General features: G+C 38.8%; 2 protein-coding genes and 1 long non-coding RNA gene across 5 annotated transcripts; all 3 read left to right on the plus strand.

Annotated features, from left to right (window-relative positions):
* Positions 1–12,881: 12,881 nt before the first annotated feature.
* Positions 12,882–27,278, plus strand: LOC108679262. Of its 3 annotated transcripts, none has more exons than XR_001931363.2 (5): positions 12,882–12,975; positions 23,154–23,233; positions 23,647–23,837; positions 24,185–24,290; positions 25,973–27,278. It is a non-coding gene; the product is annotated as an uncharacterized LOC108679262 (long non-coding RNA). The 3 variants fall into 3 exon arrangements; XR_001931364.2 differs by lacking the exon at positions 12,882–12,975 and adding an exon at positions 21,732–22,032; XR_007156720.1 differs by lacking the exon at positions 12,882–12,975 and adding an exon at positions 22,054–22,068.
* Positions 27,279–35,003: 7,725 nt separating this feature from the next.
* On the plus strand, positions 35,004–41,858 carry LOC108679257 (probable methyltransferase-like protein 24). Its single transcript, XM_018167851.2, has 7 exons — positions 35,004–35,726; positions 37,297–37,340; positions 37,490–37,590; positions 38,101–38,268; positions 38,849–38,989; positions 39,854–40,022; positions 40,352–41,858. Exons 1-7 carry the CDS (start codon positions 35,569–35,571, stop codon positions 40,549–40,551), a joined length of 981 nt encoding a protein of 326 aa, XP_018023340.1. The 5' UTR covers positions 35,004–35,568; the 3' UTR covers positions 40,552–41,858.
* Positions 41,859–51,354: 9,496 nt separating this feature from the next.
* On the plus strand, positions 51,355–57,648 carry LOC108679258. Its single transcript, XM_018167853.2, has 7 exons — positions 51,355–51,650; positions 53,244–53,287; positions 53,378–53,478; positions 53,981–54,148; positions 55,798–55,920; positions 56,538–56,706; positions 57,025–57,648. The coding sequence occupies exons 1-7, from the start codon at positions 51,493–51,495 to the stop codon at positions 57,216–57,218; spliced, it is 957 nt and encodes a 318-aa protein (XP_018023342.1). The 5' UTR covers positions 51,355–51,492; the 3' UTR covers positions 57,219–57,648.
* Positions 57,649–62,614: the final 4,966 nt, after the last annotated feature.

The raw sequence follows: 62,614 nt of genomic DNA on the forward strand, positions 1-62,614 counted from the left end.
GCGGGTTGTTGGAGAAGGTTGTGCACGGAGCGATCGTGCAAGCCAGTTCGAGGGAAGATCAGTCAGTCTGGCTCCCTCCATCGCTATCAGAGATGTTCCTGCAGCAGAGCGCGTGGATGTACCAGTCGTGAACACGGAATCGAAGTGCACCAAATTCCTCAATTTCGGTGCAATTAACGTCGCCCAGACGCCAGTCATGAAAGCCTCCTCGATATTCATGTTTTCCAAATTGGAGCACTCGTCCAAGAAGACCGACGACAGCCACTCGTCACAACCCAGAGCGTCGAACGCAACAGCTCGTCCAGAGCGCATGGGTGCTGCCACTCCTTCAGTGCGGCATCATGCTAGAGCGTCGAGTAGCGCGGCTCGGCCTGCCGGCATGAGTGCGGTCACTACTTCGTCAGCGTCGCTTCATGCCGAAGCGTCAAGCTCAATGTCTCGTTCTGAGGTCACGATACCAGACACAAGTCAGTCTTCGTCGGCCGTGCTTGAAACACCGAGCAGAGTTGTTCATCTTCGTGACCCCAAAGCAATAACGCTGAGACTGGCCTCTTCACCGAGCGCGGTGTCAATATCGCCGACACCGGCCTCTGTATTGAGCGCGATGTCAACCCCGTCGACACCGGCCTCTTCATGGAGCGCGGTGTCAACCCCGCCGATACCGGCCTCTCCGTGGAGCGCTGTTACAGTCTCGATGACCTCGGGTCCTCTGTGGAGCGCGGCACTAGTTTCGCCTACATGGGTCCCTCGACAGAGTGCCACACCAGTCTTGCAGACATCGCCTCTCGGACGGAGTGCCGGGCTTGTTTTGCCTACATTGGCTTCCGAGAACAGCGCGGCGTTGGTCTCGCATTCATCAACTGCTCAGCAGAGCCATATGACGACATCGCCTATATCTGCTCCCGTAAAGAGCGCGGCCACATCATTTCCTGAATTGGATCCTACACAGAGATCAGTGAGGGTCGATGGAGTCATCCGCTTTCGAAACGTGTCGGACACGTCAGAAGAAAACTTTGAAGCTGATTCACATGAAGAAACTTATCAGATCCTCCGTTGGGATTTCGTCGACCCAGGCGGTGGATCGCGGCCAGCGCCTCGCGTGGATCCCGGTCGTCAACGAGCCTAGGACAACACGAACGTCGTCGCTGCCTCAGAAAACGCGGTGGAGCCGTAAATCACAATCGTCTACGCCACCGAAAAGATTTGTCTCCGAATGGATATGTCTCAAGAGCCTTGAGTCACGCACTCACGCTACTGTACTATTCGATAGTTTTTAGTGTCAGGTTCAATGTATCCACTAGCAAAAAAAAATTCAACTGTCCATTTATGGCATCAGTAATGTAACGTTTGCTTGCGAAGAGTGCCGAAGCTAATTTTCATTTATTACAGTTCATGCAAAATTTGCGGCCCTGAGCGCCAAAAGTGTGCTTTTAATGTATTCATGTATTGAGGAGTAATCATGTATCAATCTAAAGGTGTATTCATGTATTAAGCATAGTGATGTCTTTCTTTTCGGCCACTAGTGCCACTTGACATAACGAGGGTAGTTAAAAGCAGCGAGGGTATCACCTGAGCGAAACGCCAATCGAAGCGAGTTGTAAAAAGTAAAGTTGACTGTCCGCTCAGTCAACCGGGGCGGAGTGTCACGTTCACTTGAACGTGTTAAATTAAAATGTAAACGCTGAATGTATTCTGCCGCGGCAGACCGTTATAGCACTGGGCAAGGTAGCCGCGGCTGGCTAACGCCTCACTCGACTCAGTCGAGCCCCGCGCTCGTAGCGTGTGGTTCTCTCATTAAGCGTTCTCGTGCTCTCAATTCTCTGGATTATGTGTTTATNCGGTAATACGACATTCAAAACATTATTCAAGGCTCAACTCCTTTTCCTTCCCCTCCTTAAAAGCGTAATATACTTTTTTTATTAATTTTCTACTACCACCGGACGATTTGCTCCGTTGTTCATAAAGAATTACTGAGCATGTGAAGCGTTTTCATCGGAGACTTCGTTAATAGTGAATATTGTAAGGGAATTACTAACTGCAGTAACTGATTGAGTTATCATGAAAATTGGCATATATTATTACAACACTTCTCTTTAACTTCACTTCTTGTTTGTCTGTCTGTCTGTCTGTCTGTCTGTCTGCTACAAATCTTGTAATCGAAATTTAATACACTTCTACTTATCCTATTGATCTGAAATTTTGCTCACTTGTTTAAAGTTGGAGACAATGCATGAATCAAATGTAAAAATAAATTATTTTAAAATTTGATTTTTTTTTAAATATTAAAAAAAATTGGAAAAATAATTTTGTCAGCTACAAATCTAATAACTGATATTTGACACACTTTTACCTGTCTAATTGAAATTGATCTGAAATTTTGCACACTTGTGTGAAGTCAGAGGCAATGCATGAATCAATTAACAGAATAAATAATTTTGAAAAAAATTTATATATTAAAAAAATTATATATATTAAAAAATTGAAAAGTACCGTAAATTTTTTTAATTTTTTAAAATTAGATGAGAAATTTATTGTACATCTGTAATATTAGAGATACTGGATTCTTTGGAAGTGTTGTCTTTAAAAAGTAGTTTTTAAACATATATTATTTCAAAAATATTTTCAAAACTATAACTACAGTAAATTGAAAAAAAAGCTACAACCAATCTCTAGATCTTTTATTTGTGAATTGAACAGTATTTCTCTCATTGTTGTAGCTTAAAAACTCTAGGAGGAGATAGGTTTGCAGTGACAATAGTGTGAATGTTCAGTAGAGCCCGTCAAAGTCCTGAGCGCCTCGAAATAGGCATTCAACTTTGATTCAAGGTGGCATGGATACAAGACTAGACATTACTGGAGCTGAAATTCAGTCAAGGATGGTGGAAACTGGGGAACGACTGCATGAGCACAATCCCACACGACAGCAGCCGGGTAACTAAAGATCAGCTTCTTCAGACCGTCTATTTATGTGCCTGGCCGGTAATTTTCGCCTACCTTAAATGTGAAAGAACTCACCCACCCGTAACCCTTTCACGATCTGTCGTCAAGGCATAAATCAACGTACAGAGATGATTTTGGTACCGTTGGAACTTGGACAGGTCAGAATGTCAGCTTTAAGGTGAGACCAAAAAACCGGAAAAGTGAAATTTGCGATTTTTTACCCAGAAAATCAGGCAGTAAAAGGTTAAAAGTGAATATCTTTCTAGCACAATCAAAACAGCTTTATGGTCATCATGTGGTTATCAAACCATACAAATTGTAGTTTTGACCAGCACATATTATCCAGTTTTTAGTAATGAGTACCCACTATGCTATGCCTATGTTCACTACAAAGTATAGGTCACAACTGTTCTCTGCCAACTACCACTCATTGAGTGGTGAGGTACCTATATTTTCTTTATGCTAAGTGGTGAGATATGAGCCAATAATTCATGGTGGAATTTTAGGAAATAGTTGGTCATTTAGATTTTAGATCCACCAGGACAGCCAGAGCACTTCTCACTTGAGAAGCGGGACTGCCGCACGCTCCAATACAAGCAGGACAAGTGGCCTGTGCCCCTGTGGCAGCATGCTTGTCCTGCTACAAGAAGAGCTGGACAAGTGCACTTCTGCTGCTGCCGGCCTGCTTATATTGATGCACACTCTTGTCCCACTCCTGTTGTAGCGGGACAAGAGCAATGCCGCTGCTGCCAGCCCGCTTGTGATGAAGCGCTCAGCCATCCTGTTCTTATTAGCGCAAGCGCGCTCCTATTTTTAAACACTGTGCTCCTCAATTACATAGTAGCTGCATGGTCTGATGATGGTCATTTAGAAGGCATTTTTAATGCCATCATGGCAGAAGGCATTTAGAATGCCAATGACTTTTAGTAACTAAGAGTCATTGACAATAGATTGAAAAAACTACTTTGAATCTAATCTAAAAAAATCTAGAGTATGCTAGGTTAATCAAGATTCAAGAGTGATTCAAGAGTCAAGACAGTAGTTGAAAACTATTTAGGGTAAACGCGGTATATTCCGACATCGTAGGTAATTCCGTCACCTCTCCAGCTTTTCCTTTATGTTAAGCTTTGTTTTAGTTCCATGCGTTTGTTGATGGTTGAAATGGTGACATAATGCATTTGCGAGTCAAAATACTGCCAAAAGCCCAAAACACTGGGTCTTGGCCATCTAGTGGGAAAATATTGAGATCCAAAGAGAGACAATGCATGCCACGTGCCACTATGCAGAGGGTGGATGCAGCGTCGCCAATATATGGATTTTTAAGCCCAAAGCGTCGCCGGCCATTTTAAAGATGCGTCGCCGGGTAATTTTTAATGAAAAGCCATTTACGCTGAGTAATGACAAACTATTTACAAGCCACGAACTTATTACAAGGTTGCATGCACGTTTTACCCCAAATAACTAATTTTACCCTAAAAACAGTCCGATTGTACAGCAAGTGTCAACTGAACATGTAATAAAGCAGTCTGACCGCTCTAATGTGACCGAAACTACGCAATCATGGTATGCTTCCTTCTTTGTTTTCAGCTTAGCTAAAACTGTACTGTTCATCCACCGATTTTTTTTGGCTCCACCAAGCTTAATTTTAGGTACATACGCAGCAACTGCAGACATAACCGTGTCCTTGAGAAGTGACCATGACTCAGCCACATTCATGTCCTTAATACATTTTTGTTAATTTCATTTTTTTTGTTAATTTCAAACATATGTCTCTGCTATATAACAATATGCTGTAATGCTGTATATCTGCATAAACTGCACCATGCGTTATTTGCACACAAAATCACTTTGTTGAAGGAAAAAAAAACATCACAACATAAATTTCGTCCATAAACAAAAACAAAATGAATATTCATTGTAAATCAATGTGACTTTTCTTGTTGCCTTAGTGCGACAACTTCAGGAATGCGCGCGCGGCCTCACCTTCGCAAGTGCCATTTTCATATCATTTTTGCAACAAAGTTTGTTCCTATTCATCGTTTTGATGTTTACCATCATTGAAAAGGGCTGCGCGCAAAGATATATTGCAACAAACGGTATGAGAATAACAGAGGTGGGCAGTAGCGCGCTACATGTAGCGGCCGCTACATTTTCAGTAGCGGTAGCGGCGCTACATTTAAGGCAATGTAGCGGTAGCGGTAGCGCCCACTACATATTTAAGTAGCGATACGAGGTTTTGCCGCTACAGCGCTACCGCTACATTTATAGATAAAGCCTTTAAATATATTAAATATTATTTAAAAACCAGCATGATACATACATAATATAAATTACAGAATAAAACTGTACGAAAGATTTCGGTGTAATGTTGCCAACCTCAGCCTGTTTCTAGTGTCAACATGTTAGTTGTTAGGTACTTGTTAAGTTGTTACCAGTTACCACTTACAGGTATTTTTTCATGTTTCAGTTTGCTTACTGTTATTTTTACGCAGTTATTTTTATGTTTCACCTTCCCCACTTGGATGTCGACTTAATTTAATCTACCAATCTCAAAAATAATCCACATATATATACAAATAAAAGACTGATTTTTATATGTATATGCGAATAATTTTTGAGATTGGTAGATTAAAGTAGACATCCTTGTAGGGAAGGTAAAACATAAAAATAACTGTAACTTTTATTTACTGTATCTAACCCGTACAAGTTCAGTTAGGTTAATTGCAATAAAGTTGCATTGATATGTTTTGAAAATGCTTTATTATCATTAAATATTTAGGAGTAAATCCCAATAGCAGAACAATAAATATTTAGAGATTTCCAATAATTTTGGCCATTGTAGCGGCTAATGTAGCGGTGCTACATTTTACTGTAGCGGTAGCGCTCGCTACAATCTAGTGGGTGTAGCGGTAGCGCCCGTTACATTTAGAGCATGTAGCGGTAGCGGTAGCGCCGCTACATTTCAAAGTAGCGCTGCCCAGCTCTGGAGAATAACCAGGGCTTTCTTAGCAATTAGGGGGTACGTTACGATTTGGAGACACCAAAAAGTTGAGAGCGTTGTTGTTCTGAAGAGTTGCTATTGAACCTGGCTCTCTTGCAGTCCAATGATTTTGTCCAGGTATTCATCATTCACATCTGCGGTCGGAACACTAAGCGTGAACGGCAGTCTCACCCATGCTGAGTATGAGATTCTGGTGGGGAAGGATCCGTCGAGAGACTATGTGTTCCGCTCTCGGAGTAATTATGTTAGTCCGGGAGCTTTGTGACGCACGATTTAATAAGGGGGTAATAAGTCGGCAGACTTGATCCTTGTTTCCTTATATTTCGGCGTCGAAACCTGCACGTACAGGATTCTATAAGAGTGTGAACATACAAGAAACCGATAAGTTAATTCAAATCAAACCCTAATGTATTGAACAAATAATTCAAATATAACGGACATTCTGTGATATGCCGCTGGCTTAGAGGCGCCCATCTTGACTAAGTGACGTACAACTTCACACAACAGCTTCAGGAATAAAAAGTAATCACTGATATTCTCACAAACAGTTTCTGCTCGTTCATAAAATCTCAATCACCCAGTAAATACACATATTTCACATTTAACACATAGAAACACAGAAATAAATTTGGCACAGCTTCCCTCGTTGCCGTTCCAAACTTCAACTGCACGCGCATAGGGTGCGTCGCCGCTGCCGGACTTGAATTTTCCTGAATTAGCAGGCAATTCGATAATTTGCATACTACGATACACATTTAACATTATATTTACTCTACAGTTTAAAGTTACTATCTCGAGCTCCTCGGTCAACGATATATTGATACTATTTTTACACGTTGAAATGAACGTGACACTATGAGAGCTCATCTAAGGGCATTGCAATTGCTTGCTTCAGTTCACTGGGTACCGAAATGTCTCCGGTACCGGACACGCCCTCGATCTTACTTACACGGTCATCCAACAGGGGAAAGTTTGCAAAGGTCTCTGTTCGTCGTTTCCATTACTGTAGCTTTTTTGGAAAAGACCTCAAAATTTCTTCCGCTTCGATGACGTTGACTCCACCGCCCTGCAACACAATACAACACAACACAACCTTATGACCTTATGATGAGTTCGGGACTTCCTAGTCCCCGGTCACGCTGATGCGCCACCTTCGACGTCCTCCGTCTCCGAGTCGTCGCTAGGCAGGTCACCTCGCCCTCGGGTTCCGGATGTAACGTTAGACGTTTTCCGCATATTTGCCCTCCTTTGTGCCAGCTGATGCAAGATGCTGTTGCTTGTCGCTTGCTGAGGGTAGTTTCCCATTACTGGACAATCCGGGATCTTTCTCAACCAATTGTCCAGTCGTCTCTTGAATGTTGCAAGTGTGAACTCCCCTCCTCTCAGCTTTTTTGACAGGGCATTAAAGAGACTCGGTCCCACAACGGACAGTGATCCCTTACGGAGAGTCTGTACTCTGGCCGCGGCTCGGTTATTAAATGGGGGAACATTGCACCGTCTCCCCCTCCTTTCGTAGTAACTTGTCACTATTCTGGAGGTCTCATTCTCTAAGTTGGGAGCCAGTCCGGTTATCATCTTCCAAGTGTACAGTATGATATACCTCTCTCTTCTCGTCTCCAGTGAGTACAGTCCCAGGTGGTTCAGTCTTTCGCAGTAGTTCCGGTTCAGCTCCCTCATGCCGCTGATCCTGTACGTGAAGGTCCGCTGCACTGCCTCTAATTTCCGCACCGCACCCGCCTTGATCGGTGACCAAAGCTGGCAGCAGTACTCAAGATTGGGGAGCACGAAGGCTCTGAAGAGTGTAATCATTGGTGCTGCGTCTCTCGTTCAAAATGTCCGCCATATCCACCCCATCCGTTGCGGCTGCGCGCGACTATTTCCTCGATATGGGCATCGAACGTGGCTTCGGTACTCATCGACACTCCGAGATCTCGAACTAGTTGCTTATCCTCAATTTCTGTGCCATCTGATGCTAAGTAGCGATGTGGCATCCCGATCTCTGTGCGGACTCTGTATCTCATTACTTTGAACTTGGTGCGGTTGAACTGCATATTGTTCACTATGGCCCAATCATAGATTGACGATAGGTCATCCTGCAACCTCTCTCGTCCGCAAATGACGATGTAGATGCGTGGGTGAGTTCTGAGTCAATATGGGCAATGTGGATGAGAAAGAGGATCGGTCCAAGCACTGAGCCCTGCGGAACTCCGTTTTTCACATTAGCTTCTCTTGATTTTGAGTTTCCAATTGCGACATCAATTCCACCTTAACAGGCTTCCTCCTACCCCCAACAGCCTCAGCTTTCTAACGAGCCCCCCAATGGTCAACTTTGTAAAAAGCTTTAAAAAAGGCGCTGCTTTGACAACACAACAACACACAACACAACCGACACTTTACCACGAAAGGAGGGGGAGAATAGAAGAATAGAAGTGTCGGCATTGAAGAAAATAGGCCCATATGGCCTGTTACCGATTCTTGAATTTTTCGTGACTTGACATGTTTTTTTCTTGATTCACAAGAGCGTCTGATCAGTCTTTATTAAATTGACCTTCAATATGCTTAGAAAATTTCAACTCATTGACGATATTAACTCCTAAATCTTTTTCCATTGTCGACTTCGACATGATTACTCTGTCGTTGCAACCGTGTCTTCTCATACTGTAATCTTGCTGTTCATTATTCTTGCCATGGTGGATAACTTTACATTTGTCAGCGTTAAAACGCAGCTGCCACTTATCAGCCCAGTCAACCAGCCTGTCAAGATCACCTTGCAACTGTACTTTTTGCGACGTATTCTTCACTGTATTATAAATTTTTGTGTCGTTAGCATACATCGAGCAAACGCTAGACACAGCTTCTGCCAGATCGTTTATAAACGCAACGAATAGAAGAGGCCCGAGAACGCTTCCTTGCGGCACGCCGCTGCGCACTGAAGCCCAGTCTGATACGGACCCATTTCTACTGACACGTTGTCGCCTTCCTACTAGAAAATCTCTGATCCATTTGAGTACATTACTCTCAATTCCCAAAGACTTCAATTTACGCAACAACCGCTCATGTGGGACACTGTCAAATGCCTTGGCAAAATCGAGGTACACTGCATCTATACTGGCTCCCTTTCGTCCAGCAGGTGGGTCCATCTGTTCAGAGTAGACAAGAGGTTAGTGGTGCAGGATCTCCCGGCAATAAAGCCATGCTGACAGTCTGATAGGAGATTATTAACAGTCAAATGATCTATCAATCGATCCCGCACAGATTCCATTACCTTGCAAACGACACCTGTCAACTGACAGGGCGATAGCTGCCCGGGCAGCTTTTGTCACCTTTTTTGAACAATGGTGTCACTTGAGCTTCTTTTCAGTCAGCCGGCAAGAACCCTTCGTTCAAAGTTTTTCGAAAGAATGACGTCAGAGGGCTGAAGAGGACAGTTGCCAACTCTGAGTTATCTGGAGGTGGAAGCCGTCTTGTCCACATGACTTGTTTGGATTTACAGCGATATGGCGCGTGAGAACCTCTTCTTCTTGTATCTCAAAACTTGTTAATTCAGAGCCGACTGGGCGCTCCTCAATAGCTGGAATACTGTTCAAGTCCTCTTCAGTGAATACGCTACTGAAAAAATGATTCTACTTTCAAATCAGAAATACCGTCCTTCAACATACACTTCCAGCTAGCGTTCAAATAGAAGGCTTTCGGGTTCTTTTTTGCATTATTAGCAATACTTTTTTCGAGAATTTTTACTGCGCTGCGGCAGCTTTCTTTAGCTTGATTTCGAGCTTTTGCGTATAGGTCTGTTTACTGTGAAGGTTCCCCCATTTAATAACCGAGCCGCGGCCCGAGTACAGACTCTCCGTGAGGGATCACTGTCCGTTTTAGGACCGAGGCTCTTTAATGCCCTGCCAAAAGAGCTGAGGGGAGGAGAGTTCACCCTTGCAACTTCCAAGAGACCATGAGACGATTGGTTGAGAAAGATCCCGATTTGTCCAGTAATGAGAAACTACCCTCAGCAAGTGACAAGCAACAGCATCTTGCATCAGCTGGCCCAAAGGCGGGCAAATATACGGAACACGTTCAACGTTACATCCGGGACCCAAGGGTGGGGTGACCTGCCTAGCGACTACTCGGAGACGGAAGACGACGAATACGGCGCATCAGCGTGACCGGGGACTAGGAAGTCCCGAACTCGTCATAAGGTCATAAGTTAAGATCATAAGGTCACAACACACAAAACACAACGCACAACACCTAACACACAACATACTGTCACGTTCACTTGAACGTGTTAAATTAAAATGTAAACGCTGAATGTATTCTGCCGCGGCAGACCGTTATAGCACTGGGCAAGGTAGCCGCGGCTGGCCAACGCCTCACTCGACTCAGTCGAGCCCCGCGCTCGTAGCGTGTGGTTCTCTCATTAAGCGTTCTCGTGCTCTCAATTCTCTGGATTATGTGTTTATACGAAGATCGTCTTTTTTGATCCTTACCATCCTCGGACCCGCGATTAGGCAGCTACGGTACGCCACAAAAGTGGTAAATCTACCGGAGCCGCGACACATACAACACGTCACACACAAAATATAACACTCAAAACATAACACACAAACATAACACACAAAACATAACACGAAACATACCACAAAACATTAGTACAGAACATAACACAAAACATAGCACAACACATAACACAAAATATTACACAACATATAATACAACATAACATAGAGATGTCGGCGCTGGGGAGTAGACCTGATGTAGCCGGTCGCTGATTCTAGTACTTTTCGTGACTTTTCCACAGGAGATCTAAGAACAGGTCCTTTTGTGGGGGCTACGTGCCCGACCGCTTTCAATAATTATTCGACTCCGATCAGTGGAAATTGAGGCCAGGGCAACTTGTTATATTCACTAAATTCAGATGGAAACTTTAGGTTCAGCAGGATAAAATTGGTCGGGTCAAAAATAAACAACAGCAATTTGACAATATGAATTTATTTTGTTATGCTCACGTAACCTGCTCGAGGATGATGATCCCGGTGAATTGAAATACCAGGGTTGGTGATGAAGACGAGGTGCTGGGCGTGGTGGTGTAAACGTGGTTGCGTGGTGCGACGTCGTTCGTCACTCGTCAGATTAAACGCACTAAGTTTTCTTATCCTCATCTATTCTTTCTTCAAATCTTCACTCATCACGACTTGGACTGATCAGACGTTCTTTCGAGTTCCTAGATTTAGAAACGATGAAGCAGTTGTTTGTTGCTGTCGTGCGCCCGAACCTGGAGTTTGATAGACGAAGCTATGCAGGAGCATATGTTCAGTCTTAAAATGCCTAGCAAATTACGGAGCAGGCAATAAGTCCAGCAGCTATCTCAATCAATCGTCAGTTATGGAAAGATCAGGTTCCAAAGGCCGGATCCCTTGTGAATCAAGTCACGAAAAGTTCAAGAATCGGCAACAGGCCATGGGACTATGTCTTCAACGCCGACACTTCTATTCTATTCTGTATTTCCCATAAAATATATAGGTATTTCCATAGAGATGTTTTTACATTATTCTCACATAGAGATATATTTTCATATAGAAATATTGTTACATAAACATAGAGATGGACTGATGGTGCATAAAGCACTGCAAGGCTGATAGATCCCAGCAGTAAAAAGCGCCTCGTGTGAAAGATTGCGCGGTAAATACTGCCGCGGCATTTTTGACGCGCGCAGTATCTACTGCCCTGTGTGAAAGGGGCTTAAAGTACACTAGAAGGAGACCATGAGAGGGAGGTTTGACGGGAGTGAGATGTTGCCATCAACAGAACTGAGCTTTCTCTGAACTATTCTTATGATGAAGTGCAAATTATTAATGCGATAAACGTAATGTTAGCAGTATTAATATTAATATGATAAACATAAAATTAGTTCTATGTAGCCAGATATGATATATATAAAATTAGTTCTATGTAGCGAGATCTGCTACAAATTTGACCGGATTTTTTTTTTGTAAACTGACGATTGTTTGAAGTAGCTACTGGACTTCCACCCGGTGCTATACGGTGCTAGGCATTTCAAGTCTCAACATATATTTCTTTATAGTTTTATCTAGTCTGTTCTTGAACGCGTTTGTGCTCCGAGAGTCAACAATATAATCGGGGAGGCTGTTCCACATGTCGGTGATTCGAAGCGAGAAGAAATGTTGTCGCGTGGATGAGTTGCAACGCAATTTTTTTAGTTTATAGCCGTGGACCGTGTTGTTGGTTCCTGTTTCAAATTCTAGTGATCCTTCTGGGACCTTGTATAAACCAAGAGTAAACTTGTATTCATCAGCGAGGTCCCCACGTAGACGTTGATAACTGAGGCTTGGAAGCTTCATAATCTTTAATCTACCTTCATATGACTTGCCCTTCATGCCAGGAATCATCCTTGTTGCACGTCTTTGAACACTTTCTATTAAAATTTTTGTCCTTTTCAAGCCTCGGTGACCACAAGACATTTTCAAACTCCAGGTTTGGGCGCACGACAGCAACAAATAACAGCTTCATCGCTCCTGCATCTAGGAACTCGTAGGCGCGTCTGCTCGATCAGTCCGAGAAGTTTATTGGATTTATTAGATTGCTTTTCAAAATGCTTAGAAAAGTTCAGCTTCTTGTAGACATAAACTATACCTGGAATCTGTATGAATGCATCTGCTATCTTTACCAGCAAAACGTTGCATTAATAATTTGCCACGTGATTTTCATTTATGAATGAGATATTGAATTGCTATACAGACAACTAAAATTAAACAAAAATAAGGTTGAAGTAGATACAAACTCAAGTTGCAAACAAATGAGAGTGAATTTATGTACGGTACTGATTCAAGTTAATGCAGTCTCTAAAATAATAGCACAAACCTGAAGTTCATAGCCACAGCTCAAACTTTCCGCAGCCAATGACTGACTGAGGTTAGGTTAGGTACTTCCGGTGAGCCGGGTACGGTTTGTTTAGGGGTGAGCACTGAACAGTGAGCACTGACTGACTGCCTACTGCGCAGTCAGCCGGTCAAAGACGAACTGTAAGTTGTAACCGTGTAACGAAGGGTCCGCCGTCCGAGGGAGGTCAAAATGGACCATTTTCCAGGGCTTTGATTTTTAACATTGCAGAACATCTACAGCAGTACAGGCTGTACACTGAGTGTACAGCTTGTTGCAGTTTTGAACTTGCAACTTCAGCAACTCACTGCTGCAATTTTGCTTTGTTTAACTTCCCGGCCTCCTTGCCAGGCTTGCCATTGCCAATTCTGACCAGAAACTGCCGCACAGAGCTGAGATTAAACCCGCACCTCTTTGCAGTTTGCTTCAAAATTCAATCTTGGTAGCCTTACTCCTAACTTTAACCACTGTCCTGTCTGTCCTAGTCTGGAAAAGTCCTATTTTTGTCTGAAATATCGCGGCTCTAATATCATAAAATTTCAGTAGGTATGAAATCTCGCGGCTCGAATGTCATAAATTTTTGTTTGATTAAAAAATCGCGGTTTGCACTTCGCAAACATGTCATTTCATAAAATTTTCAACTTCCGCAATCCGCATTGCTTTACCGTTTCCGCCAAAAATATCTTGCAGAAAAAACATAAACATCGTAATGTAAACAAATAAACAAAACGTTTGTTGAAGATCGCGCAAAGTTGCGGTCATGTCAAAGCGGTCAGACTGTATATTAACACGTGCTGAACTTACAGTAGAGACAAATTTTATTGTTACCGTCAGTATGGAATTCTGTATAGGTAATATATTATCATGTTAACAAAAGAAAATGTATCGAAAATTTTACCACCTTACACCTTCCACCAAAGTGACAATTGATACTCTTACACTGAGCTCGTCAGAAACTGCGGACACCCGGACAGCTGCACTTCCTTTAACTCGCTTGCATGTGGTTCGAAAACCGATAAAAAGTCGGCGACTCTTCCCTCCAATACATACACTAGTCGTGTATCCGTATTGACAAATTTTGTAATGAATATGTTTCAAAATAAAAATAAAAATTAAGTAAACTTTCGCAGAAAATTCTCACGATTTTACCAAAACCAACAAAGTTCTCGAATCCACACGGAATGATGGGATAAACTGCTAATCTTTCACGGCGTATGGCAACATTGTGTTGACTGTTGACATTAGACAAGACGGTGTCAGACACCTTGTTTTGGTCTTGTAAAGTTCAATTTCATAATAAATAGATTTGATCCACATTTCACAGTGACATTTAAATGATGGAAAATTGTTTCAAAATTTAAACACCAATTGATACGCTTCTAAATACAAATATATTCATGTTTTCGCCCTATAATGTTGAATTTGTTTTAATAACTTCACTTCAAATCCTGAATGATTTTGTCTCCCATGGCGAGTTTTTGAACGTCTTGTGTCTTTTAGAAAACGTTGGTTGTTTATAAGCAGTAATTATTTTATTTTAATGAACCAAAGAAAGTTTAGTCATCGAAATGACAAAATCATTAAATTTAAAATATTAAGTTATATGAGTGAGATCATCAATTATCAAAGAATCTGTTAGAAAAAAATCATTGGTTTTGATGTAAAAGAATGTTTTTAATTTAAAAGAAATGCAATACTTGATTTTCAGAAATACAATGCAAAAATTAATGATCCCTATTAGAATTCAACAGATGCGACTCATTCAGAATTAAATTGAAAAAGTTGGTACCTATTTGAAATTTATGATTTTACAAATTGCTTAATTGAACTCAGTGCAAAAATTCAAGATCACCTATGAGTATGAATTTAAGTCTCATGACTGGAGATCTCAAAATTTATTGTACTACCACGTATGTTTGATACATAAGCTTTTTGTCCTTTTGATGAACAGAGTTTATTTAGGTTCTATTGACTGTAATAGGTAGAACGATGCGACATATTTGCGGCCATCCAACGATCGGTTGACGGCTTTGACTCTTGATACCACTGTACAAATATTGCGGTGGACACATCTTCCAGAAGTTTCAATGCAAAGATTCTTATTTAAAGGATAATAAATCGATTCATAATTGTTCACTCGAATTACTCCCACCTATAGATATAAATGAACATTATTCAATTTATTTCAAACGTTTTTCATGAATTCGTATTAAAATATTTATTTTGAAATCAACCATGTCAAAGTAACGAAATAATTTGTTATAGTTTTAGGCTTCAAAAAATATTTCAAACCTCTATCAGAAATATCATAATTAATCATTCTCTTGCATTGAGTATATTAACGTTTGCATTTAGCCACTTGTAACGTGACCTCGAAGTTCGATCTGAACAAGACGCCACAACAATCTCTTCGTTGAATAATAATAATAATAACGTTATGAACCGTGCCGCCGCTGCTACGATCGTCATTTGTTTTCGTAGTTGCATGCCGGGCGCCTGCTTTTGTTGTTCTATTTAGTCTAGCTCCCATGAATTGCGTGTTTAGTGTGTGCATCATGGAAAAGTCTGCTTGACAGTTGACAGCGTAGTCACGGTAGCTGTAATTACTTTATTAAGTTTACTTTTTTGCAGTCATATTAAGAGACAAATATTTAACGAACTAATACTTTGTATAATTTTAATTGTTGAGTGAAAGCTGCGCCTGCAGCCTTGCTGGCACGCAACATTTCCAAGTGAATTACCTTATAGAAACTTAGCATACCCATACGTGTTTTAAGCCTATAAGAAGTTCATTTTTTTGCCTCAAATAATGTTGTATCGAAAAACTGGTGTAGGTGTATCGGGAATAATATATGAACCATCATTATTAGAATTCCATCCTGGTTGCCGTTTGACTGTTTAAGGGTAAAATTAGAGATTTGGGGTAACACGTGCATAAACTTTGTAAATAAATTTGCATTCGCACCTCGTAAATGGCTTTTCATGGCCGAGATATGGAATTCACGGCTCGGTGAAATAGAATCACGGCTCGTAGAAATGGAATCACGGCTGGCAAATCCATAAAACCACGGCTTGAAAAATTCAGTTGCGGCTCGCCAAGTTGATATATTCCATACTAGTGTCTGTCCACTGGGCCACTGCCACTGCCACTGTCCGCCACCCTGCCCACTGCCCAGTGCCCTGCCTGATCACACGTGAGACGTGACCTGATGATCATGATTGGCAAAAGCAAACTGAGGAAGCAAATTGAGCCTCCAAAATCCAAATCTCCAATCACAGATCACTTATGTTTGAATGGGATGAAATTGGAAATGCTTGCTTCTCCTGGTTCTCCAGCGCCATAGTGGCATAGTGGCAAAGCAGAAAGTTTTTTAGACTCTTCCTCAAGTTCATTTTTTAGTCCTATAAGTAGACCAGTAGAGTATCTTGGATACCAGAGTTATCATACATGAGAAATCTGTTAAAATCTGGGGTAAATGAGGAAATTGAAAATGAACTGATTTTAAAAAAATCTCTGTTTTGCCACGTCCAGCCAATCACCAGTGAGCCATGAAAATTTATCACTTGCTTCTTTTGATCCCAGCGGAATTCCATTTCTTTCACAACAACTGTCAACAACCTCTCTTAACTCAGACTCAGAGGTCAGAGCTCAGTAGTCAGTAGTCAGTACTTCAGTTCAACTGAAGTTCAACACAACCAGCTTAAACCTGCCTCCTCACTCTAACTCTAGGTCTCTTGCAGCTAGCCCTAAATTAACCTAATAACCCCTGGCATCAGTGGCATGGCCCACAGCCATGGGGCCCCACTGGGGCCCACCCCTTTGTGAAATTTCATTAAAAGTTCTTCCAAGTTCCCATAAATCATGCTTCCCAGTTTTTTACTTATTAATTAACAGACTAACGTGCTTTGTCAATTGTCATTGCTAACTAAGGTGCTTGCAAGTGCAACCTGAGGCTGAGGGCCCCTGGGCCAAGGCCACTTAGGCTGAAAGGAATATGAACTAGGTAACCACTAATGGGTGAAGTTGGGTATACGCAATGCTGGCTTTCTCTAGCAGCATGCCCCACCATGCCAAGGCAGCCAAGCCAAATGGCTGCCAACCTATCATAACAGTAACAGGCATAGTGGCAAAGCAGAGAGTTTTTTAGACTCTCCCTCAAGTTCATTTTTGAGTCCCATAAGTAGACCAGTAAAGTATCCTGGATACCAGCCTTATCATACATAAAAAATTGGATTAAATCTCAGGTAAATGAGGAAGTTAAAAATGAATATTTTGTACTATTTTGTACTAAATTAATATAAATGCACGATCAGCCTGATCGTGCATTTTTGTTAACAATTACCGTCAACCAGGGCTACTCGGGACGGGTGGGGTAACTTGGGACAGTCCTCTGACTGTTCGACATGACGTAAAACTGTTTTAGTAGCAAAACTAAATATAGTGGCGTAAATGTCAACATTTTTCCTATCTATGTAGTATAAAGGAAGTTCAAAAATACTAGCTTTGAAAAATTCCTAAAAATAATGGTGAAAAACAATATTTCGAAAAGTTACTTCTGCTAAGGTCTGTAGTAAAAAAATATTTGCCGTATTAAAAAATTTTGCTTAGAAAAAAGTGGCAGACAAGTGTCAGCATGAAAACTTTATTTGTGGAATTTACATACCTCAATCCAAAAAAAAAATTGCGGCCATTTCCGCACAGTGGGGCTACTTGGGACACCCCCGGCCCCCGGGGCTATTCGGGACACCCACAAAAACGTGTATATACAGTAGAACCTCAGTTAGCAAAAGCTCCAGTTAAGAAAAAAATTGATTAAAAACAAAGAATATTGATAACATTTACCTCGCTCAGCGAAAAAATTTCACTCATCGAAAAATTAGTGCATCATCAGTCATCACAAAATTGTGCATAGAATGTCATACCGTCAAACGGGGTAAAAAGGGATGGTTTTGAGCATTTTTTTGGTAATATCTTCTTACCATGAAATGATGAAACATTTCAGAAACAAGTTTAGGCTCATTTTATAGCTCTTTGCAAGGGCTATCGAATGGAATCTTCAAAAAAATTCCATATGCTATTTGTAAGGTGCTAGACACAATATAAAAGGCTCCTGAATTAAACTTGAAATGGAGTAATAAGGGACACTTGAAATAAAACTCAATTTCAAACATTTAAAGCAAGCAGAGTATACTCATCTATTACTAACAGTACTCTGAATTCCTCCTCTTTCATTGTAGATGTAAAATAAATGACATTTTCTGTGATTTTTACTTGTTTTTCCTATATTGATATGATATTACCATATTCATTAATTACCGTATTATTAATGTGATATTACTGTATCCATGGACATACCATTGAGCATTGACAACGACCTTGTCCACTGCAAGCTTCATATCAGCAGCCATGTAGCATTTCTTCTGTATCTGTAAGCTTACAGGATGGTTTGTAATTTCACACAATTTTAATTGAGTTAGTTAGTTTAGTGGCCAAATGTTTACTAGCACTTCAGCTATTTAGCTATTGAGTCTAGTGATTTCACTATAACAAAAAAGATTGTGAAAAACATACCTGAAGGCTGAAATAGAAAATAATGTTTTAGTGACAACCATTATATGTTTTGAAGAAATAAATCATAGTTTAGGTCAATTACTTTTCATTCTATGATGCCTGGTGCACAATTCTATACAGGGTGTCCCAAAAAAGATACCCAACTTTGAATGGCTGTAACTTGAAAAGTAATAGAGTTTAAAAAATTTGAAAGGTCAGAATTTGTTCCCTATGTTTTTCTCCATCTCTCCGCCAAAAATCAGACAGATCGATGTAGCCATAAGCGTTTGATTGAACTTTCAGTGACATGTGCTAAAATCATGCTTGCGCAAAGTTTTAGTAAGATCATTTTGCATAATCATTACGTTGTCTTGACATGTTTTCTCTTCGCTGTTTTATTTTTGCCGTTTTATTTTTTAGCGCATTTTCTCATTTATGAAAAAATGCACTATTGTGCTCGCCATGTCCGTCTGTCTGTCCATCCGTGACTTCATGTTTTCATCAATGAGAAAATAAGCTCTCTGTCACTCACTGCAGTGAGTACTGAGTTACATTTTTTGTATCTTTGGTGAGACAAAAACATGTCAATCTTTGGTGAGAGACAATCTTTGGTTTTGAAATTCTCTATCACCTAAGATTGCCATGATTGTCTCTCACCAAATATTGCCATGATTGTGTCTCACCAAAGATTGCCATGATTGTGTCTCACTAAAGATTGTCATGATTGTGTCTCACCAAAGATTGTCATGATTGCCTCCCAAAAAAGATTGCCATGATTGTCTCTCACCAAAGATTGTCATGATTGTGCCTCACCTTCCTCACCAACGAAAACATGAAGTCACGGACGGACAGACAGACATGGCAAGCACAATAGTGCATCTTCTTCATAAATGAGAAAATGCGCTAAAAATCAAACAGCAAAAAGAAAACATGTCAAGACAACGTAATGAGTATGCAAAATGATCTTGCTAAAACTTTGCGCAAGCACGATTTTAGCACATGTCACTGACAGTTCTATCAAACGCTTATGACTACATCAATCTGATTTTTTGTGGAGAGATACAGAAAAACATAGGAAACAAATCCTGACCTTCCAAAATTTTGTAACTCTATTACTTTTCAAGTTACAGCCATTCAAAGTTGGGTATCGTTTTTTTGGGACACCCTGTATATAGCATTCTATGTACAATTTTATGATGACTGATGATGCACTAATTTCTTGATAAGTGATTTTTTTTCGCCAAGCGAGGTAAATGTAATCGAAATTCTTTGTTGTTAATCAATTTTTTTGTTAACTGGAATTGTCACTAAAACATTCCTTTCTGTTTCAGGTATGTTTTTCACGATCTTTTTTATAGTAAAGTTGCTTAACCCAATTAAAATGGTGTGAAATTACAAGCTGTCCTGTAAGCTTACAGATACAGAAAAAATGCTATAACGCTGCTGATATGAAGCTTGCAGTGGACAAGGTTGTTGTAAATGCTCAATGGCATGTTCATGGATACGGTAATATTGCATCAATAATACGGTAATTAAGGTATATGGTAATATCATATCAATAAAGGAAAAACAAGTAAAAATCACAGAAAATGTCATTTATTCTACCTCAACATCTTCTACAATGAAAGAGGACTTCAGAGTACTGTTAGTAATGAATGAGTACACTCTGCATGCTTCAAATGTTTTAAAATAAAGTTTTATTCCAAGTGTCCTGAGTAGCCCTGTTTGACAGGGCTACTTGGGACACTCTTTTTTTGCTTCTAGCACCTTACGAATAGCATATGGAATTTTTTTGGAGAAGCCATGTGATAGCCCTTGCAAAGAGCTTTGAAATGGGCCTAAACTTGTTTATGAAATGTTTCATGGTAAGAAGTTATGAATGAAAAACGTTCAAAATCGTCCCGAGTAGCCTCGGTTGACGGTGTATAAGAGATAATTCATCTGGCAGAAATCTCGCAGTTCCGGAAATGGTTGGAAAGCTCTAGTCGCGGCTCTTTGGTTAGAAGTTTTCCATGCTTGTATCATAAGGCCGATGATAAGGGTGCTCACGACTCAATAATCAATCACTCAATGGGGGATTTTCATATAGCAGATGCCAGATAGTAAGTAGTAACTGAATGTAAAAAGCCAGAAACAACCATGTAAAATGGAGCTACATAATTTTAGATTTCTCTAAAACCATATCACTAAATTATTGACTTCTGAAATTAAAAACCTTAATATTCTACTAATTCTAGTGAATGCCAAATGGAAAGATGGTTAGGACTTGGATATTCCAGAAAAATATTCAGATTAATTTGCCCGAAGCATTGAAGGATTCTGTGTTCTGCCAGAATACCAGGCATGGAATATATCTACTTGGTGAGCAGCGAAGCATGAGGGATGGCCACATCGATCGTAAAATGTGTGCATGCGTGTCGTTCATTACTTGTAAAGTGCGGGCATCTATGTTGATCATTGAGCAACAGCCACATCAATCGCCCAAGTGCATGTATCATTGTCGGGCATTGGCCGAATCAATCGTAAAGCGCTCATCAGTACCGATCATCAGGCATCAGTCAGAGATGCACTTTCATTTTTCCAGCAAACATACTGGCAACTTTCTTTCCAGGCCTGCTGGCATACATCCCAAAATGGGCCTCCAGTGCATGCGCCGCACCGCACATTCCAGACCGCGGCGACCGCGACGGGACGCGGATGTAAGGTTGAGATGGCTCATGAAGAGCCTCAAAAGATGCCAATGCAAGGTCAAGATGGTTGATAAAGATTTTCAAAAGACGCCAATATCTCGAGCTAAAAGGCCGTACTCTACAGACTTGGGTGAGCTCAGTGAGCTGCGACTGGATTTTTCAAGCCATGGTTTTATGGATTTACCAGCCGTGATCCCATTTATTTGAGTTGTGAATTCCATATCTCAGTCATGAAGTGATGAAGAGCCATTTAAAAGCAACAAACTTACCTACAACTACAAAGTCATGTGCATGTGTTAGTGTTACTCCAAATCTCTAATTTTACCTTGATAATAGTCAAACAGCATTTGTCTTTACTTTAGTGGCAACTGCAAATGTTAAACGTGATAATGCAGTCTGACTGCTGACCGCTCTGACATCACTGTAACTGCAATCTTCAACAGAACACTTTCTGTTAACTCGTTATTATTACATTCTGCAGGATATTTTGGCGGAAGCGTTGAAGTACTGCGGATGGCAGAAGTTGACAATTTCGTGAAACAACATGTTATGCAAAGTGTAAACTGCAATTTTTTCAATAAAACAATAGTACATGACATTAGAGCCATGAGATTTCATATACACTGAAATTATATGATATTAGGGCTGCAATATTTCAAAAAAGTAGGAGTTTTCCTGAATGCACCCACTGTTGTGCACTCCAAGGAGCTCCATACCATACATCAAGAAAATACCATACACCAAGAATGCAGCTCCCATACTGACCTTGTTGTATCTGCTATCAGTGTCATTGAGTTGAATTTAAAGAATCTATTGTGTCCTAATATCTATAAATAGGTTTTGCTGTCAAGAAGCTAACAAAACAAAGCTCAAGATAGTTAACTTTATTGAACAATTCTGCAGTATCAAACAATTAACTGCTTGGAGCACTGCCTGCCAACCACCACCAGCTTGTTCAGGTGCTGCAGGCTGCCCTTCATGCGAGTTTCTTCCTGGTAGATATTAATTGCATTTTTATATCTCCCATGATTGATTTCACACATATAGATGAGCAGAGTGATACTACCTAGCTATGTTTATGAGTTTTATTGTTTTTTTAATAGTGCAATTAATATGATTCACGAATATTGTTTCTGAATTAAGTTCATAGGAAATCCATTGATGATCTTTTGGTCTGGACACCCATAGATCTTTGGGAGCACTACAGTACCATTAAATCATGCTAAGTTGCTAATTGGTCTCAGACTTTGACCAATTAGTGCTTGGCATGAAGTCATGTCTCTTTGTCAATACCAGTAGGTCTTCTGCTGCAGTGATTTGCTGGAATTCATGGGGGAAGGTGTAGTGATATGTTGTGCTCCTAGATTATGACGGAGCACTCCAATTCCTCAAAATCTCATGTTTTTTATATTTACCATAACATGGCACCATGTGTAGAACTATAGAAGATTGTTCATCAGATGCAATGCTTATTATTTGCAACTGAGTTTAGTTGCCATAGCATTTATGTTGCTGGCCTGATCTGCCCTTTAATGGAAATGATCATCAAAACTGAACCTCAATTTTATAGACTATTCTGGAAAATTGTGAGAAAGCTATTCATGAAGGAAACAAGAACACCTATGCTTGCATTCAATTTAACCTGTTTCAATGGTCATACCATATTTCTTTCAAATAAACAATTTGCTGGGATTTCAGAAAATGCCCATAAAAACAGAATTTTGACCTGCAAATTTTTACAAATTTCTTACCATCATCCAAGATTGCTTTATAATGAAATCATACAGCTTTATATTTATCATTGTGATAACAACCCTATAATGTGTAGTTCCAATCAGTATTTATAGGTTTTTAGGAATAAGCCTTGAATTAAGGGCATTATCTGCTAAGTGGCAACTCATGTGCTATTTATGATAGGGGAAAAATTGCAACTCCAAATATGGCAGGAAAGCTCAGTTGCTGCCCCAAAAAGCTCAACAAACTATTACAAAAATTCATGATTTTTTCTTACTCTTGATATATATTTATATGACTAATTGCTCAACAAATAAGGATACTTTTAACTGTTAATGTTTTTCAGGTTTCTGCTCCTGTTGGTGTAAATGCTATTCTCAGTGTATTGGAAATTTGGATGATGAGAATTCACCGAGGCAGAGGAAGGTGAGTGAACAACTACTGTTGAAGAGCATTATTACCTGAACTTCATTACTTATATTCATATATTTAGTGGCATAAAATCTAGGTATGACTTGCTGGATTGGTTTTCTGTTGCTGTCACTAATTATAGTTGTAGGTATAGACATTAATTAGTGATGTGTTTCTTTGCAATAGGTACGGTGGTATTCTTTAACTGGAAAAGACTGTTAATAGCTGATATTTAGTGACACTTTCTGCAGTCTGACTATAAACTTTTCTGATTGCAAACTTTTGTATTATCTGAAAAAATGAAGTGCACATTTCTTTAAAGTTTTTATCTACAATTTTTCAATTATTTAATTGTTGCTTTAGTTGTTGGATGCGTGATTAAACCTTGGTGTACATAATGTGGTTCTTGCATTACTTTTTATTTACAGGTTCTCTTTTGCTGATATCATAGCAATTTCGATGATAGGAGTTGGTGGTGCACTTTACTTCTGGCAACCAATATTTTCCGAAATTAATAAAGCTGCAAAGTCACAAGCTGTTGAGGCTGACACTTCAACTTCAAAAGCCACTTCCGTGAACTCCACACCTAAGACTTCCAGCTCTTAATAACACAGGATTAGTAGGTTGATTCTTGAAAACAATTATTGTGAGAAAATATTGGATTTTTAAAGATATTTTAATGTATGTCTAAAAATTGTTTATTTTATCTCATGCTTGCTGTTATGTCAGGGAATTATTAAGTCTTATTGAAAGTATGTCTAATAAATTCTAGTCTATGTCTATTAAATCCCATAGGACTGCTCAAACTGTCATGCATCAGAAATGATTCAACTTATTGGCTTGCAAAAATTTTTTGACGTGTGAAATTAATACGTACATAAACTTAGCAATAATTTTTTGGCGTTTTCAACCAGAGGAGGAATATATAAATAATGGTGGATTGTAAAAACACGATATTATTTTCAGGAGGACTTGGTGTCAGCTCAGTGCCAGCCATGTCAACTGCTGCAAGCAAACTTATCAACAGGATTACTATTGCTTTCTTGGGTGGAGCTATCCTAAGCTTTTTCTGGTTTGTATAAGCTTTTGTATAAGCTAAGCCTTTTCTGGTTTCTATAACTTGTAAACTAAAAAATTTGCCTCGTATTTGCAGGTAAACTGAATGTTGTTGAATGACTGACTGTCTTTTTTCTTTGGCTGATTTTTAGACCAGGTCTTACTTGAGAACTGTCTAGTGAATGAGCTTCGTAAATTTACACAGTACAATGAAGGCTCGGGAATCTAAATACCTATCAGTATTTCAGGTAACAATGCCATTAATAAGCATGGTGACAATGCCATCATTAAGCATGGTGACTATGCCATCATTAAGCTTGTTGACTATGCCTTCATTAAGCATGGTGACTAGTATGCCAGCATTAAGCATGGTGACTATTATGCCATCATGAAGCATGATGTCTAAACTGCTTTGTTTTCTTCCTCCACTTGTACATTTAGGCTTTTCATGACAATTTTTATCACTCATCTCTGCTTCCGCTGGAAAAGTGACTGCAGGGAGCTGTAAACTCTTTATTGGTCTCCCATTACGTATACCGGTACTCATTAGTTTGTATAATATACTGGATGATAGGAATTTCTCTTGCCTTGGTTTGAACCTTGCCTTTATAAGACCTTGCTGGCTTCCGAGCCTTGCTGGTTTCAGCGCCTTGGTGCTTATGAGCCTTCAGCGCCTTGGTGCTTATGATGTCATAGTAGCGCTCCGCCCCTGTTGTGGTATCGGTCTAGATTTTCATGGCTTGGGTAGGTTATTTTCTGTCTGATTTAATCATTGCTATTCCATGCTCACACATAAAACTTGAGTGTTCTGACGCTTTTCCCGCATCTCCCTACTTCAACCGATTTCACTGTTGTACTGAGTTCTGCTATTTCACATCTCCCGACTGTTTTTTGCTTAGTCGGTTTGGGATATGTCGTTATGAAAACTACGTGACTAGGCGGTCGTTGGGTTGGTGTTGTTATGGCATGTGTCGAGTATGGCTGTGTGTGATGGAATTGCATGTCCATTGCACAACCTTCCTCTATTTCAGACATTAGCAACATTGTCCTTGGCGGAGTATAGTGATTTCTTGGTGGACTCCCAAATTAATTTTTTAACGTATGAATACATAAAAAAAAGTTTTCTGTTGCTTTTCTCTTGTGTTATTAAAGTTTTATAGCTTCAACTTACAAAGTGAGTCCCATTGTACATTCACCTTTATTCTGCTCTTACTCATTCTACCAATCTATTCTATGTTTTGAAAAGATTGCTATGACGTGGCGCAGGAAATATTTTGAGTATAATACCTCGCGTACTGAGGCACAACCATGATCCGAAATTGTACTTTTAGTCTTAGTATTACGTGGCATTGCAGAGGTTTGATTAAAAATGGAATCCGAATTATATTTGATAGAAAGAAAATCGCCAATTCCATCAAATTTCAAAACGAACGTTGAATGTGTGTAGCTAACTGAGTCTTCCTTAACTTAACATGGATTGGGTTAGAAAATTATCCCCGGGTGAAGGGATACGTGATTCTATATTCTGAATAATTATATATCTTCACTAATTCCGCATAGTTTTGTTGGCAGTAATTGAACATTATAAAAACAAATGACTCCTTGTATACAAAATTTCGCCTTTTCTGTTATTATTACTATGTGTTCCACATTAGCAACATCCATACTTCATTGTCAAATTCATACCTTATTTTTCAGGGGGAAATATTACATTGCACCTTACTTGACGAAGAGGAAACAAGATCGAGGCTTCGACTTTGGGGAAGTCCTCTACGATATGGAGACTAAGAAACCAGATTCAAAATAGAGTGAACAAATACGTGCGACTTCACTTGTGTATTCGAAAGTGTTATGCGTCACTATCATGGAACGTTCAAACAAATTACTAATGTATGTTTGTATATGAAAACATGATGTTTATGACATTTAAATAGAACATTAACCGTATTAAATTCATAAATGGTCCCAATCAAATTTATTTTTCAGTATTTTAATCGATGGTGAAAACGTGATTAGAAATGGTTAGTCCACGGCAGTCCCAGCCCACGAGCCTGATCAGGCCGGTTAAGATGCCTATGACGGTTAAACTTGTTACTGGACATCGCGAACTGTAATCTAGGTGCTCTGGCAGAATCATAAAATCCCTGCCGCACGTACGATGTTTTCACAGTTTGTTGTTTGCAAGCATGAGCGATTTCGCTGTAATGGGACCTAATAAACGTTTCTATTGGGCCTACTACCGCTTTAACTTCTTGCAGAGGTTGCCCTTGGTTGAACTCAAGATCGGTGGTTGGGTTGATATTGAGTTCCTTGACATTGGTTGACTTCAATGGACAGCCTTATTATCGTACATAGTACCAAAGGTAGACGAAGCTTCTGGACCAGCCCCACGTGCCTCGGTTAGCATATTGGTCGTGATTGAGAAGGAGTAAGACGGCATTATAAAAAACAGTCGCAGGATCGATTAGTGGTTGTGGCAGATGAGGTCCCTGTTTGGACGCCAAATGTTACGGGGAGCTGTCTCGATAATGTGGTTGGTAACTTAGTGCAACAGAAGGTTTTTTTCTTAAGCAGGGTTAAAGCAATGGTTTGATTGAAGGTCTCCGCTTGCATTACAACTTCCTTGCAGAAATGAAAATGTGTCTCTCCCACAACAACGCGAGTGAGGCCTTGAATGTTGAGCCATAATTGTAAAAGTTTTCTTGACAACAGTTCGGGGAAATTTTGTTGCATGAGAAACGAACTGTAAGCGCATTTGAATTCCAATGTTTATTGTAAAAATCAAGAAGTAGTGGCTGGATTTCATATGCAGTATCTGAAAATGCATCATCACAAGCCCTATAGCTCTGGTTATGGTAAGACCTCGCCAACGAAATAGTTTGTTATTTCCGAATACGATCCTCGAGACCAGAAAAGGTTTGGGGATCGTCAGTTCTATATATCATTAGGCCGCCTACGCTAAATATTCTATCTTGATGCCAGGTTAAATTTGTGTTTTTTTTTTCATGTAGCCATTTATGCCACCACGGCTGATGTCTCAATTATTTTATAAACAACAATGGACGTCAAGTTTACAGTATGAGAAGACATGGTTTCAACAAGAGATTGGCGCTCGGAGAGTCGGCAGAGGGAAAAAATGTGGCAATTCATGTCGACAAGTTGAAGTTTCCTCAGCATATAAAACGTAAGTTAATAAAGCAGATCAACTTTTTGAGCTGATCAGACTCAGTTACGAAAGTTCATAGATCTACGAGTCGTGTTTTTAAAGCAAATACAATTTTTTTAAAAACGCCGCCGCAGCGATGCAGCCGCCGTTTAGCGCCTGTGCGCCTTGTAGGTACACTTGTTGGGAATACATTAAAAAAAATGTATTGTAATAAATGTGATGGTAAATTGTTTAGGTAGTTATTGGCCATGGTTGAACTAATACACGTAATATTGTTTCAGTTTCTCGTTTCTGCTGCTTGAAACTAAGAGCTGCGGCGCCTCCGGCTGTCGTTCGCAGTCGAGTTGTCTTCGTTTGTTGTTGCTGGGGTCGCTGGAATGTCGAGTGGAGAGGTCTTCCGCTCTGAGCCTCCAGGGCAGTGTTTGGGGGCTGAGGGTGACGGGGTGGAGATGGTGTACTAGGGGTGAGCATGGGGTGTGACGCGTAAATGCATGAGAGGAGGGGAAGGGATGATACGTAAGCAGGGTTGTCTTGAGAACGAGGAACAATATGGTAAATGCAGAGTGTGTTAATTCAACCATGGTTCTTGGCTATTAGCTCATCCAATAAAAATTAATTCGCCTGTTTGTTTCATTGAGAAATAACAAAAACATGCGTTGCCATAAATATGGCGGACCCTGTAGTCATTAAAACTCAAGGATCAAAAACATGCGTGTTCAGAATTCACTCGCTCATATCTATTTAGGTGATAATAAGTATTCAAGTATTTGTCGTAGATGATATTTGAAGTTATGGCCAAGAAAAATAAAGCTGCTCAACAGAAAATAATAAATAAGAATGAAAACAAGATAGTGGAGATGAGAGAACAAATATTTATTGGCTCTGTTAGAAATGTATCGGAACTGTCAATAAAATTATTAATTGGACGAAACAAACATATATTTCTCAAATAAAATGCTCGTCAGAAGCACTGACTTTTAGATTTTGTGTCCACACTAAATATTGCACGTGTCGAACCGGCCGCATCAGGCAGTAAATTTATCCGAGACGTCAAATTATTCCTGGAGACCGGCCGCGAGTCTGGCAGTAAATTTGTCCGAGACGTCAAATTATTCCTGGAGACCGGCCGCGAGTCCAGCCGTAAAATTGTCCCAGATGTTAAATTATTGATTGGCCTTCACGTTAGTGATGAAAAACTAGGTGCGCCTCGACGAGCGGCCGTAAGCGAGGTATGTATACACGTACTAGTATACTCGCTACTGGTACGGGATAAAAAACTGGTTTGAGTTAAGGTCATTTTAGGGTTAAAAAACTAAAGCAGCGCGAATTTTTGTACCGTCGTCATTGATAAAGTTCGCAATTAGGTTAATTTGTAATATTAAGAGTGAAATTAGAGTGATATGAATGTGCTAGTGCTCTGACTAAACAATGATGTTCATAATGATGGTTCCGGTCGTGCTATTTGGAAGTGGCCAAATTTATTCTATCCATGCATTAATTATAAGATCCCGACAATCATGATAATGCAAAGAGAAAAAAAATAGAAAATTGCCGAGCTGATGACAGATACTCAAAATTTAACGAAAATGAACATTTTTCTACAAATCTAAACCATTAATGTTTCTGTCACCTCGTGCACGCACGATTGTCGCGCATGATTCGTCAGCTTGTTGTGAGTTCAGAGACTTTGGTAATTTGAGTCTTTCAGCGGTCTTCATCACTTGTAGTCACTTTAGTTGTTTTTTATTAATTTCATACTATGAATCATAATTATGTGTCCGTTTCTTGTTCCATTATTTGTATTGATCCTCAGGGTCCGGTTTTATACTACCCTCTACATCAGGGGTCTCTAAACTTTTCACACTGCGGGCCACATTATATATTTCCAATATTTATGCGGGCCGAATGAATAAAAAAAATCAGTGTCAGTAATTTTATTTGCCTAAATATTAAGGTATAACCATGGAAAATTTAAAACATATATTTTTGTAAAAAATCAGGGTAAACTAAATAGATGCCTGTCTTTAGTTTTATTTAACCAAATTAGAGTGACGAATGATGCTGTCGTTTTGACTTCAAAATTTCATTAAAATCTGGTTTCAGATTAGATGAGCCAATTGTAAGAATTGATTTCAAGTGATCATCAGACAAATTTGCTTGATAGTTAGATTTCACACACTTCATTTTGGGAAATGTTTGTTCACACAAGTATGTTGAACGAAAAATGGACACAAAACTACAAGCAAACTTTATCAAATTTGGAAACTGATCTGGCTGCAGGCATTTATAGAACTCAATCAGATTTCCTTCTCGATACTTATCCGTCAGTCTGTCATCTGCCCGGAGATCAATAATTTCCATTTGAAATTGAGTTGGAAGATTTTAAGCATTGCAGTCAAATGGATTACGAAAGAGCTGTGCTCCCTGAAACGGAAGCAGCAACGCCCCACTTGGCCTCCAACCCCACAATATACAGTTATACATGATTGATTGGTTGTAATGCATATCACATACTTACCAGCACTAGCATCTGTACGTCACACTATCAAGAGAGAGGAAAACTGACTCAGGCTGAGCGCCACCAGTCAGCAGGCCCCAGCTTTGAATAATTCTGCGATGCCATTCGTACAATAATTATTTATTAATTCCACAATTTCATCCGGCGGGCCGCGGGCCGGATGAAATTGTGGGGCGGGCCGGATGTGGCCCGCGGGCCATAGTTTGGAGACCCCTGCTCTACATACTAGAAAATTCAGACAACCAACAACTTTAGATTCAAACGTACAACTTCCGACAACTATAAGGAGATATTTTCGAAAACTACATAGAGATACAAGTTTCTGAGAATTCTGTGAGAAGATGCAAAAAAAAATAATTTTGATGAGCCAGCTCAAATTTTGCAGTAGAAATCAAATTCATTCATGATAGGTCAAGAGATTATTCATATCAAAATGTTGCATTTAGATTATAAACGAAATGTGATTATGCACCCGAATTATAAAAAAACTTGCTGTAGCTGCGCAGTTCGGCAGGCATTTTCTGTAGACCAGTAATAAGCTGATTACTTGCGGACTGCGTCGGATTTGGTACGAGCTTTTCTTTTGTAATCTAACAGTGCGGCCGAGCGGTTGTCCCGTATGGGCGCTAATACCTTCGTCGGTGCTGCGCCGTATCTTAACCAAGTTGTCCCATTCTGCCGTCGTCAGGAGTTGGTGTTTCCAGTTTTGAATGGCGTGGCGAGTAAGGCTATGGGCTGAGATTCTCCGTTTACTCTGCCTATGGTTTTCGTTGCCTAGAATCTTCGTGTGAAATAGTTTGGGTTCGGATTGGTTACTCGAAATACCTAAAGCTAGTCTTTAATCGCGTTTAGTTTGCCGCCTATTTCACACAGGGCGGCAAATACCGCGAGCATCAAAAATGCCGATGCGGTATTTCCCGCGTGATCATTCAAACGAGGCGGTCTTTAACGCTGGAATCTATCATTCTTGCAGTGCTGTTCTATGCAACATCAGTCAATTCTAATTTTATGTAACAATATTTATGTTTATGTGACAGTATATCTTTATGGAAATATTTTTCTATGAAAATACTTATATATTTCATGGAAATATATCTTATATGAAATATATCTCTATTACTTTATAGAAATATATATTTATCAATGAATGTACATCCTTATGTTGATGTAACAATATTTATGTAACAATGTTTATGTAAAAATATTTATGTACCGATATTTATGTGTTAATATCAGTCTATAATCTATCAGTCTTGCAGTGCTGGTTATTATGCTGGCAGGGTGGCCCAGTGGTTACAGTTCAGTGTACCAAGATTGGAGCAGAGAGGCGCGGGTTCGATCCCAGCTCTGTGCGTCAGTTTCTGGTCAGAATCGGCAAGGAGGCCGGGCGGTTAAGCACAGCAGAATTGTAGCAGTGAGTTGCGAGTTCGAGACCGCAAAATGCTGTGAATGTTCTGTGATGTTAAGAATCGGCGACAGGCCTACGGCCTAACAAACGCTGAAACCGCTATTATTATTATTATATTATTATTATGCACCTAAAATACGGCCCCACTGTCTGTCCCACACTAGGATGTGGCGTCAAAAACCGCCTAGTGTGAAAGATTACATTGAAAATCATTGCAAGCTAAACTGTCGCGGCAAATCTACCGTCGCAGTTTTAGCAGTACACACGCGGGCGTCAAGGGTCAAATTGTACGCAGTAATAAAATCTGTCGCGTGTGAACAGCAGTGCACATTTTGTATGTCTGCTGAGGTTCAGCGGTAAACACCGTCAGACGGGCATTTACCGCCAGCATCGCCGGTATTTACCGCCAGCATCGCCTCAGCGGAGCACTGATGTGCCCTACTATTCACAAACGGCGGACTCTAACGCGGCGTAGAATTTAACGCCTGATGCCCGCGTATGTACTGCTAAAACTGCGGCGGTAGATTTGCCGCAACAGTTTAGCTTTCAATGTAATTCAATGTAATCTTTCGCACTAGGCGGTTTTTCACGCCGCTAGCTAGTATGATACAGACAGTGGGGCCGTATATAATGAGCATAGTAAACAACACTGCAAGATTGATAGATTATAGACTGATATTGTTACATTTACCAAAAGATATATATTATTAATATATATTTCAGAATTGATGTCACTTAATTGTTTGCTTAAATCGCAAGTTTACTAAAAATTTTAAAGGAAAAAATAGTCCACAAAAGTTAATATCTTTATAGAAAAACTTTCGGAGTCCAGCTCCATCGTCAGTTCGAAGAATCTAGAATTCGTATAGAAAGTCATAAATTAATACAATTGAAAGCACAGTACGCAAATAAAAACCAAAATTTTCAAATAATAGACAGAACACAAAAAAACTATCTGTTCACAATTTCAAGGGAATAGGAGTTACCAGCTGAATTAAAACTGGGCCTTAGTTTAAAATTGTGCAAGGATTCTAAAATACGCAAATCTGAAGTACCGGATGTGGAAGCTAACACCCTAGGGAGCGCAGCCGTGCACCACCAATTTTGTGCACCAATAAGCCCTGAAGGGCAGTGGACATCCAGGGCAGTGGACATCCAGGGCAGTGGACATCCGTCAATTACAATGGACATCCGTCCATTACATCCAGGGCAGTGGTGGCGACCCACCACCCTAAAGTCACCGTCAGAAACAGAGACATCACACTGATCGGCGTGAGTGCGCACAGCCGAATGAGGGAGGCGTGATAGCAACTGTCCGGTACTGCAACTCTGCCCTTATGCTCAGAGATCCTGGAATAAAGATTGCGTGACGTCACCCCGACGTACGCAGATGCATATCGTGCACAAATAGTGATAAACTAGGGATGATCGCATATGAACAGGGAAAATATCTATATTTCTGAAGAAAAAATCGGTTTTGAAATTGTTTATATTGCACAATTTATGAAGTTTGACATTTGGGAAGTATCTATTGAAGAAGACTTTTAATTCGCTTGACATAGCTTCGGACGCAGGGGGTCGCCTGCCGAAGACCACAACTGCCCTGGATGTAATGGACCATCATGATTCCTGCCTTCCGGAACGTAGCCTTCAACACTTCAAGCCGTCCGTATCTAGGCCGTGGGTCGAACCAGCCTTCGGTCGAACGGCCACTTGTCGGAGGACGATAAATTTTGGAACAGAACTCTGCTATCTGAAACCTCACCTCAGATGCGGTGAACGTAAAATTACGTAATTTAACGATGCCCGGATGTCAGATTCGATCCGCGGCCTGGTGGTGCACGGCAGGTGGTGGTCAAGGCCGGAGGAGGACAAAGCCGAGTGGTGCACGGCTGATTGGTGGATGTCCGGAGAGATCCAAGGCGTTCGATTCAGGGCTTATTGGTGCACAAAATTGGTGGTGCACGGCTGCGCTCCCGACGCAGGGCCGAAGTACGGAAAAGAACAATAAATAACGTTCCTGCTTTACTCTTCTTCTTGGTGTTAAATTCCGGTTAGAGTTTCTTACTGAATTGAACGATGTTTGTGTATTAACCTGATTCATCCAAAACGCTCCAATTAATCTTCATATATAATCTCATTGTGACAGTGATTCATGATCCTGCGGACCAATCTGAATATTTAATTGAGTGAACAAGTGATAACCAATGTATACATTACCAGTTAAGTTTTTAGTGCATTCAACTGATTTAAATTGTTTTCGTAGGTCTCGCTTGGACAATTTTATTTTACATTTTACACAATCCCGCTTGGATACATTCTTTACATTATCTCGTTCAGTTTTGAAGGACTTATGAGTGGTTAAGTTGAGCGTGTAGTTTTTTTTTGCGTTTGAGTCCGCAGGCGGGTCCGGAGAAGTGTCGATTCAGTGTCTGACTACCTGGATAAACCAGAGAACTTGGATTTCCCCCATTTTTTTCCTGCATCTTAGCCGAAGGTTAAATAACGCTTAACTTCCACAGATACAGTCTTGCTTATTTTACTGTTCCTCCTTTATTTTCCTGGATCTCAGCCGAAGGTCATACAACGCATAACTTCAAAAGCTACAGGATCCAATTTTGCACAGTTTACTGCTGTCATCCATGGGCGTCGGTGAGCACAACACGCAGCTCATGATGTTTGTTCTTGACGTGAATACACACCAGCAGAATGACAAGCGATATGCTCAGCTTTTCGCAGAATATATCATGTATTCAGTGTAATATGTGTAATGACTGTGCATAAATTGTATTTTGTGTAATGACTATGTATAAGCAAAGTCACGGGAACACCCAGTAAATACATTTTTTATCTAGGCGCAAGTTTATTTTGTAATATAGAAGTCTGCCGAACTGATTATATTTTCGAGGAACTATTTTCTAGTTGATAAAAGGCTGATCAAGTTTTTTAGCAGATCTCATTAAAATTTAACTCCAGATTTTTCGAGCAACCAAATTGCGCCAATTCCAAAAATTGTAATCAATAATTTAATTTATATGAATACTTAAGACTTGGGAAATAAATTTGTTGCGCTTACGAACGGTGTGATACATTATGCATTTATTTATCAGTGCATAGCATCTTCTATATATTTACAAAATCTTTTCTCTAAAAAATGGGGCTAACATACATGACCGTTGCAGATTAGAGAAGTTAACGATTATTTTGCCGTATCATATTTATTGACATAATAATTTTTCACTTGTCGCGGACGCAATCTCAATTTCTTTATATTTTTTAGCGCATTTTCTCATTTATGGAAAAAATGCACTATTGTGCTCGCCATGTCCGTCTGTCCGTCCGTCCGTCTGTCCGACCGTGACTTCTCGTTTTCGTCGACGAGAAAATGCGCTGTCACTCACTGCAGTGAGTAGCGAGATTTTTTATATTATATGGATGAATAAAACTAGGATACGGGAGCTGAATTTTGCACATCTTTGAGACAACTAAAAATTTTTGTTCATCGACGTTAAATTTAAAACCATCAGGGAAGGCCATCAATTCAAAAAGCAAAACATTTTTTGTTAATTTTATTATCTCTATAACTTTTAAAATAAAATTATGGTAATTTCAAGAAAAATCGGCAATTTAGAGATATTGATAGGATATTCCTGTGAAGCGTTATGTCATTATGACCAATATTTTACCATCACAGAATGACGCGAGAACGTCTCTTGCCGAGAGGCGTGCATATCTTCCTTCGATCTGTTGATTGATCTTCGAGCTCTGATGAAAGGAAGAACCCATTCAAGTTGTGGCAGCGCTTTTATTGGTCTGAGATATTTCTTGCCAGAAAAATTATTGATTTTATAATGCACTGCTCAGTTATTTGTTCAAGGTATTTTACCAGTTAGCAGCGAATGGGAACAATATATATGGGGTTTTGTGATATGTTCGATTAATCTGTACGATAACGTGGACAACGAAAACTTCCATTGCATATACATAGGAAGTTCTTACATTTTCATATGCATTGGAAAAACATGCATAATTTTGTACGGAATGACGTACCTCAATAAGAATTCGGCACTTATAGATTACTGCATTTTTCCACTTCTTATTTTAACCTTCTCTTCCTTTTCTGATTCATTAAGTGGCAGGTTGTACGTAGAAACTAAACTCTTACATCAGTTTTCTTCGTACGCATCTGGAAAATCATCATCATGAAAGAATCAAAGAGCAGCAGTAGTCACCAGCGTCTGTTTGTGCGTCTCAAAACTCGTCTTCAGTTCGACAACGACTTCAAACTAATGGCGGTGCTCACGGTGGCATCGTTAGTTTTATCCACGATTTTGATCTATAAATACTGCATCAAAGATCCGTGAGTAATGCTGACGTTAACAATTTTCATTGTGGGCAATTTATCACATTTATTTGACGCAACTCGTGCCAATATACCGGGATGATAAGCCGGCATACTTGGGGTATTTGTGAATTTTATGTGATTTAAACTCGCCTTATGATAACTGACCTCATGGCAACTCACCTCAGGGTAACTCACTTCATGGTAACTCACCTCAGAGTAACTTACCTCAGGGTAACTCACCTCAGGGTAACTCACCTCAGGGTAACTCACCTCGGGGTAACTCACCTCAGAGTAACTTACCTCAGGGTAACTCACCTCAGGGTAACTCACCTCAGGGTAACTCACCTCAGGGTAACTCACCTCAGGGTAACTCACCTCAGAGTAACACCTCAGGGTAACTCACCTCAAGGTAACTCACCTCAGGGTAACTCACCTCAGGGTAACTCATCTCTCGCCTATCTGTAGAATGAGCAGGCAAGTCACTTGGATTATTCATTATTCATATCCCGCAATTATCTCATAGGTGAAATCATTCCAAACAATTCATTTTAATTGACTGTTGTTGACAATTTACCTAATAATTACGTTTTTAAATATTTAAAATGTCCTAATTAAAGAAACTAAGTATGTGAAAAGATGACAAAATGTGCCTATAAATTGATTGGATGGATTTTGAACAGATTTATACCCCGACTCAGGAATGCATATAAAAACCGTCGTACTTTCCTTCTTATGTTGACCGCTCGAAGGTTCAGGCGATTAATTTTAATTAGTTCTGAATTTCAATATTTCACAATACGTGCTTTGCTAAGGAATTCAGTAGGAATTTGCTACTTTTGCGACTCAAACAATATAGCTAAACATTGAAACTAATTTCTGCTGCCGAGAATTTTAAATGATACGAAAATAACTCGACTAATCAACATAAATTAACATGGTCTGCAGAATTAAAGATTCGGCCGGACCAGAAGCTAAAAAACTTGTCCAGTCCACCAGTGTCTAAAAACGCCGTCAGTTCGGGGCTCAAGGGCAGTTCTTGCACTTCTTGAACTGGTTAATTAGACTTGCATGACCATGACGTGGTACAAGGGACGCAAACCATTGCTCGAGCCTCAACAGTCGCTGAAATATTTAAAAAAGTACATAATAGAATACTATATTAACTTAAAATTAATAGCGCTTATTTTTAACTTGTTTAAACTCGTACATGCGCCGGTTTGTTAGCATTTAAATGTTCACCATTTGCAAGGACTTTTTCTTTGATGGTGTGAATTGACTTGGACCTCAGGTTTGTTCAATCCATATTGGATAACCATGACAGTATATTCAATAACGCTCCTGTTTGATCGATAGGTGGACTAGAAATGGATAAATATTAGTAGTATTATCGCCAAATACGTGCTAATGGAACAGTGTTAGAAGCTATAAATGAATTTGTACGAAATGCATTATTTAGGCACAATCCAAATCATCTGAAAATTCATTCATGAATAAATATCATATGAATAATGAAAAAAAAACATTTTTAACGAGAAATACTTGCTCCTTGTTACACTAATTTCTAACGCTCTGTTGTCTCTGACAGGAACGTCACGGTATTAAATTTAAAAGGCCTCCAACCTATTCCAGGTGAGTCAATATCATTTATACGTAAAAAGTATTTGGCTCACAACATTTCCAGCAAGTAATTGAGCAGATCATTCCAATGAGGCAATTTCAAGTATTTTATCTTAAGAAATTAAGAATGACGAATGTCAGATGAGCTATGAACGTTTCAGGCGATGGCGGTAAATACATCGTGGATTACGAAAATATTCAGCCGAGCTGGACGGACTTCTACGCCTACATCAGAGAAACCGTCGATGCTTGTCGGAATGTGGTGAATATTGCTTTGTAATTACCATTATAAAAGTTTTTACATGAAATATACATTGCCTGTCTGAAGCTGAATCTGGTTTTGTGGGCTTATATGATTCTTTTCATGCACGCAATAATAACTTAGAAAAAAGACTTTTTGGAGAGGGTCTGAAATGAAAAAAAGGGTTATTTGCAAAGCAGTAAATCTAATAAATGATTGCATTATCTATCAGGCGTAAATTATTGAAAAATGTTGTAATTTATAACGATTATTTCTGGTAGGCCATCTTGTTAAGTTTTGCCGGCGTTACCACTGAGAGGAATATTCTCTAGAAAATCATTGTCGTCGCCTTGCACGACTGCATGAGTGACATGTATTAGTGGCAGTTTCTATGATTATGTCGGAAAAATTCTTGCAAATGGGAAATTTTTTTGCAAATGTCTTCATAATCTTTGAATAGAGAGTGAGAATTATTTCTTTTTGGCTTGGAAACAAATTCACTCTCTAAGGTTGGCCCCATTATTCCACCAGAAACAATTTGGCGGCCAAGACAATCATTTTATAGTGGGAACTGACGGAAATTATAAAGTGTGTCTGGACGAGGGCGTCGCGCCCACTCCAGGCTCCTGCACCGTCCTCTCCTTCGGCATCAACAACGAGTGGAGCTTTGACGACGCCATGGAGGAGTACGGCTGTGATGTAAGTTCCCAGATAATTTATTTGAGAAAACAAAGGCGGAAAATAGAACTGCTGGTGAGGCTTAAACGTGCCTATAGGTTTCAACGTCCCTGTATTTACATTTAAATTTTAAGGCTTTTCATGATGGCCAATGAGTTGTACGTTTCATTTTGGCTGTAAAGCTTCAGTATGAATAATCTAACTGCAGTCAGAAGAAGCTTTAACTATGTCAAAGAGCTTCAACATTATATATAAGAAAAAATAATCATCAGCGATTGCAATTAAAGCAGAATTTTTCAGCACATCAACTCTTATTCTTCTTTAGCTGTAGTTTCCGCTACTAAGGCAATCTCGTGTAGGTTTGTCCACAATATATTCAATCAAATCTATTTAAAATGGCATCAACGTACGGTTTTCGGTGGTTTCCAGAAAATAAATGAATCATTTGCACATTAATCACTGCATGCATGGAATTGAAGTACTTATAACATTACAAAACAACTACTGTTCCAATTTAAAACTGACCAAACGGTTTGTATGGATGAAGTCAAGCTGTGTAGGTTTGTATGAACTTAACTTAAATTATTTCCTCCTGCCTTAGGTGTACTCCTTTGACCCCACCATGAGCGACCCCGAGCACATCCGAGGCAAGAGGGTTCACTTCTACCCTCTGGGCCTCGGCGGTGTCACCCAAGAAGTCGATATTCTCCTCTCCAAGTCAATATTCTCTGCTAAATGTCAGGCGAGCTACCACCGACGTATAATACAAATGATATTATAGAGGTTTATGCGTAGAGGTGTACCAAAATATCATACACTTATGATTTCTCATATAAAGGATATTACAAAAAATTGAGCAATGTGAAGTGTGGTATTGCCGGAATTTATGTTCGAAATGGATCTTATAATGGACGTGTAATTTAGCAGCAACGTTTTCACAGCTCTAAAATGATGATCCTGAACCTTCCCATAAAATTACATTAGACTCTAAAATGGCAAGAAAAGCCTTATTTGAGCCTTAATAATTTTTTGTTGTAAGACTAAAAAAGATTCGTTAGCGATGGAGCAAGTTTTCTCACAGTACGTAAAAGTTCTGGTTACTTTGAGCCTTATTAAAAATGTATGATATCTGAATAGTTATTTGAATCGTGTAACAAGAACTAAGCATTCACGTTCATGCAATTTGTTGTAACAAGTAACAAGCTGAACTGTTGTCGCGTTCGTAAAAAAGTTGAAATCTCTTTACTAATCAATTAGCTTCACACTAACCACGACATCACGGCAATGATCGGTGAGACGACGAGCTCCTCAAACGTTCATTCAAATCCTAGCAACGATCGACAGGATGAGCTAGCAAATCGTCTGACCATTGATAGTGCAGGTCCTCACCTACCGCAACATCCTAGCAACGATCGCTAGGATGAGCTATCTAGTCGTTTGTTCCTTGATCGTGCAAGTCCTCTCCTTCCGCAACATCCTAGAAACGATCGATAGGATGAGCTATCCAATCATCTGTTCATTGATCGTGCAGGTCCTCACCTACCGCAACATCCTAGCAACGATCGACAGGATGAGCTAGCTAATCGTTTGTTCATTGATCGTGCAGGTGCTCACCTATCGTGACATCCTAGCAAAGATCGGCAAGACGAACTCAGTTATCGACTACTTGAAGGTCGACATCGAGGGCTTCGAGATTGACTTCCTAGAGAACGTGCTCTACGACGATCAGGAACTACTCTTCAGAATCAAGCAGATCGGCATGGAACTACACCCAAGTGAGTTAAATTTCTCAGCTTGCTTTGTATGAACCGCTATATCAGAATTATTTATAATCGTAAGATTTCCATTGATTTTCCGCCAAAAGTTGATTTGTAAGGCAAAATCAGTACATTATTGACTGGTTGCCTGTTTGGTTAAGGTCGTCCTAATTGGATCAAGGATTAAGTTTCTCAGAATTAATTCAATTATACATAGATTTATCACGATAAAATTCAATTATTTATCCTTCAAAAAGCACGTATAAAAAGTGAGGATACTTTATTTCTAATTGTGTGCTAAAACAATGAGTTGTCTGAGGTTTGCCCTTCATGATTCTTTTTTTCAGCGGTTTTCGCAAGTGAAAATACGTCGGTGAGAAAGCAGAAGTACTGGCGGCTCGTCCACAAGCTGCGAAGTTTAGGTTTCACACCGATATTCGGTGAGCCCATTCCTGTATGGCTCCTCTCATACACGTACGATGGAAAAACAGAATCGCTTTGTTGTTATGAAATTGTATGGATTAATAACCGCTTTGTGAAGAAATGAGTTTTTAGTCAAAGTTTCTAACAACACAATTTATAGGAGACATTTCGTATTATTGTTATGAGCATAAGGGTAAGAATCACGAATGCAAGTCATTAGGAATGATACTAATAGAAGCATGGTACACGCAACAAAATATATAACGGGTAATGCATAACAAGCTTGTTCAATTTCATTTTTTCATAATGCGCAATTTACCGCGTTTAAATGAAAATAATGATTAAAGCGTATCTAATTCTTTGTTGTTGCCTCTTCATGTGACAACCACCACTTCATAGCATGTGAACTCTCTTAAAATTACAGCAAATTTCACGATTACACTCGGGTTCTCTTATTGGCTGTGGGAGTTCAAATGAAAGCTTAACACGGCATAGGTGTCAAGACCATAAATTGCCTTATATGGCTGCAAGCAAAGCGATGTATGATTTTAATGCGCGAGCAAAAAAAAATCTAGTTGAAATGATGGTAATTCACTTTCATAAAAATCTCTCAGTCTTGATCAATTTAATAGAATGACTTTGCTGAATGCAAAATTGTCGTGTTTAGAACACACAGGAGTATTTTATTATTTTTTCAATGTTAAAAAGTTTCAGGATCAGTGTTAATTTAAGAAATTCTATAACTAATGGGAGGAAAATAATAAAATACGAGTTATTGAAAGCAATGGAATGTGTCCTGATGTATCCACTGCCTTTTTATAGACCTCTGCATTTTATGCTGTGTTTCTATTTCTAATATAAGCTCTTAGCAAGAAATATTTTTTAGGTAACAGTAAGTAACAATAAAACTGTTGTATATAAGTAGCAGTATTTCCCAACAAAAAAATTTCAAGTAGCTGTAAGTAATCAAAAACTTTTGTGAGTAGCAGTGAGTAACAATAACATTTTTGGAAGTTTTCTCTTTTTAACAGTAACTAACCATAAAAATTTTGTAAGAAGTACGTAACAATAAGAACTTTTTAAGTCGCAGTACGTAAACATAAAAACTTCTGTAAGTAGCAGTGAGTAACAATAAGATATTTTGTACGTAGCAGTAAGTAACAATGAGAAATTTTGTAAGTAGCAGTGCAGCGGGCCAGATATTGGCCTCGTTTTGTGTACTAGGTTTCAAGCCGCCGCACTCCTCGAAAGAAGACTGCCGAGAAAAATGTATAAGCGGAACTGTCTGCGGATGTTGTCTGACTCTAGTAGGCAGCGACTTTACATATCATTACCATTGTTGTGCCTATCTCTGTTGTATTAACTTTCTTCGTCATCTGGACCTCTCAAGTGTAATTGTATTTTGCGTTTCCAAATAATTACTGCAAATCTCTTGAGTAAACATTTACCTGAACTTCATCCTTAGTTCAGGCCAATGTTGACGTCCGCGTATATTAGTTGTTTCAATCGTCCACGAACCCTATGGACCCGCTGGCAGAGACCTTGAAAGCTTTAGATGAAGTAGTTTCCCGCTACAGCAGTAAGTAAACATAAAAACCTTTGTAATAAGCAGTGAGGAACAATAAGAACTTTTGTAAGTAGCAGAACAATACTCCAAAAGAGCATCATACTTTCTTCGATGCTTCGTTGCTATGTTGTCAATCCTATCAGAGTTGTGGCAATCACAGGATAACTATAGCCCTCAATTTCCTCATTCCCAATTCTATACGATACTCGATCGAATAAAAACATCAGACCATTATCGATAACTGACATTTTATCACCTTTGCAGTTATAATTACTACCATCTTTTTTCGTTAAAGTCCCTTCGATGCATAGGTAACTGTCTGATGGTAGTATGAACTGATCTTGATACCGAATAATAAACTTGCTTTCATTGCGTTCACGATTTAAATCAGTTCTAATTTGAGGCTCATAATCATGAGTTTCATCAACATTATGAATTGATTCATCAATTCATATCCTGTGGAACATTGTATGATACCCATTGTATGATATCCATATCCATTCAATTGTATATCCTGGGGGAACATTGGGAAGAAATGTGTACACGATATAGTTAAAATCGCCATTGAGATACGATCCTTTGATTATACTGCCAATGAACAAGTATTGCATTAACAGAAATTATATTTACTATATATGTAAATCATGTTCTACAACACTTTCCAACACTCCAGTATCAAAGCCCAAACAGAGTATGTAGACTGTTGAGTTTGCTGAAATAAATTTTCAAGTCAAAATCACGATTAGTTATTACACATTTCAGAGTATTGGTGTTCGATCTTGTATCAATCGAGTACTCGTTTCCGTATGCATTTTTGATTATCTTATTCATACTCTCTATCTCATAGCATCCGGTCGGTATAGTTATAGGGATTACTATACCATGTTTCCCAACAGAAATATTATACAGAAATATATATTATATTATACATATTATATGAGACAAATAATATAATATTATAATATTATATTATTTGTCTCATCGATATTCGGGATGGAGTGACACATATCCAGTCCCACCAATGCCATTCATGAAATTTGTTTGTATCCAATTTTATTGGTGGCGTGAAATTCGTGTCGTATATCACTGTTTCCACAGGTAATAACTAATTTTTGTAATTCAATTTTCTTAAACAAAAATCATTCAATAGTTTAACATCACGCTCAATAAATAAATTTTGTTTATAAAGCCAAATAACAATTGATGTCCTGCAACAGTATCATTGACGTTAGTAGCTAAAACTATTATTCCTGATCCTGAAACATCTGAATCAATATCTGGTCTTGATTCCGGAGCTCGATCCCTAGACGATGTGGAACATGCAGCTTTTATTCTAGTAACTTCATAACATTAATTTTATTTCTGCATCACTTTATAGAGTGGTTGGATGAATTTGTTGTACTTCTCTCCTTTGTTGGCTTTTATTGTTCCAACCGGCTTGAGATGAGCCTTAGTTTGTCTCAAAATCGTTAGATAATTTGCCACATAATTTTCTTCATAGTTCTCAGGGGATTGTTTTGTTAGTAGTTCCCATAACCCAACAGTTCCTTCAAAAACTTCATTACCAATCCCTAAATCATTACGTTGGTGTTGACTATTGTATCTCCTAGCATAACGTTTTTACCATCAAATTTCATGCCATAAGCTTTGTCATACTCAGATCCAGGTTTGAACGCTAAATTTTAAAAAGTTTCAGCTATTGAACTAGCTAGTCCTTTCAGTGACTTTTTTTGAGTCTGGTGGATTTAATGCCAATCTTTTAGCAGATTTGATTGTTAATAGTTCTCTGGGAGCATCTTTCAGAGCTAACCATTTTTGCTTAGTTTCTCCTACCATTTGCTGAGAGGTTCAATTAGAGGCTTATATACTTTTTTAATATCATTGTATAAATCTTATTCCGCAAATTTTTCTTGTGTGAATAGTTTTTTAAGTCTCTTAATTTTATAAAATCTTGTTTTGTTTTATATCAATTCACGTCATTTTATTAAGTAAAATATCTCAAACAACTTGAACTCAATGTCTGTTCATCTAGAACTCAATGTGTGTTCATTTTGAACTTAATGTGTGTTTAACTTAAGTTCAGTTTAACTTGATGTTAGTTCAGCTTCTGGAATATCGAGATGGGTCATCGTATCCCTTCCATTTAACTAACAATTTCCCTTTAAATTTTTTTCAGAAGTTTATCAATTTCATAATCATCGCTACTATATTTAGATAATTATTCGTAAAAACTCTATTACTTCTTTACCGCTCATATCTTCCAGCCTATAAGTTACTGGTTTCGTCTCTAATAGTATAGAGATGATAAATAACTCACGTGTGAAATTAGTGAGATATACAGTACTTTATTAAAATTCTTACGTTTTCTACTAATTCAGACACTATCTCCAATCTTCAATTTAGGCTTTCTTACAACCGTCTTTATTTCGGGGAATAAATTTGCATAGACTATTTTACTGTTCTGTTCCATTGAAGTTTTACGAGGAATCATTTTTATTGATCTATGATAACTATTGTTATAATTATCAACTAAATCTGGTAAAATATCTACCCACTTTTTTGTCTTGGCGTACGTGAAATATTTTTACAGTTTTGTCTTGAGAGTTCGGTTAAATCTCTCAACAACTTGAGCTTTAGTTTCATTTTCAGTTGCAAAACATTGAATTTCAAACTTTAGGAATAACTATTGTGTTAGCTTGTTAATGAACTTTAGACCTTTGTTTAAATTTTTCAGGAAATTCGTTCAGTGAAAAGCTTTTGGAAAGAGGTTATAATCTCTTCACCAGTTTTTCTACGTATAGGAACTGCCCATGCATGTTTGCTAAAGATGTCAATCACAGTTAGGATGTAATTTTTACCTTTATCTGTATACTTTTGCATGTCAACTAAATCTGACTGCCATTGATCATAGATATTTGTTTCTTTGACTCTTATTGTGATGAAATTATATTCTATAGGTTGATGTAGATTGTAAAGTGTACGTTTCCTGTAACTCCAACTAATTTGTGACTTGCTTTCGAGATAACCACTCCTACGAACAAGTTCATTTGTCCCCACATAGCTGGTTTTAGGACGTAAAATAATTTTTTTTTTCAATTTTACTACTCGCTTCTGTTAGTGGATATCTACGTTTTTAGATACTCTAAGACCTACATAACCTTTTCCAGCCATTATAGCATTAACTAACTTTGCATCAGTTCTAACATATTAAGGTTCATTAGGATCTACCGCAATTTCAGCCGCTTTCTTCGCTAGGATATCATCAGACTTGTTTGTCTTTAGTTTTTGAATGTGTACTATAAAATATATCATGCTCTCTACAACTTCTACAAGCTCTATCCAATGAATTAACTCCCTTATAACCTTCATTCAGTCTTTTTTGCATCTTAGTGCCAGGACCACAGATGGAGTATGTATGCTTATTATTGAAAGAACTGTGAAGAACATGCTCAGATTGAATGTTGAAGGTTAATCGTAAATGAATTTCTGGAAGTGGCCATTTCTCTAATATCGTATTAAAAATGCAACTCCCAATTTTTTCACTACGAAGAAATGATTTCAGGTGATTCAAATATTCACAATTATCGATCAACAGTAGATCAGGATAGTTATTTTATTGTAGACTATCATTTTTAAAAGATTATTTTATAAACACTTTTATCAGCTTGCATTACAGTGGTTTAATGCTAGCGTATTTATACCGTCTGCTAATGTACGTTTTTTATTATCGTCAACATTCACTGCAAGTTTATTAATTTCTCTCGTATACAATTCATGATTATCATTCTCTATATTATACATTGTTTTGTAAATAGTCTCATTATTTAGTGCTCTCATAGTGTCATCCATGGTAGTATTCCTTTCAATAAAAAATTTCTTTATACCATTAGCTTTTTTAGTTACAGAACATTTTGTTTGACAACTATACAGCTTTGCTCGAAGACCTACAAATTCTTTTATGGGAATGCCGCTAGTTTCATCTTTCATTTTACCGATTACTTTTTTGTTCTGATTTGAATATATGAAATTATCCTCTGGATAATTCGATTTGTCAAATAAGTCTTGATTATCCCTCATATCTTCATAGAAGTCAGCGGTTTTTATGTTAATATCAAAATGAACCAAAACAAAATCTCATGTGGAAAGACGGTTTGTGAAGCCGCTTTCAGCCACAGCTTACCGTAAGCACGGAAAAACCTACACCTAATTAATTTACAATTTCGTATATGGTTGTTCAGAAATTACACAATTTCATTTCGGTACAGTTTTGTATGCATTGATATGCTAAAAAGTGTTTGAAAATGTAGAGTTGCTTGTAACCACGTGCCCATCTTCTTGACTCAAGGAAACGACGCAAGCAAAAATCTGATTGTCTTAATTGACCATCGCACCCGGAAATGTTTTCTTTCGAGATGGCCGACTAAGGGGTAAATTGAAGAGCAAAATTCATAGCACTGTACATTGCACAGTGCAAAGCTCAGTACACAGTACAGTGGACGGTGCATTGCAAAGCACGGTGTTTATTTCTAAGATAGAATCTCGTGAAAGTTATTATAAATTATTCAGTCAACGGAAAAAAGAATAGACGAGTTGAAACACTTACAAATAAAATAAAATCCGGTTTGGTTGGGAACCCCGCTTATCGAGATTAAACCTAAAATTTGTTTTTGCCTACAACGGAAATTTTTTGCTGGCAGTAAAGCTCGTCAAGCATCAAGATTCAGGGACGGGAAATTTTTTAGCGTAGTACTAAAGCTTTTTTGTAACATTTTTTTCGCACCGCATGGGTGCAAATGTCAGTTGAGAAACTAGCGAACTGCTGATTGCCTGACTACTGCCTTGTCTGATGTCTGCTGCCCTGCCTGGCGTCTGCTGCTTTGCCTGACGTCTGCTGCCCTGCCTGACGTCTGCTGCCTTGTCTGATGTCTGCTGCCTTGCCTGGTGTATGCTGCCTTGCCTGACGTCTGCTGCCTTGTCTGATGTCTGCTGCCTTGAGCAGATGTGCTGCGTTCAGTTGCAACATTACACGCAGATGTGAGGCGGTAGATTTGCCGCAAAAGAATAGCTTGAAATGGTTTTCAATGTAATCTTCAACACTAGGCGGTTTTTCACGCCACTATAGCTAGTATGGTACAGACTGTGGTGCCGTATTTAATGTGCAACGTAAACAGCACTGCGAGACTAACTGATTATAGACTGATATTGTTACATAAACATGAAGATATATTTTAATAAATATATATTCACATAAAGTTAGCGATTTTCTCTGCATCTTCTAACTGGAAATTCGCGAAGCCAATAGAGTATTCTGCTTGTTGCGGATGGGCCACCAAGCAGAGGACTGTGCATGCTGCTGAGTTAGTTGAGAATAGTTGAGAACTGTGCTGCTGAGCCGCGAGGTTTGGGAATCCCGAGGAGGCATCCAAGTCATCAGGGCTGCCAGAGAGTTTGGAGACTCCAAGGAGGCGTCGCAGCGGTCACGACTACTCATTCGTGGATTTAGGCTGGTTGTGTCTAGATGCTCAACATGGTCTGTCTCAATATGGTCTGAATCCTTGTCGGATTGGTTCCTTGTGGTTGTGGGAGGGTTCTGTCTTATGTGCCTTGTGGAGTAGATTCATAAGTTATATAGGTTTTGTTATATATTTAGGTTTAGGTGGGAACTAGTGTTAATAAAAGTTTACGAACCAGATTTCTGAAATTCTTTTTTGTTACCTAATTTTTTAACAGTTCCTCACTTTCAAGTCTAAAATTGACGGCGAAAGCCTATATATGAACGGCTGCTGCTCAAAGAGAAGGCTTTTGGAATAGAGGGAAACGTATTCCAATTGATCAGTGATTTTCTAGTAGGTAGACGACAACGTGTCAGTATTAACGGAACCGTGTCAGACTGGGCATCAGCGCGCAGTGGCGTGCCACAAGGAAGCGTTCATGGGCCTGTTTTGTTTGTTGCTTTTATAAACGATCTGCCAGAAGTAATGTCAACGTAAGCTTCATGAAAGCCGATGCCACAAAAGTTTAATGCGTTCAATGTCTCTTGGGCAACGATGTTTTGTCCGGGGCATGCAAAAAGAGAACGCTTTTCGGACACTGCGCCCAAATTTTGGAGGCCCCTACATAGTTACCGAGAAAATAGGTAGCAACGTGTACAATGTCACGCACAGCGTTACGGGCAAAGTAAAAAGTTGTCATATTGACAACATCTTATGTGGCGAGTACGTAACATCAGTCTCTCACAATATACGTTTTGTTGGCACTATGTCGCCTCGTTTCACCGACACTATGTCTCGTTAAATCGCTGACATTGCGTCGCCTTGAGTGTCGTGGCCATGTAATGAGAAATACCAACGAGGGCTTTACCCTCTCAAATTCGTATATTAGCTCGGTTCTGTGACAAACAACCAATTTCTGCGTCTGCGACCACTACAAACGCATTTCGCTTATTATTCTGCACGCATGTAATCATGTTCATTGATGAAATTGTATTTTAATGTAACCTTCACGAATAGATAATTTAATTCTTTGTGATACATGTGTTTGACGACATTGTCAATTGCCTTAAGGCAAGGGCTACTACCTCACTGCGCTCCAGTATTGTGCTGCGTATTTTCACTGTATTTAAAAATTTTTAATTATTTTAGTCGCTCACGGACAATAGCGACATCTGAGTCCTGCACGTTCCCCAACCAAGCGGTCCTTGTTGAACGGCGCAGACGACAACCTTCGTCGGCGTCGAACAACTCGGCCCCGGAATTTTATGTGAGTGGATCCTTTTTAAAAATATCGTTCGAACTCATAGGCTTTCCTTGAATCGACAGGCTATTCTTGACGACATCACTATGATATGTTATGTTATATGTTGCCCGCTCGCCCGCAACAACGCTTTTTAGCTAACGCAATTAACACGTGGTTATAACCTGGCAAAATTGAAAATATTATTATGAGCTTGCTAATACTAAAATTTGATTATGTGCTTGCGGAATAGAATATGGGTACAAGCTTGCAAAATAATAAAGATTATAAATTAATAGAATCGAGAAAACGATTACAGGCTTCTAGTATCATAAATATAAGCTTAAGAATTCTAAAATTTCATTAGATGCATGAGGAATTGAAAGTGTCATTACCTGCTTGTACAAATGGAATATGACTATACCAGGGCAGGGTGGCCCTGCGGTTACCGTTCAGAGTACCGAGGCCAGGTAGTTTTAAGCACAGCAGAATTTGGAGCAGTGAGATTTGAGTTCGAGACCGCAACAAGCTGTGAATGTTCTACGATGTTTAGAATCGACTTCAGGCCTACGGCCTAATAAGCGCTGAATCCGCTATGTTTATGACTGTAAGCTTTCAGAAAACAATGATTGTAAGATTGTAGAATCGAAAACATGATTAGAAGCTGGCAGAATAGAAATATTATTTTAAACTTGAAAATTCTAATATTGGATTACAAGCTAGCAGAAACGAAAACATGATTCAAACCAAGCAAAATTAAAAATATGAATGAAACTCTACAGACTATAAAATTTGATTAAACGCCAGCCGAATGGAAACTGTTATTATGAACTTACCTTATAAAAATATGGATAAAATGCTTGCTTAGTTATCGCGCGAGTCTAGCTGCTTGCAGAGCAAATAGCTTTTGCTTTCCGATTTAAAAAAAGGAAGGCCCAATAAAAGAGATTGAACATTCTGAATGATATGAAATTTAAAATTTAACCTAAATTAATCCCAAAGTTTTTCAAACATTAGTGGACTGACTGCAATGAAAAATTTATACAACTCACATTTAAATTGTAATCTAATGTTAGCATGGAATACTTCACACGTTGCTGAGAAGCTAAACTCGGTTTAATGGACGTCCGAAATTCTGCCATATATTTTTTTTGCGCTTTCAGACCTTAGAAAAACAGACGGTTTCTCGCCGGCAATCTACCTCCGTTTTTTACTAGCATTAGAGTTGAAGGTTAAACTACATTCTTGATCTTAGCTCAGTGGCGAGAACCAGTCTTAGTTTACTGCTGCTATCCATAGGCGTCGGTGCAAGCACAACACGCAGCATTCGCAGTCCCTCCTGATGTTTGTTCTTGACGTAAATACACACCAGCAGAATGACAAGCGATATTGCCCAACTTTTCGTAGGGTATTTCATGTATTCAATGCAGAATGCATTGTGTGACGTATAAATGTGATGACTATGTATAAATAGTATTTTGTTTAATGACTATGCGCAAATCACGGAAACACCGAGTGAATAAATTTTTTATACAGGTGCAAGTTTCTTTTGTAATATAGAATCTGCCGAACTAATTATATTTTCTACGAACTATTCTTTAGTTGATAAAATGCTGATCGAGTTTTTTAGCAGATTTTTTCCATCACATCAAAATTTAACTCCAAATTTTTCGAGTAATCCAATTCGTGCCAATTCCAAAAGTTCTAATTAATAATTAATTTCTATGAACCCTGCATGACTTGGGAAATAGATTTGTTGCGCTTGTGAACGGTGTGACACTTCATGCGTTTGTTTATCAGTGCATATAGCATCTTCTATATTTTTACGAAATCTTTTCTCTCAAAAATGGGGCTGACATGCTTGACTGTTGCATGTCAGAGAAGGTAACGATTGTTTTGCCGTATCACTCATTGAAATAATAATTTTTCACTTGTCGCGGACGCAATCTCATTTTTTTATTCATTATATTTTCTCCATATTATATGGACGCATAAAACTCGGATCCGGGAACCAAATTTTGAAAATTTTGGAGACAACAAAAATTTTTTCATCGACGTTGAATTTAAAGCATCAGGGAAGGCCTTTAACTCCAATATCAAAACAATTTCCGCTAATTTTTGCTATCTCGATACCTTTTACAATAAAATTATGGTAATTTCAAGGATAATTGGTAATTTTGAGATATTGATAGGATATTTTTGAGAGGCGTTATGTCATTATGACAAATATTTTACCATCACAGTATGACGCGAGAACGTCTCTTAATTGCCGAGAGGCGTGCCTATCTTCCTTCGATCTGTTGATTGATCTTCAAGCTCTGATGAAAGGAGGAACCCATTCAAGTTGTGGCAGCGCTATTATTGAACTGAGATATTTCTTGCCAGAAAAATTATTGGCTTTTAAAATACACTGCTCAGTTATTTGTTCAAGGTATATCGTCAGTTAGCAGCGACTGGGAACAAGGAACAATATAATTTGAGTTATGAGATATGATCGACTAATCCGTACGATAACGTGTACAACGAAAACTTCCTTTGCATATACATAGGAAGTTCCTATATTTTCATAAGCACTGGAAAAACATGCATAATTTTTTTACGGAGTGACGTACCTCAATAAGAATTCGGCATTTATAGATTACCACATTTTTGCCACTTCTTATTTTAACCTTCTCTTCCTTTTCTGATTCATTGAGTGGCAGGTTGTACGTAGAAACTAAACTCTTACGATCAGTTTTATTCGTACGCATCTGGAAAATCATCATCATGAAAGAATCAAAGAGCAGCAGTAGTCACCAGCGCCTGTTTGTGCGTCTCAAAACTCGTCTTCAGTTCGACAACGACTTCAAACTAATGGCGGTGCTCACGGTGACATCGTTAGTTTTATCCACGATTTTGATCTATAAATACTGCATCAAAGATCCGTGAGTAATGCTGACGGTAACAATTTTCATTGTGGGCAGTTTAGCTTAATTTGATGCAACTCATGCCAATATACCAGGATGATAAGCCGGCAAACTTGGGGTATTTGTGAATTTTATGCGAATTTAACTCGCCTTATGATAACTGACCTCATGGTAACTCACCTCAGGGTAACTCACTTCAGGGTAACTCACCTCAGGGTAACTCACCTCAGGGTAACTCCTCACCTCAGGGTAACTTACCTCAGGGTAACTCACCTCAGGGTAACTCACCTCATGATAACTCACCTCAGGGTAACTCACCTCAGGGTAACTCACCTCAGGGTAACTCACCTCAGGGTAACTCACCTCAGGGTAACTCACCTCAGGGTAACTCACCTCATGATAACTCACCTCATGGTAACTCACCTCAGGGTAACTCACCTCAGGGCAACTCACTTCATGGTAACTCACCTCAGGGCAACTCACTTCATGGTAACTTGCCTCTCGAATATCAGTAGAATGAGCAGGCAAGTCACTTGGATTATTCATTATTCATATCCCGCAATTCTCTCGATGAATTGTCATAGGTGAAATCATTTATTTTAATTCACCTGTATTGAAAATTTACCTAATAATTGCAATTTTGAATATTTTATATCGTAAAATGGAAAAAATTTGGGAGAAATGTAAGAAGATGACAAAATGTGCCTATAAATTGGTTGGAATGATTTTGCGCACATATATACCTCGACTCATAAATGCATTTAAGAACCGCCATCTTTCCTTCTCTTGTTAACCGGTCACAGGTTCAGACGATTAATTAGTTCTGAATTTCAATATTTCACAATACGTGCTTTGCTAAGGAATTCAGTAGAAATTTGCTACTCTAGGGACTCAAACAATATAAACATTGAAATTACTTTCTACTACCAAGAATTTTAAATGATATGAAAATAACTCGACTAATTAACCTAAACATGGTCTGCAGAATTAAAGATTCGGCCTGAACAGAAGCTAAAAAACTTGTCCACCATTGTCTAAAAACGCGGTCAGTTCGGGGCTCGGGGGCATTACATTCACTTCTGGCATCGGTTAGACTTGCATGACCTTGTATAAGGGACGCAAACCATTGCTCGAGCCTCAAAAGTCGCTGAAAATATTAAATAAATACATAGTAGAATATGAACATAATTTGAAATTAATATCGCTTATTTTAGACTTGTTTGAACTCGTAAATGCACCGGTTTGTTAGCATTTAAATGTCCACCACCTGCAAAGACTTTTTCTTTAATGGTGTGAATTGACTTGGACCTCAGGTTTGTTCAATGCATATTGGATAACCATGACAGTAAATTTGATAACGCTCCTGTTTGATCGATAGGTGGACTAGAAATGGATAAATATTAGTAGTATTATCGCCGAATACGTGCTAATGGAACTGTGTTAGGAGCTAAAAATGAATTTTTACGAAATACATTATTTAGGAACAATTTAAATCATCTGAAAATCGATCCATAAATAAATATCAAACAAATAATGAAAAAAACGTTATTTTTAACGAGAAATAATTGATCCTTATTACACTAAATTCTAACGTTTTCTTGTCTGTGTCAGGAACGTCACGGTATTAACTTCAAACAGCCTCCAACCTATTCCAGGTGAGTCAATTGAGCATATAATTCCATAAGGCAATTTCAAGTCTTTTATATTAAGAATGAAGAATGTCAGATGAGCTATGAACGTTTCAGGCGGTAGCGGCAATTACACCGTGGATTACGAAAAGATTCAGCCGAGCTGGTCGGACTTCTACGCCTACGTCAGAGAAACCGTCGACGCCTGTCGGAATATGGTGAATATTTTTTGTAATTACCATTATAATTGTAATTACATTATACATTATATTGTGGGATTATGTGATACTTGTCATGCTCGCAATAATAAATTGGAAATAAAGAGACAGTTTGAAAAAGAGGACATTTGAAATAAAAAAGAGTCTTTGGCGTAGCAGTAAATCTAAAAACTTGGCATTATGTATCAGGCGTAAAATATATGTTGTTATTTATAACGATTATTTCTGGCAGGCCATCTTGTTAATTAAGTTTTGCCGGCGTTACCACTGAGAGAAAACATATTCTCTAGAAAATCATTGTCGTCGTCTTGCACGACTGCATGGCACTAAGTGACATGTATTAGTTGTAGTTTCTATGATTATATCGGCAAAATTATTGCAAATGGGAAAAAAACTGATAATTATGCAATATCTCGCTAATCATAGAATAGATAGTGGAAATAATTTAATTTTTGCTCCGCATTAAATTCACTCTCTAAGGTTGGCACCAATATTCCGCCAGAAACAATTTGGCGGCCTCGGGGATCATTTCATTTTGAAAAATGATGGAGTGAAGAGCGTGTGTCTGGACGAGGGCGTTGCGCCCACTCCAGGCTCCTGCACCGTCCTCTCCTTCGGCATCAACAACGAGTGGAGCTTTGACGACGCCATGGAGGAGTACGGTTGTGATGTGAGTTTCGTGATAATTTATTTGAGAAAACAAAGGCGGGAAATAGAACTGCTGGTGAGGCTTCAACGTGCCTATGGGTGTTTACATAGGCACGTCCCTGTGTTTACATTTAAATTTTGAGTTTTTCATGATGGCCAATGAGTTGTGTCATTTTGGCTGTAAAGCTTGAAAATGAATAATCTAAATGCTGTCAGAAGAAGCTTTAACTATATCAAATAGCTTCAAAATTGTACAGTGACATGCAAAAAAATTGGATACATTACAGTTTTCTTTAAATCTCATGTTAAAGTGAAAGATTCTACCTAACATTTGGTCAGTATATTGCTAATGATCCTAGAAACATTATATAAAACGGATATTGACAAGTAAGCATTGTCTAGGTTTTATTTAAACAAATTTAAAAATTAGCCTCGCAAAAGTATTGGGTACATGTTCAAAAATGAACATAAATAACTTTTTCTAAGGTACTCAAAAAATTCTTTTCCCTTTCGACGATCCACTAATCTCATATCGTTATCTAATTGGCCTATCAGATCAGTTTGCTATTGTTTACGAGATTTTGTGTTCCGATGAAGATATTATTCAGCTTCGTATTTAAAACCTAATTTAAAATGGCTAAAACTCGAGAGTTGGCGACAGATTCGAGTCGAAAGATCAAAGATTGTCCCAAAAAACGGAAGTGGTATTGAATAATATCCAAGGAGTCTGACTCAAATAAAAATTAAGGGTGGCGCACCGATGATTTTAGGTGGCGTAACGATGGGTGGCCAGATCTGCAAAAATCGACAATAAAACATAAATAAATCGAGAGGGTGGCGAGTATAGGTGACAGTCATCGATGAATCATCGATTATTTATAGGGTCTGAATATTCGATGACAGGCAAATCTCTTTTAAGGCAAATAATAATCTCTTTTAAGGCGCCACCTATATGCAGGCAAATCTCTTTCAAGCCACTGAAAACAGTTTGCCTACACAGTGCACGAAGGTATTTGCCACTGTAATTTGCCAATTAGATAAAGATATGAGATTAGTAGAACGTCTAAAGTGAAAAGCAAATTTTGAGTACCTTAAAAAAGTTATTTTTATTCACTAATGAACATGTACCCTATAGTTTTGCGTGGCTTAATTACTCTATTTGTTGAACAGAATCTAAACACTGCTTACTTCTTAATATCCTTTATATATAAAATTTTTAGTACCATTAGCAATATACTGACCAAATATTAGGTAAAATATTGCACTTTAATTTGAGATTAAAAGAAAACTGTAATGTATCCAATACTTTTGCCTGTCACTGTATATGGAGAAAAGATAATCATCAGCGATATCAAGTAAATAAAAAATTTTCAACACATCAACTCTTATTCTTCCTTAGCTGTAGTCTACGCTACTAAGGCTATCTCGTGTAGGTTTATCCACAATATACTCTATTAAATCTATTTATAATGGCATCAACGTTGGGTTTTCTGTGGCTTCCAGAAAATAAATGAATCATTTGCACATTAATAACTGCATATATGAAGTTGAAGTACCTATAACATTACAGAACAGCTTCCGTTCCAATTAAAAATTTAAACGTGACCTTACGGCTTGATGGCTGAAGTCAAGCTGTGTAGGGTTGCACGAACTTATCTCTTCCTGCCTTAGGTGTACGCCTTCGACCCCACCATGAGCGACCCCGAGCACATCCGAGGCAAGAGAGTTCACTTCTACCCTCTGGGCCTCGGCGGTGTCACCCAAGAAGTCACTATTTTCTTCTCCAAATGCAAGGCGAGCTCACACCGACTTATAATACATATGATATTCTAGATGTTTATGCATAGAAGTGTACTAAAATATCATAAGCTTATGATTTTATACGTAAAGGATATTAAAACAAGTTGAGCAACCAATATTCAGGGTGATACTCACCGAATTTATAATCGAAATTGATCTATAATGGACTTGTAATTTAGGATACATTTTTTCACAGCTCAAAAATGATAATCCTGATTTCTACTGTTCATAATATTAGATTCTAAAATGACAAGAACAGCCTTGAACCTTCAAAATTTTTTGTTATAAACTTGAAAAAGATTTATTAGTGATCAAACAGGTTTTCTCACAGTAAGTAAAAGCTCTGGTTACCAAGAGCTTTTTCAATAATGTATGATATTTGAAATGTTATTTAAATCGTGTAACAAGAACTAATCATTCTTTGAACACACCTTTAGATTTAAGCTAATTGATCAGAACTTCATCAATCTGATTACTGATCACTTAGCTTCACGCTAACCACGACATCGCGGCAATGATCGGTAAGACAACGAACTCTAGAAACGTTTATTCAAATCCTACCAACGATCGATTGGATGAGCTATCTAGTCACTTGTTCATTGATCGCGCAGGTGCTCACCTATCGTGACATCCTAGCAAAGATCGGCAAGACGAGTTCAGTCATCGACTACTTCAAGATTGACATCGAGGGCTACGAGATTGACTTCCTAGAGAACGTGCTCTACGACGACCAGGAACTACTTTTCAGAATCAAGCAGATCGGCATGGAAATACATCCATGTGAGTATCATTTCATAGCTATGAACGGAAATATCAGAATTATTCATAGTTGTCAAATTTCCATTGATTTTTCGTCAGTAGTTGATTTGTAAGGCAAAAAACAGTGCATTATTGACCGATAGCATTTTTGGTTACGGTCGCCCTAATTGGATCAAGGATTAAATTTCTCAGAATTTATGCAATTATAAATAGTTTTATCCCGATAAAATTATATTATTTATCCTTTAAAAAACATGTACAGTATAAAGGAGTGAGGATACTTTATTTCTTTTTGTGTGTTAAAACAATGAGGTTTGCCCTTCATGATTTTTTTTTCAGCAATTTTCATAACTGAAATGTCGGCGACGAAGCAGAAGTACTGGCGGCTCATCCACAAGCTGCGAAGTTTAGGTTTCACACCGATCTTCAGTGAGCACAATCCTGTGTGGATCAACACATTCACGTTCGATGGGAAAACAGAATCATGTTGTTATGAAATTGTATGGATTAATGACCGTTTTGTGAAGAAATGAGTTCATATGCAAAGTTTCTTTCCAACAACACAATTTCTATGAGACGTTTCGTACTATACCAGGCATGTTTTTCAAGTATATACCGTTTCGGAATTTAGAATAGACGTGCAAAAGATATCGCAATAATTTTATTTTTACAAGAAATTGTACCTTAATCTACTTTTCTACATAATTTCCGTGAATATTGAGGCATTTGTCACAAGGTGGCACCAGTTTTTCAATACCCTCCTGATAAAATTCTGCCGCCTGACTTGTTACACCACTGCATCACAAATGTTTTGACTTCGTTATCGTATTGAAGACGCCGACCGCCCAGATGTTTCTTCAAGTTCACGAAAAAATGGTAGTCGCTGGGCGACAGATCAGGGGGCTGGATGGAGGATGATCTAGAGCAGTGGTTCCCAAAGTGGGCGATATCGCCCCCCTAGGGGCGGTGGAAAGATTTTGGGGGGCGGTAAGGAAGAAGAGGGCGGTTGGGGGGCGATAGGGGGGCGGTAGTCCGAAGTCGATGTCAGAAGTTCGAACGTTTGCTTGACGATTGTACACAACGCGTGCAGCACATGACTCACAGCGATGGTTTTTTCACCCAGATCTGTTTTTTTTAACCTCTCCTGGGTTTTCGTCTCGGCAAAATTAACGGCCGGACTCCCGGCCAATTTCCAAATTCAATGATCAAGGAATATATCTCAACCTATTGAACTTAACTCGATGAAACTTAGTACACGTATTCATTAGGGCCTAACAATAATGTTTAGCTCGTGAAAATTGCTTGAATTTTGCTATCGTTTGTTTTTGCCATCGTTTGTTTTTGCCATAGTTATATGGCAATACGGGCCGAAATTCACAGTGATCAAGTAATTTCTTCCAAACTACCGAACATATTCGAACGAAATTTTGAATTTGCAGTCCTAACTGCCGAACGGTAATGCTTAGCTCCTGAAAATTTTTTCGATTGCGCCTTCGTTCGCTAGTTTTTTTTTATTTCACCTTCATTCGTGATTTAAACAGCAATACGTGTTTAAATTCACAATAATCAAGAAATTTTTTCCAAACTGCTGAACAGATTTGAACGAAACTTAGTATTTAAATACCTAACCTCAGCAACGGTGATGTTTAGCTCGTTACAATGTTTTCTTTTTGCCTTTATACGGCTCTTGGTTAAACCGGCCGGTAGAAAAGCCGCTTGTTCCTCCAATTTCTGTGTAACTCGCGAACGAAAGCAAAATAAAAAAATTGTCACGAGCTAAACATCACCGTTGAGAGGTTAGGTATTTATATACAAAGTTTAATTGAAATTTGTTCTGTAGTTTGGAAGAAATTTCTTGATCGCCGCGAATTTAAGTGACAGATTACCCGGCGATACGGGCCGGAAGTGTGAAATCAAGAATGATGATGAAATGAAAAAAAAAAAAAACTCGCAAACAAAGGTAAAATCTAAAAAAAATTTACAAGCTAAAAAATCAGCGTTTGGTAGTTAGGAATGTATATTCAAAATTTCGTTCAAATCTGTTCAATAGTTTGGAAGAAATTCTTTGATAACTGCGAATTTCGGCCTGTTTCGCAATATACGCGTGACTCACGAATGAAAGTGACATTTAGAAAATTATAAGCTAAATAACACCGTTAGGTTCTGATGAATACATGTTCCAAGTTTCATAGAGCTGCGTTCATTAGTTTGGGACATTGGGAGATACTAATTGATAATTGAATTTGGGGATTGGTCGTGAGACCGGCCTCGAGTCCGGCCGTAAATTCGCCCGAGACGTCCTAGATTTCTAGCGCTTAAACAGTTAAAACAGCTGAAAAACATATTGGTTCACTAAATGGGGTTCCATTTGTGAAATACACATTTGTGTTTAACCTTTATATTTTAAAATTGCAGCGTATTAAATTTCAAGAAAGAGGCGTATGTCTGTGGGGGGCGCTAGAAATTAACTAGGGAGCCATAGGGGGCGCCAGCCTGAAAAAGTTTGGGAACCACTGATCTAGAGTTTCCCATGTGAATGATTTGATGAGACCTTTGGTCTGATAAGCCACACGTGGACGGGCATTGTCAGGCAGCAAAGCAATACTTTTACTCAACTTGCCACGTCTTTTGTTCTGGATAGCACGTCGCAGATTTTCAATGTCTCACAATAAGACGCTGCAGTGATTGTCTGATTACGAGGCAGAAACTCCACTAGCAATACTCCTTTTCTGTCTAAATAAAGTAATAAACTATGCACATGATTTTCCGGACAGAAATTGTTTACTTAAACTTCACTTATTTGGTTGATGATGAATGTCGCCATTCCATGGATTGTTGTTTCGATTCTGGTGTGACGTAGGCCACTCATGTTTCGTTACCAGTAACAATTTGGTGTAAAAATCATCACCTTAATTGTGGTACCGCGCAAAGAAAGTCAATGCACTGCCTAACAGTTGGGTTTTGTGCAAATCCGTCAACATTTTTGGAACCCAACGTGAACACAATTTCCGGTAATTCAAGTTCTCGGTCACAATGCGATACAAAACCCTACGAGAATATTGAGGAAAGCAGTCGGACAACGATGAAATTGTAAAGCGTTTATTTTCTCTCACCTTTTCGTCCACTTTCTGCACCAAATCTTCAATAACGACCGAAAGACGCCCACTCCGTTCTTCATCATGCACATTTGTGCGGTCATCTTTAAATGCTCTCACCTATTTCCTTATCATTCCATCACTCATAATGTTTTGTCCGTAACCTTCAACGATCTCACGATGAATATCGATCGGTTTTACGCCTTTAGCACTAAGAAGTCGTATACCAGCCAGTACTTCACAATCAACGGGACTCATGATTGTCGGAGGCATCTTAAACACTCAGTAAACAACGCATACAATGAAGAATCAGACTGTAATGGCGTCAGTGCGTAGACAAGAGATGTAGATAACCAGCGCGCACGCGCGGAACGCCGGCCGTAGCGCTGCGGCGGCGAAATCGCAAAACGGTACTTACTTAAGAAACATGCCTCGTAGTTCAAATCACAGAGGTAAGAATCACAAATGCAAGTCGTTAGCAATGATACTAATAGAAGAAGGGTACACGTTACAAAATATATTACGGGTAATGAATCACAAGCTTGCACAATTTCAATTGTTTTTTCACTGTGTCCAATTTACAACGTTTAAAATAAAAATAATGATTAAAGTGTATCTAATTATTTATTGTTTCCTATTCTTGTCTCAACCACCACATCATAGCATGTGAACTCTCTTAAATTACACATGAGTTCGCGATCAAACTTGGGGGTGGGAGGCACCATAAACACTCCGGGTGGGAGGCACATGCAGGAGGCCAGCTTCGCTCAACTTCACACTTTAATCCTATTCCTTTCTGTGGGTAAGAACGCTAGAGAGAATAGCAGCCTATGAAGTCCAGTTATACAGCAGCCACAGACACCGCTTAAGTATTCCCAACTTAAACGTGGTCGTACTGCACTGCATCTAACCAAACCTATTCCTGCCTAACCTCTTCTGGCCTAACCTACACACGTTGCAACATTTCTCCACCCAAAGCGAACATAACCTTATCTCATTGGCTGCTGAACGTTAGAGAGGACGGGCAAGTGATAAGGCTGAGCCAGTTATTGGCTGCAAGTAGGTTGAAAGTCGGTGCAGCGTGTGTAGGTTGGGTCAGAAGAGGTTAGGCCATAGTTGGTGAGGCCGGATGCAGAACTGCCTGCTTGTCTGCGAGCATGCTGAAATTTTGGTTGAAGACATGCGGCACTATTATCTTTAAGTTGCGTATCACTGGTGCGGATTACGGTGTTCCGTCGTAGACTGTGGCTTCTTTCTCTGAGGCCGAGTAAAGTTATTGCATGCTGAGGTTGAGCGTTGACTCCATGGCTTATTTAAAGACTTAAATTTAGTGTTCACGGCCGCGCCCCCGTTCTGGGTCCGTGTTAGAAGGTTGCGTCCTGCTCTCCTATTTATCGTGACTTTACCCTCTATTCGCACTCTAACTGATAACTAACTTTAGCTAATATTAGTAGAAATTTAATGTTAGCTAGGACTAGAAGCTATAACAATGACTGTAACTCTGTAACTACAACCAATAACGATAACTATAACATGTACCCATAACTGGAACCCAAACTAAAATCCTGTGGTGCTTCCGCAGCTTCGAAATCTTCTACGACTGTACGAGTGCGCTATCGCAGGGCATCGATACCAATTTAAACCTAGAACTTTAGGCTCAAGTTGCCAACTTCATAGTTTAAACGAATATTGTTTAGCTTTTGTTTCGTCCTGTACTCCACCTCTTAGATTTGTTCGGACTTATTACTCGTCCCGGTGTCCGTCTAGTGATATTTTTCTTCTAGAGTACCTTCAAACCTATTTAATTTTGTTATGTTAGGGCTGTGAATTTAAGAAGTTTGCAAATAAAAAATATGCTATTTTCTCTCGAGCTTTGGTCAAATGATGGAATTGGCATTAAAATTATGATCGCTTTTTATAAGAATTCTAAACATCAACTAGCAAAATCTGTGTAAGACAAGCTCTTTAATAATTTAAGCACTAGCAAAATACATCTTAAACTAGATAATAATGATTTATTTAAAGTTGTCCCAAATAATCATGATTTATTTAAAGTTGAATGCATAATTTGAACTCAGAACGTTGTAGTAAAACTGAGGTAAATATCTGTTAATTACGGAAACGCATCGTATACTACAACCTAAATTTTATTAGGACTTCGCAATGCTTTCAAGCAGTTTGTTTGAGCGAGCTGACCGATGCAAAGACGGTTTTATCACATCACTTCTCTTTAACTTCACTTCTTGTTGTTTGTTTGTCTGCTACAAATCTTATAATCGATATTTAACACATTTCTACTTGTCCAATCGATCTGAAAATTTGCGCACTTGCGTAAAGTCAAAGACAATGCTTGAATCAATTGACAAAATCAATAATTAAAAAAATTTAATTTATTAAGAATAAAACATATTGAATTTTTTTATATTTTAAAATAAAGTGAGAAATTCATTGTACATATGTAACATCGAAGACACTGGCCTCCTCAGAAGTGTTGTCTCTAAAAGGTAATTTTCGCATATTTTCACATATCCTTCAGGGTCATATTTTCTCTCGGTTTTATTCAGTTTGAGCAGCAAGCACTACTTTGTCAGCTGCCATATCCGCTCAAGGCGGCACTGGCATGTGTTTCGTTGGGTGTTGCAACACAACACGCAGATGTGCTGCGTTCATTTGCAACACAACACGCAGATGTGCTGCGTTCATTTGCAACACAACACGCAGATGTGCTGCGTTCATTTGCAACACAACACGCAGATGTGCTGCGTTCATTTGCAACACAACACGCAGATGTGTTGCGTTCATTTGCAACACAACACGCAGATGTGCTGCGTTCA

This window comes from Hyalella azteca, unplaced genomic scaffold (assembly GCF_000764305.2).
Source record: "Hyalella azteca isolate HAZT.00-mixed unplaced genomic scaffold, Hazt_2.0.2 contig5817, whole genome shotgun sequence".
Taxonomy (NCBI): Eukaryota; Metazoa; Arthropoda; class Malacostraca; order Amphipoda; family Hyalellidae; genus Hyalella; species Hyalella azteca.

What these genes read in the sequence shown, in the direction of transcription:
- LOC108679257 (XM_018167851.2), top strand. Translation starts at nt 35,569, where the DNA reads ATGAAAGAATCAAAGAGCAGCAGTAGTCACCAGCGTCTGTTTGTGCGT. An exon ending in TCGATGCTTGTCGGAATGTG is followed by an intron (nt 37,591 to 38,100) that starts GTGAATATTGCT and finishes TTATTCCACCAG; the next exon opens with AAACAATTTGGCGGCCAAGA. An exon ending in TATTCTCTGCTAAATGTCAG is followed by an intron (nt 38,990 to 39,853) that starts GCGAGCTACCAC and finishes TTGATCGTGCAG; the next exon opens with GTGCTCACCTATCGTGACAT.
- LOC108679258 (XM_018167853.2), top strand. Translation starts at nt 51,493, where the DNA reads ATGAAAGAATCAAAGAGCAGCAGTAGTCACCAGCGCCTGTTTGTGCGT. An exon ending in CAGCCTCCAACCTATTCCAG is followed by an intron (nt 53,288 to 53,377) that starts GTGAGTCAATTG and finishes TGAACGTTTCAG; the next exon opens with GCGGTAGCGGCAATTACACC. An exon ending in TGGAGGAGTACGGTTGTGAT is followed by an intron (nt 54,149 to 55,797) that starts GTGAGTTTCGTG and finishes TTCCTGCCTTAG; the next exon opens with GTGTACGCCTTCGACCCCAC.